The 66412-nt window shown below is 30.2% G+C and overlaps 4 protein-coding genes and 1 long non-coding RNA gene across 5 annotated transcripts; all 5 read right to left on the bottom strand.

Annotated features, from left to right (window-relative positions):
• Positions 1-6088: 6088 nt before the first annotated feature.
• On the bottom strand, positions 6089-6538 carry LOC119688492 (protein GVQW3-like). The gene has a single exon (XM_038103168.1). It carries the CDS (start codon positions 6536-6538, stop codon positions 6089-6091), a length of 450 nt encoding a protein of 149 aa, XP_037959096.1.
• Positions 6539-9005: 2467 nt separating this feature from the next.
• Positions 9006-9996, bottom strand: LOC119689808 (sentrin-specific protease 8-like). The gene is made up of 3 exons (XM_038104717.1): positions 9942-9996; positions 9333-9881; positions 9006-9272 (listed from the first exon to the last, which is right to left on the bottom strand). Exons 2-3 carry the CDS (start codon positions 9837-9839, stop codon positions 9093-9095), a joined length of 687 nt encoding a protein of 228 aa, XP_037960645.1. The 5' UTR covers positions 9840-9881; positions 9942-9996; the 3' UTR covers positions 9006-9092.
• Positions 9997-20271: 10275 nt separating this feature from the next.
• On the bottom strand, positions 20272-21210 carry LOC119690122. Its single transcript, XR_005253552.1, has 4 exons — positions 20835-21210; positions 20678-20763; positions 20448-20617; positions 20272-20393 (listed from the first exon to the last, which is right to left on the bottom strand). It is a non-coding gene; the product is annotated as an uncharacterized LOC119690122 (long non-coding RNA).
• A 3772-nt stretch (positions 21211-24982) lies between these two features.
• On the bottom strand, positions 24983-36185 carry LOC119662495 (proteasome subunit alpha type-5-like). Its single transcript, XM_038072126.1, has 3 exons — positions 36063-36185; positions 25599-25707; positions 24983-25541 (listed from the first exon to the last, which is right to left on the bottom strand). Exons 2-3 carry the CDS (start codon positions 25660-25662, stop codon positions 24991-24993), a joined length of 615 nt encoding a protein of 204 aa, XP_037928054.1. The 5' UTR covers positions 25663-25707; positions 36063-36185; the 3' UTR covers positions 24983-24990.
• A 12165-nt stretch (positions 36186-48350) lies between these two features.
• LOC119661853 lies at positions 48351-60070 on the bottom strand. Its single transcript, XM_038071358.1, has 6 exons — positions 59956-60070; positions 49215-49467; positions 48989-49133; positions 48797-48922; positions 48587-48736; positions 48351-48519 (listed from the first exon to the last, which is right to left on the bottom strand). Exons 2-6 carry the CDS (start codon positions 49409-49411, stop codon positions 48352-48354), a joined length of 786 nt encoding a protein of 261 aa, XP_037927286.1. The 5' UTR covers positions 49412-49467; positions 59956-60070; the 3' UTR covers position 48351.
• Between the last annotated feature and the right edge of the window lie 6342 nt (positions 60071-66412).

The following is a 66412-nucleotide window of genomic DNA, read 5'->3' as shown; positions in this document are numbered from 1 at the left end:
TTTTTATGTAAATAATATGCATGAATTAAGCAAAGAGATCCACATGACACAAGCCTCGAACTGGAGATATATACAAAATATAATTTTCAATTTCAAAAATCAATACATACTCATGAGCATTCAGTTAAAACGTTATTTATTACCACCTTACGTGCCACAATACAATCATCCTAGCATATAATATACATATGCTTTTCTAATTTTATATATGAATCAATAGTAATTACTTTCAAATGATTTGAATTTTTATATAAATATTTTTGGATTTTTTAACATACATTTGATATTATATCAATCATTTTATATGTCCCAAATCAGACAGTTAAATTTTCTTAATTTCGTTAAAATGAATTTTAGTTAATTTGGAAAGTGTTCAAACTGCCCCAAATTAAGAAAATCATATTATTTTTGTTTACAAATCGAATGTTAAAAATTATTTTCCATTTGCATCTGGGAAATTTAAAAAGTTCATTCAGTAGTTTTGTTTGCTTTAGTGGATCTCAGGTATGTGGATTATTATTTTTCACTGACATTTCACTATCACTGACGTTTAATTCAAAAAAAAATTTCACCTTTTCGTAATCTCAACTATATCTTTTGCTTTAAATTTATCTTACGCGCAGTTGCATCTAAAATGTTCCTTAATTTCATCCTTCGTTTCAACGAAATTAAGAACATTTTCCTTAATTTTGTTCTAACCTTAAAACTAAATTTTATATGGAAAAAACTACTTAATTTCAATGAAAGGAAAATGAAATTAAGATTTTTGCGAAATTAAGGTGTGTCTAAACCTAATATTCGTTTTATTGAAATTAAGGCAATTTTCGTTAATTTCGTTCTAACCTTAAAATTGAATTTTGCATGGAACAAACAACTTAATTTCGATGAAATGAAGACGAAATTAAGATTTTTTCAAAATAATATGTATCTGAACATAGTATAACAAAGTTAGTTAAAGTAGACATCAAATTTTCTTAGCTTCATTTGGAAAACCAAATGGATAACGTGGAATCATTTTAAAAATTAATTATTATTTGAAAACTTATTGAAAACTAATTTCTTGAACTATTCACTAAACACTTAAACTTATTAAATATTGTTTATTGGTTATAGAGTAAGGACTTGAACTTAATCCATATAGAGCAGAAACGGTAAATAATTTGAAATGAACTAATGAATGTATTTTATTGACAGATTTACTATTTTGTTACACAATGGGTAATATGAGTCTCCGAGTGTAAATGTTAATTTTCGCAACAGCGCTTATACTTAATTCATACGAGAGTTTTGTTTGTAATTTAAGCTGTCAAAAATTTTAAACTGACATCTGAAATCAAAAAGGAAATATACCGATTCACACGACGAATCATTGTAATTTGACTGTCAGATTTATCATATATCCACACTTTTTAACTATTACTCGTATCATAAAATACCAGGTGTACCAGTATGAATTTTTTTAGTACCGATTTTTTATTTTTTTGGTGAAAATAAAACACTAATTATTAATAGGAAAGTAAAAAACATTTTATTCAAAGTATTGGCCATTGATTTGTACACATTTTGACCACCTTTCTGGCAATTTGTGGATATCACGCCAAAAAAATTGTTCGTCTTTTAAAGCAAACCAACCAGACAACCAATTTTCGACCTCCTCGTAGGAATCAAAGTGCTGCTCAGCCAATGCGTGTCCCATCGATGAAAACAAATGGTAGTCGGAAGGAGCCAAGTCTGGTGAATACGGCGGGTGGGGTAGCAGGTGCATTGTCATGGAGCAGAATTACCTTGCCGTGTCTTCTGGCCCATTCTGGTCGTTTCTCGATCAATGCATGGTTCAAATTTATCATTTGTTGTTCATAGCGACCAGCATTGACGGTTTCACCAGATTTTAGGAGCTCGTGGTACACCACACCTTTCTGGTCCTACCAAACACACAGCATTGTCTTCTTGCCGAATCGATCTGGTTTTGCAGTCGATGTTGATGGTTGTCCCGGATTAACCCATGATTTTTTCCGTTTAGGATTCTTAAAATAAATCCATTTTTCATCGCCAGTAACAATCCGATGCAAAACCGATTTTCTTTCGTGTCTTTGAAGCAAAATTTCACAAGTGTTTTTTCGGTTTTCCATCTGTCTTTCATTCAATTCATGTGGCACCCATTTTCCACACTTTTGGATCTTTTCCATAGCTTTTAAACGGTCAGAAATTGTTTGTTGTGCAACATTTAACATTTCTGCCATTTGCTTTTGACCCAAAGTGTCATCTCCATCCAATATCGTTTGCAATTCGGCGTCTTCCCTGTCGAAACATTTGTATCTTTACGCTCGCTTCATACCGGTATACCTGGTATTTAACATAATTTACATATATACCAAGTTTTTTTTGTGTTTAGTGTAAGCTTTAGTTGATGCTGATATTAAGCGCGTTTCTTTTTCAGTAACCATTTCGCTAAAAATAATATTGTTTATGTTCTTATTCTAAGTTTCGAGGATCTTGGAAGATTGTTAGAGCAACTGGCAAGAGAGGTAATATTTTGTTGTAATATTTTCCTGGTTATACAAAAATGATCTATAATAAGTGCGCAGAAAATACGCCTAACTGTGAAATAAGTTGGTCCACAATTCACTTTCCGATAGAAAAATGAATAGTTATAGAAAGTAGTCGTTATTGATGTGATGTGATCTGATACTTGCTTATAAATGTAATAAGGCGTTTCTTCATAGTAGAGAAGAACTGAGACTGTTATTTAACTCTTGTGAAATTAACAATATTAATATTTTATTTTTTGTCAACTATATTTTCTGGTACATATACAATATTTAGCAGCTATTCATTTTTTCAGAATGTTATATATTATGTAGAGGCTAGTTGAGTCAGTGCACTTAAGCACTTTTACTCTCTATTAACTGCGAGCTTTCTTCAAAACCCCTCTTTGCGCCTTGACTAGATTATTGTTTATCACTTCATCGGAGTAAGCAATAATTGACCTGAGATCTGCATACCTCCCCGAGGAGCCTGTAACCATTCTGATATTTGATAACGCGGTGTTGGTAAGTCTGTCAGATTTCGCCTGATTTCAGTCTGAAATAATTTCAGGGCACTATCCTTTATGTATTTTTTGATGGGATCAATTTTGATGTTATGGTACATTATATATACAGTCTATCAGTTGTATAGTTGATCATTTGTACTATTGCATTGCAGTAGTTGATCATATTTTTACAATATTATTGAAAGCGTATAATGCTTAGTATTTAATCATTTCTTACTATAGAAATATGTTATATATATTATATATTTTATAAAAGTCTGTGTCTAATAGGTAGAAAATGTAAATATATTTCGGGACCTATATTGAATTTTTATTCTGAATAGAAAAATTTTAACTTCATTTGAAATTTGTTTTTGCATTCAGGTGATTGTTCACATACAATGAAATTATTTAAATTAACAACAAACCCATTTCTCTAACGGTGTACCATATTAAAGAGATGGTCCGGTTAAAAGACTAGTATTTGGCTTGAATTTATTTCACGAAGAGAAGTATAAGCACCGGCCTAATACCGACTAATATTAGAAAATTCTCAACTGAGTTTTTTCTGTATAGAAAAGTTAGTTATTGGTACAAAAGGTTTATTACAGTCGTAATCTTCTGTTTTACTGGGAATCAATACCCTGTAAATTTCTATTACCATCGTTTTATGCAATTGCATCATATGTTGTACGAGTATCTGATATGCATGTTGCTTGTCAATATAGATGTATATATGTAGTTTAAATGACATATAAATAAATGTAAATACCCTCTCACTTCAACCATAAACCTGTGATGTTATTAAATATTGCATTTAAACATAATTGACGGTTTGTTCAATAGTAGCCCTTGGGGGTTTTTAAAATTGCAATATTGCTTAAACAGACAACGTCTGGGTAGCACAAGTTTCCGTTGTTTTCGGTTGGAATACTCTTGTTAGGACAAGAGTTCGAGGGGCGTGTTCGAGTTAAATACAATAAGTTCAGACTTAATTAATTACTTAAAATAAATTTAATAAATATGCAAATCTCTAATGAATGTACATGATACGAAAGTCTTTTATTATATGTGTTTTTATTTCGAATTCATTTCCGCATATATTTTAACAAGTAAACTTTATATTATTTGTTATTTTTATTATTAATTAATTTTAATTAATTAAAATATGCTTTTTTTTTGCTCTATTAGCTGCTTTTTTTGTATTCACTAAAATTGTTTAAATTTAATTTGCTTGTCCTTCTTTTTTATCTATAATATCACCCTTACAAGTATTTCGTTAAATGTATTCACTTCACTCCTCTTCAGCGCACTTATCATTCACATTGCAAAGTTGAAAGTTTTTGTTTATATTTCGTAAAGTATCTCACATCGTCTGTTAAGAAAAGTTTTAAGTTGTGTTATCTTTTTCATTGGCAAAATAAATTCAGCATTTCTATTAAATAGTTTTCAGCATTAAGTTTGGGGTTTACTTTTAAATAGTTCTGATAAGGTTAAAGTTTGTGAATTGATCTTAAAAACAGATATTAGGTTAAGTTTTTCAAAAGATTTATCTTAAACATATACAGAGCGATTCTTTCGTAAAAGGGTCAAAAAGAATCATATTAAAGGGAATTTCATATTCAATATATTTTAATACATTAAATTGAATTATTATTATTATTGATTTCCACAACTGTGATCAAGCAAAGTCAATATTTTGCATGGATCATAATAATTGTTGGAGTGTAAGATTAACTATCAATCATTTTTAAACGATTAAGAATCATATTTACTATATTGGACTCCATAAAATAGATCTGTAAATAGCTATTAAACAAATTAAACTAAACTAAAGTGAGTTCTAATGAAAAAAACATTCATTTTATTTACCATTTTTGGTAGTTCAATATAAGGTAGTCCCAAATGGCAGCCCCCATATTGTAAACTTAACTCACATTTAACATATATATAACAATGTAGCTCTTATATAACTGATTTATTAATCAAGAGTTATCTATTTCGTGATCTGAATTTGCTAGCATTGTTTTAGTAACAAGCCAAACTAGACCATCACCCAAAGCATTAGGCTTTTAGTTTAAAATTAAGATATTTTACAAAGTAAATCGTTTAACAACCGCTGAATGTTAAAAAATTGAGAAAACTTACTATAAAGACAGACACAATTTTTTAGTGATATATCGGTGGTGTGTACTTTTTTGAAAATTACGAAAGTGTGGCAAAAATTGTTAATTCCGATTTTTACAGTTACTTGATTACCAATATTTTAGGCGTCAAAATTAAAGGCATGAATAAGGAAGATATGAGGCTTCAACGGTGCTACAAGCCAGAAGCCGCACAATATCTCAAGATCATGTGAATTGTCACCTCTGGACTTTTTTGTGTGTTTATGCAAAAAATTCGTATTATGTAGATACGATGCAAATCCTTAAACTCTTTAATATGCATGTTTCTAATATATACCTTCCGTTCAAAAAATACCCGAATTTCGTAAATAAAACATACAAATTTTAATTTTATTCCAAATTTATTTTATCTCCTTCAAAATTTGCTCCTTCTAAAGCGATACACATATGCCAACGCTTGACCCAATCTTCCATACACTTTTCGTAAGCCCGTGCAGGTATGGCTTTTAGTTCTTTCGGCAATTCTCTTTTACCGATTCAAACGACTCAAAACGCTTACCACGAAGGGGCAATTTGAGTTTCGGGAACAGAAAAAAGTCGCACGGCGCCAGATCTGGCAAATATGGTGCCTGAGCGATGACAGTGGTGCCGTGTTTGGTCAAAAAATCGCGTACAACAAGAGCCGTGTGCGATGTAGCATTGTCGTGGTGAAGAATCCAATTGTTGGCTTTCCACAAATTTGGTGTTTTCTTACGGATCGACTCACGCAAATGCCACATAACGCAAAGGTAATATTCTTTATTGATGGTATGACCCTCTGGCAAAAATTCGTAATGAACAACACCGCGGTAGTTGAAAAAACAGTGCGCATAACTTTAATTTTCGAGCGACTTTTGCGCGGTTTTTTGGGTTTTGGCTCGTTTTCGAAGCGCTATTCGTTCGATTGTTGACTGGTTTCGACGTCATACTCATAAACCCATGTCTCATCATCTATTATGATGCGTTTCATGAATGTAGAGCCATTTCCATGCTCAAAAATCATTTCTTCACACACGTTCTTTCGGTATTCTTTTTGCAAAAAATCAAGGTGTTTCGGTACAGGTCGAGCTGCAACGCGTCTCATGCCCAATATATTATGTAAAATGTGGTGAACGGATCCATTTGAAATGTTTAAGTTACGAGCACTCTCCCTTTCAGTCATACGACGATCTTCCAGCACAAATTTCTTGATTTTTGCCACGTTTTTTTCGGTATTTGATGTTGATGGACGTCCAGAACGAGGCAAATCTTTAATCACTTCACGACCCTCTTTGAATGACTTATACCACTCGTATGCCTGTGTTGGAGACATAGAAGAGTCCCCGTAAGCTTTCTGCACCATTTTCAATGGTTCAACACATGAAATTTCGTTCAAAACACAAAATTTCAAACAAACTCGTTGTTTAATTGAATTTTCCATAGTAAAAATCGCTAAATGCACTTGAGGTAGTCTCACATTAACGGCTGCTGTAAACAAACTAATTGACAGATGGCGCTCAAATTTGTACCATATATCAAGAAAGAGTGTACCAACATAACAAAAATTTTTTTGAAAAAAGTCTATTAGTAGTACTTTTTGAGCTGAAGGTATGTAAGATTGTTAATATAAATATTTATTTTTATTCAAAATTATTATAAATTAAGATAAAAAAGTTGTGTCGGTTTTACAGTTCCTTATATATTATTTAACATTATTACAGCCTCTTTGAGCATATCTACATTTCCTTTTAAATTTAGGTACAATCAAAAAGTTCCAAAACCTTGCAAAAATAAGAAATTGGCAATACTGTTGTGACAGTCCACATAACATACCTTGTGATCAAAAAAGAACTTATTCGTTCTTTTTTTGAATTCCCGCTCTTATCCAATCGGTAAATTTTTTTTATCCATAGAGTTTAGGCAATATGGAAACGATCAGAAAATATTAGCGATTACATTCTCAAAATATTTTATAAACACTTTTCTATTTTGCCAAATTTTTTAATGGAGCAGATGTGAAACTGTTTCTAGAGAATAACATATATTGGAAAAGTTTGCAATGCATTTTGGTTGGGGTGTACTGCAATGCAGTAGTCCAATATACAAAAAATATGCATCGTTTTGAAGGAAAATCATAATAACAATAATTAAAAGTCGTTAAGTTGTATTATATATATATATTTTTATTATTAATATTTATTTACAATTTATCTTAACTACAGATTACAAGCAAAGAGAATATATTAACAATCACAGAACAAATATTATGGTCAAAATATAAAATATTCTACAATACAGTATTTAAGATTAACTTAAAATATATTTTAATTAACTTATGAAGCTAGATTTAATTTATTTATTAATATAAGAAATAATAATTATTAACCCTTTATTCTAGGATTTTCTAAAAGTATGTTCATTTACCTTTATAAGTACAAATTATGAAGAAGTATTCGAAGAAAAAGTTAATTCTTTCCTTAAATAATTCAAATTATAAAGAAATATTCGGATAAAATGTTGATATTATTCCATAACTCAAACCATTAGAAGGAATTCGGAAGAAAAAGGTATAGAGTCGTATAGAGACTATTCAGAGTGTTGAACTAATAGCACAGGTTTACTTCTATGAATTCACAAGATAAAAGCTACCATTAGCGACTAAAGTCACAAAATAAAACCATCACAAACTAAAATTATTCTATAACTAAAATTATTCTGCCCAATACCTGATTAGTAAGCGAACCGATTTATGACAGATAGGGAGCACAATAGACCCGGTGGTCGTAGTGCCACATCCCGTAACAATAATAATAATACGACAGAAAAACTCCACTCTAAGAAGGCAATAAGCCAGTATTCAAGCAAACAGATCCTATATTGATACAGTTAGCTTTCTCGTCTAACAGATTATATTTTCATTAGTTCTCAATGAGTTTACTACTTTCTTGGATACTCTAATAAAAATTGAAATCTGAGTTATCCAAAAAACATTACATTGATCCCTAAAATACATGAATATGGAGAATGAAATTTGTGTACTTCAAGAACTCATCCAGAAGAGAAGCAATGCTGCTTTCTCCCACTGATACTATTTTTAACAGTCACTGAAATTATTTTGTATAAAAGTTTTGGTCAAGTAAATAGAGTGAGGCCCTATTCTCCACACAGGAGAGAAGAACAGGAGTAAGTAAGTAAGTAAATAGAGAGAGCCTTGAATGGCATATAATAATGCATAGTTTACTTTGGTAAAACTTTCAAATATGCATTTAAAAAAATGAAATAAATGCTTAAACAAAAGTGACAGCATTAAAGTTCAACTCCAATAAGACGAAAATAAAGTAATAAATAAGATAAAATATGATAAAACTGCAGACAGTTTCTAAAAAATGTGCTCCACCGGATTACCAAAGCCAAAGTCTTTTCTGCACAACTATACGCTTTAGTAGATCCCGTGACATCAATGAAAAAAACCATAAGACGAATATTTAAGTCAAGTCCCTTGCCAGTGCCACTGTGTGGATGTGAAAAGCGGTTAATAACAGAAATGTTACAAAACGTATTGCAATACGATTTGCCCATATATAATTCTAAAAACCTATCTAAACTCATATGATAAGTGACGAATATACAATGCTAGGATGCCTATTCAAACGAAACAAGAAACCATGGTAGGCCATAAATAACAAAGAGACAAAGTTTGCGAAGAGATATTATAGATTCTTGACATATTTGAAATAAAATGGAGAAAGAAATATAACGAGTAGGAAATGTTTTTTTGACATCTTATTATCTAGTAGAAGTTAAAAGAATATTATCACCATTAGCGCCTTTTTAATTATTGCTCCTAATAACAACAATTTGTATTTATTTCGATTTCCAAGAATATTATAAGTAACATATAAAGATAAGTGGAGAAATTAAACTGAAACGTGTTTTCCACCCAAAGTAACGATTAATTTTAACAACTTAGCACGTTTACCATCCACAGTTTCTTGTTTCAACTGACCCACGCCGTCTATACATTTGAATATGTTAACATAGTCAACGATTTTTTCAGCCATACATAGTAGGTGTATTCCACAATCATAGGTGTTTGTCTAAGATATACATGAGTCAATGAAATTATATTAGAAGACAAAACGTAAAATAACACTCACTTGCTGCAAACATTTCATTGGCTTCAATCTAAATCTTTTATAGTTCATTGCAGCTTTGACTTGGTGCATTAATTGACTGGCCGCACCGCCGTTTTGATCACAGAAGGAATCAAAATGGTAGAATGTTCTTTCTGGCCTGGATAACGCCAGCAATGACCAGTGGCTACCTCCAGCATGAGCCGTTATATTGTCATTCAATGCGAACAATATAAACATTTTAGAACCGGCATTCAGGTCATTTAACATGGTTGTTAATTCTTCCTGGCTTATAAACTTCATGCACTGGGTCACTGCTGGCGCTACAAAAAGTACTTCCGAATTGTTTTTATACTTCAATTTTTTAAGATATGCAAAATAGAAAGCTATTATTTGATCATTTAGCCAATGTGGACCTTTCAATATGTTAATATCTTTTGTGCGAAGGATAATATCATGGAAATTCAGGCAAACAGGATCCGATTGTTGTGCTTGTTCTTGTGAAGACAATTTCTTGGTTGGCTTAGGCATTTTGTGAAAAATTGAATAAGTTGATTGAAACAAGGTTCTCTACTAAAGAATATAATTAAATTAAAAATTGCTGTTAATTTTAATTAAGTATAGTTGACGTACAAAATTAAGACGCTTTTGTGCAGAATGGAAACAAGACTTTTCAATAATTTAAAATTCTTAAAATTTGAAATTTAAACAAAAAAAAATTAATATAAATTTTACTATGTTTAAAAAGAATAATTCAATATTTACCTATCTGACAGAGGATCTTTAAATTAATATCAATATTTGTTTTGAGACTTGTTTTGATGTGTTAATTTTAGTGTTTAGAATCGAAGTCCAAACTAAATTTTTTTCTTGATATATAATATATGAAGGTGTTAATATAAAACATGTAACAATATATTTACATTGTCAATATTACATCTGCATTCAAATAGAATACCTCTCAGCCTATACACACGATAGCCTTGTTCTTTATTTCCGCTGTAATTATGGCTTGCTCCTGATTGCGATGTCAAATCAAGTAGATACCAAGAATATTTATAAGTATTCTTAGTCTTATATCAAAGATATCAAAGTTTGATATGTAAATTTAATTTCGACTCTTTTTAATTTTAACTCAATTAGGGCAAGCTCTTTAAAATTCACTAGTTCTATTCAAAGATTCGAGAAACATATAACATTTTTATATTCAAAATAAAATTTCAATATCTATTTGAAATTTTTTCTATATCAATGTTTATATGATATGTTTATACATACACATATGTCTACTTACAAAACAAGTACAACTATTTTATATATATATCGAAGAAAATGAGCAAAATTTCTATCTACTTCAAATTGCTACAAAATGGCAGTCAATACTCCTACTAAGAATAAATTTATCATAGGGTTTAACAATTAAAATTTTGACTTAAGTTTTAACCGAATTACAATACTTTCTCTTTCTACTCTTGTATGAAATGTCAAAAATTGCACCTTTTAAGAGCGAATTTCTCCAATTTCAGTACGTTTTGGAGAAAAAATGGCAGAAAGCAACACAGCCTATTTTATAAACCGCTAATAATCTAATTTTCACACTTTCCGATTTTAAGAAAGGCATATAATCTTGTAAGTACTGTTAGCAATTATTATAAGATAATATAATAAAAAATTAGGATTATTACAGCCTCTTTGAGCATTTCTACAATTCCTTTTAAATTTAGGTACAACCAAAAAGTACCAAAACCTTACAAAAATAAGAAATTGGCAATACTCTTGTGACAGTCTACATTACATGCATTTTCGTCATAGGCCGAAAGCGTCAATTTTGTCGTGCCCGAGACACTCTGCATAACATGCCTCAGACAAACATAGTTCAATTGTGTGTACTTTGGCCTGATGAATTGATTTTTTTTGATTTCGAAATACTCCCGCCCCAATTATTTCCGTCGTAGCTGATATATAAATAACGCTTCTAACTCAAATTTTAGATTTTTAGTGAAGTGGCCTTATTGTAGATTAACAATCAGATTCTAATCTATAATATTTGTGTAAAATTTTTTTTAATTTGTACAATCTATACAGTTATATTGTGATCCATATATTAGTTCATTTCACTATAACTCATTTTATTTTAACTAACAGAAGTCACTTCTTGCAGACAAAAAGCGTCTAAAACTATTTTTCACTAATTTTCTACAGCTATGACTGCGTAATTATTATTTATAATAGCATTGCTTCATATACCTACCTGTATATTTAAAAGTATCTAGAAGTTCTTATTAAATAAGGATACTATTTTAATAAAAAAAAATTTTTTTAAATATTTCAGTTTGCGTCTGAGATATCTGAAAAAAATTGAAAGTAAATTTTATTCGCCGAACAAATTGTAGACAATTTTTTAAAGCTTTTATTATAGAAAAATCTTGAAAAGTAGTGAACTACAACAACAAAAATTTATATTTTATATTATTTTAATTAATTGAATTTTTGGCTGACCATCATTTGTGGTCTTGGAAATATTTCTTGCATGTAATTAATCATAAATAACTTTTTAAGACTACAAGTATCAAGGATTGAGCTTGTGCTCTATCAAATTTGAAGCTCAGAGCCAGTGTTTGTTAGCCAACTGGCCCAAAGTCGTTAAGTCAAGTGTACATATTTTTGAACTTTGAGTTTTTTTATTGGCGTGAAAGTTTATTAACAAATTCACTTACTGTGTTATATTAACTTTTTTTTTATTTAATAAAATATATTGAATTTTGTCATGAAATAATATTGAATTTAATATCTTTATGGGATTATTAAAGTAGTAGATTTCACCCCACTTTTGTAATATATGCAATCTGTAATGTCTCTAGCAATAGAAAAAATGATATCATTTTTCTCAAATCAGAAAATGAGCTTAAGATGAAAGGTTAAGCTAAAAACCTAATTATAGCTTACTAACAATCCATAATCAATAATCAAAGTAAGTAATTTTCTGTGAGGGTTCCCAGCACATACCTTGCGTGTACTTTTAAGGTAGCTCTAAAGTAACTTGATTATACTAAGGGGGAAACGTAACTATGACAGCAGACATGTTGAGCGGAACAAATTGATGCTGTTTAAAGTAGAGATAGGCACATCAGCCTAACAATAATTTTTTTCTTGTGGTTGCATTTAAACGAGAATGTGATGAGAATATACTAGTATGTACATTCTATGAAATCTTAGGGTACACTACAGTACTTTCACTTTCGAGACAAAAAATGTACTTACAATGAATTTAAATTTTAAATCGTTTATTTTTTATTATATTTTAATGATTTATGAACTAAATAAAAATATGAACTAATAAATAAAAATTTTCGCTCAAGCAAATTGGAATGTGTAGAATACGTTTTGTTGAGTAATTATGGCCTAAGATGGGCCATAATGAGCAAGTGCTCATTCCTGATTTATAGGCAACAAAGTAAGAGAAGTGAAGAGAAGAGAAACAGCAGAAAAATAGGTGTGTGTGAAAGTTGTATCACTGGTTGCAGGTACTGAAGGTATCACATTCGTGTTATTCAACAAAATTTTGTCAGGCTTAAGTGAACAGCTCGCTGCCTCCCACCGCTTAGATTTGTACTGAAAAGACACAAATCAAACCAAAGCGGGAAAGAAAGTGCTCTGTCAAACGAGGTAGGAAATGATACCTTGCCAAAAGTAATATCATATTCCATACGTTTGTGCTTTTATGTTATTTATTATGTTGTGCTTTGGTTATTGTGTACAATTTAGGAAGAAAAAAAAATTAATTTCGACTTGATGTTTAGCAAATTTTTGCTTCTATTCTATTGTAATACCTGACATTTTGCGTCTTGCGTCTTCGGTTCTGCCTTTCTTAAATAAGCAGATTATGATTATTATCAATCAGTGATTTTCTTTTCGTCTTTTATGAGAGTATCAATTTATTCAATAAATTGAAGCATTTTAATGGGATCTGGCAAAATGGAAGCATCCACAGTAACTATTTTATAATTATAATTTTAAGTATATATAGTAGTGGCGGAGTTCTGATTGTAAAAATAAAATGATATATAAAGAAATATTTCTTTGTCGTAAGTTTTTATAGTTGACTAAAATAATGATAATAGCAGTTAGTAAAATTTTATTTACATAAATATCAATATTTATATAAATATGTTTATTTAGGTGGAAATATTTTTATTAGTATGTTTTCGAAAAGTGCTAAGAAATCAAATCTTTAATCTATATCTTTTTCCACTGATATTCTTAAAAGATGATAAGTTTCTCCCATATTTTTAACGTTTAATCACTAACATTTCTAGTTAATATATGTATTAGTATTTGTATTTGCATTATTATTATCTTTAGTTCATTTTAGGTGTAATAAGTTGTTCTATTGGAGCATTCATATCAAAAGAATACACCTATTGTCAGGAAGATGAGTGTCTATCCTCTTATTGTCTGTTCCTCTGAATGCAACAGATATATGTGTATACTAGGTGGATTGATAATTACCTGTCTTCACAATAGGTGGCAACGCCGGAACAAAATAAATTATGTTTTGTATATCTGCCAAGTTCTAAACAGGTAAAATTAAGCCCACAGCAATTACAACATTTATAAATAGTCTAAAATTGTCCTAGTTGGGCCTTTAGGTGCACAATAGATCTATTAGGTCGGGGTGCTTTAATAGCCTATTACTTAAATAAATAATTGGTGATTTTTAAAAAATTGAAAAAATTGAATATCGTTTAATAATAACATTTAAACGAATTTAAACGTGGTCGTACGATTGTTTTTGATGAAGAGCGTCCGGGTCATTCAAAAGAGGTTACAACTGAAAAAAAGTTTCAAAAAATGCACGATATTGTATTGGATGAACCAAAAATTGAATTGAATAAGATAACAGAGATAAGAAACATACAATATGAACGTGTATCGAATATTTTATGTGAATATTTGTGTATTAAAAAGCTTCCGGCAATATGGGTGCTGCGTTTGCTCAAAATTGACCAAAAATGAGAACAACTTCTTTATTCAAAATATTGTTTGGAAATGTTAATACACAATCTAGCTGACTGTAAGTGTCGAGCAGTGAGAATTAATGAAGCATGGATCCATTACTTCATACCTGACGGAAAAACAATAAGCCAGATAATGGATAGAGCCCGGGGGTAGTGTTCTTAAACGATCACAAACTTAACAATCGGTTAGAAAAATCTTAGGTTCCGTATATTGGGATTCAAGTGGAATAATTTTCATAGACTTTTTGGGAAAAGGATAAACAATAATATCAGATTACTATGACATATTATTGGATCAATTAAATCACTCGATATTTGTCGAGGTATACTTTGAAGGACTTGATAAATCGTATATCGTGATTTTAAAAGGTGAGAAATTGTTAGACTCGATGTGTCGTGCTAAAAGGAGACTATATTGAAGCATAAACTATAATTTTCCAAACAAAATGCGTTTTTATTACTTAGGTCGGGTATTTATCAATCTACCTAATATATATATGTCTATAGACATATAATAAAGTTTGCTGAATGGAAATGATGCTTATACTGTAAACGATAATCGAACAAGTTGTCAATCTAACTTGATTAAGACTTCCAAATTTGTAAATATAACAAACCATTTATGAGTTGTACGAAATCGTAACCAGGTAACAATAAAGCAAATATCATCATCATAAACATAGTTATGTTAATGTCATTTTGAATTTCATAACTTTTCTTAAATAAGGTAAGTTGTGCTGTTGCTTTACTGCTTCATCAAGTTTAGTACGATTATATTTTTATTACACCGAAGTGCTTTAACTGTGCACATTATTATCTTTAGACGAATAAGTGCAGTTTTTCGCATACTTGCCGAGAGCGTTGTATCGAAGGAGCAACTTGTCTGCTGCTGTTTGTTTGTAAATCACACAGTATAACTTTATTATATATAATAGAATTTAGGATAGTAAGATTTAAACTGCTCAGGGCACACTCTTCATACGGATATATAAATTTACACAAACTTTACATTTACTTTCACAGAGATTCATGACTACACAATAACAGTTGACTTTAGTGGTTTACTATTAAAACTATGGAGTTTAATAATCAATTTTCTTTAAAACATTTTTCGTATACAAGTTAATATTTCCTTAACGATTTTTTTAATTTTCAACAACTTATACTATTATTAACCTTAACCTTTTGTACCGGAAAGTTACCGTATTAGTCACTTCTTATAGAGCCAAAATATTAAATAAATACCCAGAGAAAATATCAAAAGGTTTCATAAAACACAGTTTGACACAATTCCTAAATATATTTCAAGAAAAGATGGTTGACCTATAGCGGCTAGGTGTCACTAGCTAGCAAGAATGAATATAAAGCTCTTTCAAAATATTGACATGATTAATAGAGATGTGCCTTTCATTTTGCCACCAAGCTCTCCATTATTGTTGGGTATCTAATATTGTATGTAGTTGCTAGGATTCGCAGTGAGATCATATATACGTAGACAATGAAAATTTTAGAAACATAGGTGGGAAATAGTGAAACCAGCAAAATTTTATTAGAAACCGTTAAACACTGTTCCATTTAGCACTATTAGCTTGTATTGAGGGTATTTTAATGGTGCCATTTGACCATGGTTTTATCCCTCAAGGCATCCGCAGACCTGGAGAACCAGCTAAAACTTGGAGAAGAACAATTGAAGAAGAATTAAGAGAAGCGAACTATTCCTGAGTGATATATGCCGCGAATCGAATACCCAAATCCGATATAAAAATATGGTAGAGGCCCTATGCTCCACTGGGAGATAAGGATAAAAGAAGAAGAAGAAGAAGAATTTGACCATTAGAAATTCATATTGAGAGTATTCACGAAAATTCGTAAATGTAACTTAAACTGCTTACATTTAAGTTTAGTATAACAGTTGCTTATTCAACTGATAAAACTTTGTAGAAAATGTAAGACTTCATTATAAAAATTATATTTACTTTCAGGGCGAAGGACCTAGAGTTCAGTTCCTAGTTCTTAGTTAACTTAAAACTTAATTTTAATGTTGACTGACAAATAAATAAATAAATTTCATTTATTTAAAAAATTAAATATAATGAATTGCTTTAATAAATCATTTGTTTTCACTTTCTTTTGATATTATTTTATTTATATTAAAATGTCAACTAACTTACCAATTATTTAACCCTAGTCGGACGGACTTTCCAATTGCAATAACTTTTTTTGCCTATCGCAGCGACCTGAAATTGAAAAATCTCTCTATACTTTGCTTTAGATAATATCTTTAAAATTTTAGAAAAATATCCGGGCAACTTTCTGAGATATGAAGTTGAATTGATTTCACTTTCACTTAAGACTTGTTAGGGACAATTGTTGTACATTAATGTATTTTGTATAAAATGATGAAATAAAAAACATTTTTTTAAGACAGGTCTTATAAGAAAAATTAAAAGTTTAGTATAAGAAATGGAAATCCGCTGATATAATGTATTTCATCGACTTTCTTCAATAGAGTGTTAATCGTAAACAGGTTCCACGCAAACCACATATGATTTTGGTCTTTCTTTTCAACTCAAATGTTAGCAAATGTGACAGCTACTAAGATTTGCGTTGGCTCCACTTCTGCCATAAGTTACTTTAGCACTAGTTCCTTGTTCTGGTGGTAGCAAAATAGGTCATCCAAGAACTATTTTTACTGCACTTCAAAGAGAATGGTTATTCATCATTTTTTTGTTTGTACTACGGTTTTTAATTCAAGCCATGTAGGTATAGCTATTTGGTAAGATCTTTGAGGAACTTTATTCATTGTTCCTTTATTTTGAACCTTGGGTGATGCTGTGAGTAGATAATATAAGATGACAATCCAGTGACATCAATCATGTTGTATAACATTGCTAGAGGCCAAAGTATCGTTATTCGTTTACTGTATATTCACTCAACATTTTGTCCATCACGTCGATGCTACCTTGTGTGATTACAAATTAGGATTTCAAAAACAAATCACTATTATTAATTTACCATAAAAATCCTGGAAAGGGGAAGATTTTTCATTCTATATATATGAAGGTACAATTGTACCTCTGCCGCCTCTTAACATTGTAAAGACTCCCAGTCCGACAAGGGTTAAGCAAACAACTTCTAAAATTGTTTATCAAAATGTAAGTTAGGTGGTTCGGCCCCGAACTACTTCAGGGGCATGGTTATTGGGCAAGAAGACTAGGAACTATACTAACCGAAGAGCTTGCACAATGAGCTAACTGTTCTATTTCATAGATTACTCGATGAGTACACTCAATAGAAGATGATTATTCTTTTAAGCTACTTAAAGAGTAGGTTTAACTAGCAAAGCGTATCTTGCAAAGACCGGAACTAATGTCTTCTCGAAAAATAGCGTAAAAGATTAAAATATAACCATTTTATGGGCCTGTGGTACTTATGTCACGAATTGACAGAGGCCTGTGGAGCGGCAGTTGTGAAACGCTGCTTTGGTTATGGGTTAGGCTAAGGACCAAGCTGATCTATTGTGCACCTTTTTGTATTTCGAAATTTAGTATTTCGTCGAAACGAGATTCTAAGCCGCAGTAGAAATTTTTAATCAAATTAGTAATTTAAGAAAAAATTTAAATTTATAAATCACTGACTTATTTTAAGACTAGCCTATGAAGTGTTAAGAAATGCTGCATGTATGTCTTAAGTGCTTTTATACTGCATGCCCAATAAGGCATGATCTTAAGTTTAGACGTTGCTTTCTTTAAACCGTATTATTGCTATTAAATAAATAAATTAATAAAATAATTCAATCAAGTGAGTTTTTGGATTGACCAAAATTGGGTCTTTCTAGCGGTGGTAGAGCTTCCGATTGTGTGCAAGCACTACATAGGCTCCCTTCGGATGGAGGTCTTAAACGTCTTCATCCTCAGTTTGGTATGCACCTAAAATTTTGTGTCTTCTGTGGCCAAGTGCATCACAGTTGCTGCCTTAGATGAATCGTTGTAAATTAAAGCAGGATCAATTCTAAGGATTTCTTTGGCTGAAGTTTTAATCATCTTTTCTTCTTCTTGAGTTCCTTTTGTCCAAAAAAAAAAAATTAAATAAAAACATTAATACTTTAGGATATTTAAACAAATTAGATTTTTAAACAAATACAAATGAAGTTTAAATTTTACTTTGACAAAATGGTTTTATTGCCTTACAACACCAAATGTTTAAATGTTGGCTTTATGGTCTGTACAATAGGTTTTTTCCTTTTAAATTGTAAAACTCTGTCTGTGACAATCATTTTCCAATAATTTTCCTGCTATTGTAAAAGTCGCAATAAAAAGTTAAATGTAAATACGGGAAACAAGTATTTATGAGTTGTGATAAAGTGTGCCTTAGGGGCAAGTTTTGTGCAATTTCAGATACAAAGGGTAGCAAACGGGAAAGTCATATTGTCTCTTTACAAGACATAAGTAACTTTAAATGATTGTAATAAATATGGTACACAAAAGTTTATATGTCGAAAAATAGTCACAGTTAAACATATTTTGAGGATATGTAATGAAATATAGTCACTGTGGAAAAATATAAATACGAAATGTTTTATACTACATCAGTAATGGTATTTGGATAACTGTTACCGATATTTATAGAAGCATAAAAATTTAAAGAATATGATATCAGTTTTTCAGTTTACTATATATACTAAATTTAATTACATTTCATAATGAATTTTATATAAATCATTAAAATCTGTTCTCTGGCTTTTTTTTATTTCGAACCAATGTCAACACTATAACCAATAAAAACTGATTTCATTACCTAAGACATCCATAAGTATTTGTGTTTTGGTTTTTTGGAAAAACGCCTTGTTTACCGTAATCTAAATATAACCCTACTAATACCGTATCACTTATTCCTCTGCATCCTGAACATAATAGTCTATGTCTGTGGTAGCAGCCGAAGTTACTACCTCCATAAGAACCACTTAAAAATATGTCAATAAGGATAATGTTGAATGGATATATATTTAAAAACAAAATCCAAATAATATTAACAGAAACATGGTTTTATTGTACGCCATACGACAGGAAGAAAATTATTGTATACGACACGACTTAAGCAAGATATTATTACACCGAAGCTAGGAACGCTCAAGGAAGTTTCTTGATAAGAGATATATATATATAAAAATATATGTTGGCACAACAAAGTGAATATACGTATAAAAGTATACAGAACGAATGCCAAAATAAGTCGACTGAAAGAGAGGTCCACACATTGCAGAACCATATTCAATATACTGAAAAGATTTAGAACAAGAGAAAACGGTAATAGAACAATAAAAGTCAGGAAAAAGGGTCAGGAGAGGAGAGATGAATAACTTAGTATAGGATTTTTAATCAAAACTATAGAATTTTTTTTTGTGGTTAAAATATACATATTATCTTTTTTTTAAATCCCCCTTGGGACTTAATATAGCGATTTCAGCAAACTAAACTAGAAGTACGTCAAATGAGTTTTTAAATCATCACCTATGAAGTCTTCCATGATGTCAATACACAATTTTTGGACAGCTTGTGCTCTCTTTAAGAGCTTTAGTTTCATCAGCAAATTCATTTTTATTAAAGAGCAAAAGTAGTACTACGCTTGATCCACCACTCTCCGTATATATATGGAACTTACCAAATATAATACATTTTCTAGAGAACTTCTATATACTTCTTCGTCTACTTTGAGGAATCGCTGCGCAATGTTAGTAATTATTATTTTATTATATATATATTATATATATATTATTATATATATTATTATATATATAATTATTATATATATTATTATATAGTAATTATGATATACTATTTAGGTAGATATTTTATTCCAGAGTTATTAAGTATAAACAATATGTATTTTATATCACACTAAATAATTTATTTATACATTTAAATTTTCACATAAATTACAATATGTTTAATTTTGTTAAGATATTTACAATAAATTTTTACTTTTCATCTGAGAGCCAGCATAATTAAGCATGGACTGAATGCATAATTACATTAATATATTGAGCGCTCCATTGACTGTGTCTAATCTGGTTTTATAACAAAATTTTTTTATTTGATCTTGAAGAAATTTGTTTACATACTTAAGTACTTTCTGAGTTTGTGTGCCACTGACGTCCCTAAACGTATGCCGATTAATTTTGGTAAACATTTTTGGATTTACATTTGTACTTGGGTTGATATTTGGATTTGGAAACCTTAATAGTTAATAGATCAGTCAGCTTGAGTTGGAAAATATGTTTTTTCACAAGGTCTAATTTTTTAAAATTATTTAATTAATTTTTGCTAATATAATAATTTATTTCACGGTTACTTGCAATAATGTAGTGCAATAAGGTTTCGGTCTTGTAAAGTTTAAGTTGATCTGAGGTGGAAAAATAAAATCCAGGCCGAAATTTTCTATAAAAAAAATTTAAAAAAAGGTATTTTCTAAATTTTCATACCATGAGACTTATTTTGTTTGAACCAACCTTACTGCATAAAGTTTAGACTGATTGTTCACTTTGATGCTTTAGCTTTCCTAAGGCTTGCTTGGCATGGGTATACATATCCTTTTGTGTCTCCTGCCTTTTCCGGTAGAACTCCTCATTAATAGGCTTCGAACACTTCAAATTGCAAAAGGACTGAGCAGAGGCACAAGCTAAGTTCTTATCACAAATGTCATCGTCATTCAAATCGGAGCAGTAACATTCAACATCAAATTGAACGCGTTTTTTAGGACCCTCAGTTTCAGTTTGAGTTTCAGATGCAGATTTGAGTATAGATTTACGGTGAGACATTTTTGAAATACAATAATTTTTTTATTTAAAACCAAATACCAAAATTTTAAAAGAGAAAAATGTGTGATTTTTTTAATTGAATTTTAAATTAAATATGTATACTGACAATTTGCTAATCAAATTTGTTTTAAAATAAAGCTAAACCAATTTAAAATTCTATGTTTGCTGCGTTTAAAAATAAATAATAAAAAAATTTTGAAGTACTCATGTAAAGGCAATAAATATTATAAAATTCCATAAAAAACAAAGTATGTATACGTATAGTTTATATAATACGGCGTTTACATTGGCCGAAAATGGCTCATTTTGAATGAGCCATTTGAAAGTGTTTACATTCGTTCTATTTCATTTGTTCTCATTTCAACAGCTAATTTTTCAACTTGCATGTTGATTTGATTTTTGGCCTGTGCCAAAAAAATGTTGCATGAAGGTTAAATATGCCTTCAAACCTTACATTAGAAACTTAAAACATATTTTAACCTTCGATTAAATACTTTTTGGGAGAGTAAAAGTTTCTAAAAGCAGTGCATCGTTTTCAAGAAAATGCAACCACCAAACATTTGTTTACCTTTTTTTGTAAATATGTTAAAAACAGCTTTTTCAAACTGTCAAAATGCCATGAAGAGCTTTCATTTAGGGTATGTTCAATGGATTCCTTTGCATTTGGAATGTATGTGGAATGCATTCGAACGTCATTCATACAGAATGTGAGAAAATTGCTCATTTTGTGCTTGAAATTTTATATGCAAGAATGAGCCATTCGATACTCATTTTCGATTTTTGACCAAAATGAGCCATTTTCGGCCAATGTAAATGCCGTATAAGTTATGTGGGCGATACACACTTTAGTGTATTAAAAGATATTCGCGAAAATCGCATGAAGATACATTTAAAGAACCTTCTTATCTCATCGAATAATCACGGCATGTAATAAAATAGTAACCTGGAAGAATTGTTGAAGATCGCATACCGTGAGGAGCACTGGATAAAAAGAGAATTTTTGAGGGGTTGTTGTTTGAAAGTGTGACTAATGAGCAGGTGATTTAAATTCTAAATAATTAAAGATTAACATTAATTAGAGAAACTAATATAAAATTTGAATTTGAAATTTGAAGTTTTCAATAATTAGTTAACTTTGGAGTGCTTTGCTAACAGGTAATTTGTAGATAAAAGTTTCTAAAGAGATGGTTAGACAACCCCACAGTCAAAAATAAACTCGAAATAAAGTAAATAAAGTAAATAAATATGGTGGAGTTTTAGTTAAATTGGAATCAAACCTACCAATTTGAAAGCAGCAAAGTTAGTAAGTACTGCTAGGAGTGACGAGCGAAAATTCAAATTCCCTCATTAAAACCGTGATCTAGTTATTCGAAACTGAAACTCACTTTCAGTTTTAGTTTACTTATGATTTTAATATGAGGTTTGGTAGTAAGTAAGGTAGTAACGATATAAGAAACTTAAAAGTTGATGTGTTGGGACATGGAAGGGAAAGAATTATGGAAAATGAGATAATAGATGGTTTTTAATAGAAGAATAGATAGTGACAAGTTAGGGAGTATATTAATATGAGATGCAATGTTCATATGCGTTTATAAATAATAAAAGCTCATATTTCGCAAGAAATCGAGCATGTGATAAATAGAGGTTAGGGTTTTTACTAATCTGAAAAAAGCTTGTCTAAGATAATGTAAAGCTACTTAAAAGCCGTTCAAAGCAGACAACTTCGTGAATTTTTACGAAAATGGATAAAATAAATTTCGTGTGCTGATTAAGCATTACTTTTTACGTAAAAAATCTATCACTGAAACTAAGGAAAGACTTGATAAATACTCGTTTTGTTACTGTGGACGAAACATCGATCCATCACAACACGCCAGAGACCAAGGAACAATCGAAACAGTGGGTTGCTAGGGGTGAACAGAGTCTGTCAGCCAATAAAGTCATGGCTACAGTTTTTTGAGATGCAAGGGGTGTCATTCACATCGATTATCTGGAGAAAAAGCTAAAATGATCACCGGCGAATATTATGCATAGCTTTTGAACAGATTCGATGTTGATTTGAAGTAAAAACGGCCGCATTTGGCGAAGAAGAAAGTGCTATTCCATCAAGGCAATGCAAGTGTACACACTTGTCTAGTCACGATTGCCAAAATCCACGAATTGGGATACGAACTGCTACCCCATCCAGCATATTCTCCAGATTTAGTCCCCTGCGACAATCTTCTGTTTTCAAACCTAAAGAAATGGCTGGGCGGTAAGAGATTTGAATTGTATTTTGAGAGCTTTGAGAAAACCTATTATTTGGAGAGAATAAGAAAATTAGAAAAACACTGGACTAAATGTATCGAGCTAAAAGGCGATTATGTAGAAAAATAAAATGTTTATTTGCTGAATAAAATTTGTTTTATTCAAAAAGTCACTGACTTGTCAAACCGCCCTCGTATCATGGTGTTAAAACTATTTATATTCTTGTACTTGTGATTATGGTTGAAATTATAGTTACTTGATTTGTTTGAAAAAATTTTTTGCGGACAATCGCTTTTTTTTTAAAAGTGTTGGTAAGTTTATTGTTCATGATAATTTCGGTTTATCGATAGTTAATTATCTTACAAACACTTATTAATAATATTCTTTTTGTAGTGCAATAATCATTCTTTATTATTATTCTTACAAAAAAAAAACAATATTCATAGCTTGATGGGATCTACTCCTATTTAACAGTAAGAGTGTATGTTAAGAGTTCGTATTCGGTTTTATGAACTGTTCCAAGAATCCGATGAATCGAATGGAAGATTTATTAAACGAAGAGTAGAAATACCAATACGAAGTTGATGGGATCTACTCCTATTTGAAAAAAATGTACATAGTTCTCATAGCGTAAGAGTAAGAGTGTAAGAGTTCGTATTCGGTTTTATGAACTGTTCCAAGTATCCGATTAATCGAATGTAAAATTTATTAAACGAAGAGTTAAAATACCAATCCGAAGTTTTCGAATATTCGGATTTGCGATTATTATTCGTAGAGAAATTATTTGAAGCCTTTGTGAGCGATAGTTAACGCTGGATTCACACAAGAGTTTTGCTTGTAATTTTGGCTGTCCACTGTTGTTGCTTACAATGTATTTTTGACAGCTAAAATTACAAACAAAACTCTTGTATGAATTCAGTATAAAGGGAGAGCACAAACTACGAATTTTTAAATAAGTTCACAACAAATAATAATTGCAAATTCGATTATTCGAAGACTCCGGATTTACAAAAAATCCGATTTTCATTCCAATTCCGGAGACTTCGTTGCTGTCCGAATATCCGAATAATATGAACAGCACTACTAATGAATAAATTATTTTTCGAGTAGTAAGCACTTAAACATACTGTCTCTCTCAGTAATTATTGAAAATATGTACTATCCCTCCAAATTATATTTTTTCTCGGATTAAGAAACCATTTCTCGCTTTTATATAGAATAAGTCGGAAATATGCTGTTAATACATAGTATAATGATACATTGATTTAGAAAAATACTAAGTCTATTTTTTCCTCTTTCCCCTGATTACTCGAATGAAGTTTTCACAATGCTGTGGAAAATTTCTCCATTCATTTCTAAGAGGTGGTTTATTGAGTTCAAGTTTCACACGGAGGTTTTCGATGAATCCAACTACTGTCAAAAAAAAAAAAATATTCAGGAAATATAAGTTTAGAATTTAAATAAAATTTGATTAAAAATATATATGCTATTTTATATGAAAAATAGTAAATTGCACGAAATTTCTAGTATAAACATACAACGAAATAAGAATAAAACAGTAAAATAAACTTATGCATTTTAAAAAACTCTTTATTTCATACTATCGATGTATTAAACTTGACATTTCTGGAGGTACAAGATCTCCCCATGAAGGCATTTTAATTTTAGTCGTTGGAATTTCTATTACGTCAATATTCTTTGCTTGAAAACGTGGTCCCACAGCATAACGCAGCGTAAAAAGTGATAAGCGTTTTGTGTCTTGTAAACTTAACAAGGGCTTATACTTCACATTTAAGAAATATCTAGCTCTATCTCGCTCTGATCCAAAAGCGGCATAGAAAACTCTATTGTATTCACCCAACTTAGTTAAGTACCATAACTCTGGTACATCGTCGGTTGTTACACCAGCGAATATTAGTTCAACATTAGTTTTCTCAACTCGCATTATATTTGATAAACCGATTACTATTTCACCTAAACTCTGACCATCATTATGCTTAGTAATTGCATATTCAATCAAAGGAGGAACTTCACTTTCTGTGCCAATTGCGACAGCTATTATTTTCTCATTGATAGCTAATATTCCGTGAAATTTTGATTCCGAATTAGTCGTATGAGTGACTGAGTCTCTCTCCACAGCTAAGACCACACCTAAGTAGTTCAAAGATGCATTATTCATTTCAAAGTTATGCAAATTTGGTAACTTACCATAGGGAGTGCAGACGCCAACGATATTTAAATTATATTTTGATAACGATTTTTCTTGAGACATGTTTGCTATGATTTCCTTAGTTTTTCGTTTTAACAGTAATGCTTCCTGTAAATATCATTTTCAAATATCACTGTAAAATTAGGAATATGTAAAAAAATAAAAACTATTTTTTTTATCCAAAAAAAGAAACAGAAGAATCCTTCTATTTCTGGAGCTTTGATGTCTTAGCAACTTTATTTAGCTAATTTTGTAGAATGGTAGAAGAGTGGTAGATACTATAAACTTTCAACTTGTCTAAGACGAGTTTTGGCGATTTGAAGATTATACTAAGTTATATATAGTAAGTTATGGTTCAGTATTATTGACGGAGTTCTGTTCATATAGTTCTGTTCCTAGTTTATAATTTTGCTTAATTCCAGTATCAAAAAGTCTATCGAGAAAAAAAGTGGTATAGAAATCCTTGTCAACGTGACTAAATTTTAATCATAATTCTATCTTTTTTATTAATCCCAATTTTCTAACTTTATTTATTACTTTTTTTATATCTTAGCAGATATCCGAGGACGACTGTTTTGAGTATAAGGGCGGAAAAAACTAAAGTTTTAAAAAGTGGCTTCAATGTAGTGACGTCATCGGTATCAACGAATTTTACCACTGATGGTACCCACCGAAGCATAGAAACTGTGTAATCTACAGTCTATAGACTTTAAATATATATTAGAACGCATAAGCGAGAGAACAAAGTTACATTTATTCAAATGTTAAATCGGTACTATTTTGCAGATATGAAACATGGGGGCTCTCAAAGAAATTACGGACTCATCTACATACCTTCATTCACAAGTGCTTGCGTTGTGTTCTTAAATTACATTGACCTGTGCAAATTTCCAATGATGATTAATGTATGAAACTAGAAATCATAAACGGCTGTGTATTAGCTATACAGACCTATATAAAGACCTATAAAGAACGTAGTTAGACATGCATTGCGGCTCAGCGAAAACAAGGCATCGAACTATTGATAAAAAAGAATAATGATACCTACTATTTGCGGAATGATGTCAAGAGAAGACATTAACAGAATACAGGTCATATGGTCCAGCAGTAGTTAAACAGGTGGTGAGTAAGTTAGTAGAAAAGTGTAGTCCATGTCCACAGGTCCATATTATACAGACAGTCGTGTTCATGTCTAAAATAAGATTCTTGTTTTTTTTTCAATGTTAATTGAATAATTAAAGAGAACACAAAATTTTGATTAAACTTTGTTCATGGTAATAAACTTTTCTGTACTTTACTCAAAACTAAAATTTAGAATGTATAAGGCAGCTAAAATTACGTATATTTTGGTGTGAAAATACTTATGGATGCCTAAATAACTAAGTTTTCTGTCATATATAACCAAGGACGATTAAGATTAATAAATCCAGACAACAATGGTTAGTGCAGTCCGTATCGCAATGGTCAATAAATGCCTCTGGGAAGAAGTGTTATATCATTAAATGATATCTTAACTAGTAGTTACAGTATGAAATTTATGATTGTGTTTTGACTGTGTGTATAACATGCATTCATGGGCATGACTAAAAGAAGTATAAAATGGACGTTACTATACGTCGTATGACTTCTAATCCCTGAAATGCTATAAAAAAAAATTATTAAAGATACGACAGCTGTACTGAGCAGATTAGCTAATTGATTGTTGGAATGTTTCGAACTTATATACAAATAAATACATGTGAATTTGTATTTGTGTTTAATTAAAACAATTTACTTGAAATCCATAATGATCTTCCATACAGTGTACTTATGATGATTTTTTGTACCTATAAGTTTCATAAAAAACGCTGCGTATATATTTTATCACGGCTTCGAAAATTTATTACATGTACTTTGTAAATAATAAAAATAAAATATTTATGTAGGATGTAAACGATTCTCACTGTCCCTCAAGGCAATCAAAAAGCAATCGAAACTGTCAGTTGCACACGGAAAGTCCAACTTCATTTGCATTTGTTGGCGGATGGAAAATTATGTTATAAAAATACAATACCAAGTACGCTTTTTTCACAAAAAAAAAAACCTGCAAAACTACGATAAATGTCCCGAACGTCCTGAATATCCTGGATATCCTGTTTCTTGTTTTTTGTATCTCATTTGCAACAATATTGGATTGTTTATTTTAAGTAAAAAATTGATAAAGTTTTTCATTAATGGAAACAAGTTGCTGCAGTTGCCTTTGAAGGATTCCACCATTTTTTTCTTTTACTTTTAAATTTTTCATTTTTACTTAAAAACTACACTCGAACTTAATTAACTCTTCATCGAGGTCCGCAGAACTTTTGCAAAATTTCTCGTTTATTTGAAGCATCTTCCATTACAGACAGCAGATTGTTGGTACGAATTTACTGAGGAATACCATCATTCACGTTCTTTTTTGTCAAGTATGTGCAGTTTTCGGTTAAGTACATTGGCTTTGCGTTGATTGTGGGAAAGTTTTATGGATTTCACAAAAATATGTGACGCGTTTGGTGTTAACTTTTTGTTAAATAAATGGAATTTTAATTTCATTCCTTCATTTATTTTTTTATACCAAATTACGAATATATTTTGGAGTTTTTCAATTGCTTACGATTGATGTCATACGTCTATGAGGTGCAGACCTTCGATTTTGGGAGATGGAAATGTAAGTGCAAGCTTTTAATTGAGTTGTTTTATTTAACATTGTACAGTTTTTAATAAATGTAAGGATTTTAAATTAATCAGCTTACAAGATGCATTTAATTAAATATTTCCAAATAAAACTTCAATTATATATAAATATATAGAATATGTTGAATAGTATGTATGAGGGATGTGATCAATTTACTTATACATAAATAGTAAATTATTATTATTAATATATAAAACAGCACTGCAACCGTCGCATCTATTGTGCCGCCTTCTGAGTTTAAAGTTAGTCTCTAAGCCCTGTTGCGTAAATAGAAAGTAGTATAGAACCTACTTTATAGAGTTTTATTGCTTCTCCCGTAAGGGTACACATTCCTAGGGGTTTATGCCGTATGTACACAAGCGCAGTGCAGTCTTATAGCACATGTGAAGTTGACTTTTCATTCTCTTCCCAGAATCTACAGTTTGGATCCGTATGCTTACTCAGTTTCGTAAGGTGGTATTTCAGTTTACAGTGTCCTGTTAAGATTTAAAGTTTTTCTTTTAATATATTCATACAATTCTGGCTTCTCGTGTTGTAATAGGTACCAATAAGTGATTTGAATTGTGTTAATCCTGGTAGATTATTCCAGTCATCCTTTTGGTTTTGGTCCTCCTGTGTCTGTGTCCTAATCCACAGAAAGGTTCATGCCCCATCATCAGTGTGGTTGCTCCGTTCCTGCCTAGTTTGTGTACGTAAACGTTTCCGCGTACGCTAGTATGTCCCGATACCACGAGAATTGACATCTGTTTTTATTCGCTGAGCAGGTTTTGTAGATCAAGACATTCCTGCACCAGTCTTGAAGACAGCTGACGCCAGTTTAGTGCCTTGATAGCCGCTTGGCTGTTTTTCAGTATTGCAATATTTTTTCCTTGGCATTTCCATTCAAAATGAAAAGGTACGCACTTAAATATTGCGTAAATTTCTACTTGAAAGATGCTAGTACTTTGTTCCAGTGCTTTCCAATGCTTCTTCTCCGATCGGACTATGCCCGGTCAGGCGATCCATCGGTGAATACCCCCCCCCCCCCCCCCGGTTTCCTTTATTGCTTTCTTCTGTTTTAAAAAGTTTGGTAAAGCTAAACTATGGATGTTTAGCAAGATTTTCGAACCTCTTGATGGAATAGAATCGGCAAGGGTGTGAGTTCTAGAAGGACCTCAATGGATGCCGTTAAACAAAAGTTTTTTTAACGATAATAAACGATGTTATATGAAAATTTGTGTGCGGAGTGAGTGTGCCAGTGGCGGGAAAACTATGAAAAAATTTTGGAATCTAGATAACAATGGAGGTTTTTTGGATACCAAAATTCAGCTTTCTACCTATCATAATTTTAGAGTTTTTAATAATTTTGTATGGGGAGTGGGTGTGGTAGTTGGTTGGAAAACCATGAAAAAATTTTGGAATCTAAATAATAATATAGGTTTTTTGGACACCAAAATTCAGCTTTCTATTTATCATAGTTTTTGAATAGTCTTGGCACATCACTAAATGCTCCATGTTTAGGGAAATATTTCCGCTGGTTCCAGTAGGCCGATTGTGTTCAAATTATATATAAAAGGAAGATTATCTCAAAAATTATACTTTAGGAAAATTATACATCAATATCTGTACTGGTTCCGAAAATATGGAATTTTGACCGCCTAATTTTTGTTTTGTCACACTGTGCGGCGCGGTCTTCTGGTTTGTATTTATCAGTTGACCATAACTGTAAGCCCTTTGTTATAGACATCTCTACATACAAAAAATTTTATGGAAAAGAATTCAAGTTTCATATCGTACTAAAGTTCAATTCAGTCAAACAGTAGGAATCATCGATGTAATTTTCTGTTCAACTTTTTATTTAATGATGATTTTAATTGTTGATGTTAATTGCCAATATTACAATTCTTAACAGAATAAAAAGAATAAACTTGTATACCAGTTAATACCTTTTAATGAGATTATCTATTTTACTAAGTAACTAATGATGTTAAAAATTTAATTAATTATTAGATTAAACTATGCTTGGTATACTTAAACAAGTATTACAGTTGCTATAAGTTAACTACTAAAGCCAAAATACTCGAGACAAAAGAGTGGACGACAATGTTGTGGTGAATGTTGACGTGGTATCCGAAAACAAATTATGTAAGTTCATCTTCCGAAAAAAATTTGTTAGTGCTCGTTTATATTGTTAATCTCAAATAAGCATTCAATGGTGAAGCATGTGCTGATAAAAGTGATGAATGAGATTTAAATCACATCGCCAGACATAAACTTAAAACAAAATAAATACCTACCGTGGAGGAAGAAGCAGAAACAATGCTGAAGAGGCGAAGTTTCCGCAAAAGCCAAACTAGATAATAGAAAATCACGCATATTAAGAGTTTAACCGCCTAAAAAAGTATAACCAATGGACATAAACGAACAAGCAAACATTTTTGCGTCAAGGATGTAAATAGGAGGTTTAGGATGGCACAGCAGGAGCTAATGAAATGCAACGAAGTGAGTACAGATATATGAATGTGGTTGAGGTTGCCTTTGTCTGAATTAAAGTCCTGTCGACTTGTCCTTACTTTATATTGAATTACAAAACAATAACGACTGTAATCAAATACTTTACGCTTAACAGAATATTTCATTAAGGACACGAGCATTTTAGTCTGGACATAAAAGTTAAATAGCGTTTAAGTGTAGTATTTACTCGATAAATCTTTAACTATGTGCTGCAGTGGAACTATTATTTGTTGGAGTTTAGATAATTTTTTTTGGGCTTTAAATATATTTGAAAACATTTATTTATTACGCTTTACACCAAAATTTATTGCTTTAAAGTCGCGAAAATTTGCAAATTAAAATTGACAGCTTATTGATTCGTCAATTTGGAATTGGGACCCACTTCACTTTTGACAATTATACGTTTCAAGTTATGAAAGACTTTGTTTATTTGTGAACCAGCATAAACGAAGAATCACTCTTGCCTATTGATGTCACTTCAAGCTAAGTAGGTAATTCAGAAATAAATCTCTCTCATGATAAACAGAAGTCACGTTCTACAAGTCACTTAGCAAACCTGTCTTGCTGTATGGTACAAAAGCTTAAAAAATTACTAACAGTGATGAGAAGACATTAAGAGTATTAGAGAGAAATTTTATTCCAAAGATCTATGGTCCCTTACTTGTTACGCAACGAGTATCGAATTGGAAGGAACGATGTGCTATAGTAGCTATACCACGACTTTAACATAGTTAAGCGCATAAAAATTCCGTGGCTTCGCTAGCTTGGTCATATCGTGTGAATGGAAGTAAGTGCTTTGGCTAGAAAGGTGATTGATTCGGTACCCGCAAGTGAAAAACGTGGTGTAAAATGTCCGCATTTTCGATAGAAGGACCATGCGACCAACGATTTGGTGGCGCTCAATACTGCTAACTGGCGATCAAAACCTGTTAACAATAGAAAATTAACAATAAAGTTTAATTATATATAAAATAAAATAAATCAAAGCAAATTATGTGAAATTTAAGTGTAAACGGACAAATCAGAACAAATTTTAACTCCTAATTAAATTTGTAATTTAATTAATTTTTATATTTCAATTTATAATAATTTAAAACTATTGTTGAGTAAGTCTTCGTTAAACCAAATACTTTTTTAAATTATTAGAAAAAGAAGCGTAAGCTAAATGAAATTATACAAATTATAATTATTAAAATTATAAAAATAAAAAATTTAAAAAATTACAACAACCAGACCGAATATAATTTAGATGAAATTGTGTTAGTGCGGTCAACGAGTAGGTGCAATGCATGTCTTTTTATTAATTGAAGGTTAATTTATGAATACACTGTAAGAAATTTACAAAATAGTTAAATCGAACTGAAATATTTCTAAATACTAAATCTTTTAATTGAATTTTTCTTTATTGCCTTGGAGTACAATTATAAATTTTCATTGAAGATAACAACAATTTCGCGTTTGACTTAATCATGGCGCTTATTAATGTTCTTATTATTATAGATATTATTATTATTTATATAAATAACATAATAAACCTAAAGAATAGGAGGAAAATATGGAAATATTTGAAAAAATATTTAAAGAAAAATAGAATCGTTGAATTTTTTGAAGTTTATGCCTACAAGCGCTCGAAGAGCAGACACCGGATCACTGTTGTGGACTTGTTCAGGCTTTTCTTGAATCATGGTTAAAATTTTGACCGCCCAATTCATTACTATATTCTATGATATTTTCAACATTAGTATGGGCTGCATACTTGCATTTATTAATGAGTCCGACTAGTTTTTATATTCTAGGTTAGTTGTAGGCACAATTACGAGATATGTGTAATCTAAACGATTTTCTTCTATTTTAGTTAGATGTAATTTCCTTTGAACTATGAAATTCGAGGAAATGATTCTTTGATTTAAGAATAATAGTCACTGAAACGATATTATGACTCATTGACTGTAGGCTCTTTATAGGAGTATGACGAATGAATAATTTTTTTTGCATGGAAAGGTTCTTCAGTTTTTTATATAATAATTTTTTTTTTAAAAAATAAAAAATATCAGAAAAAGTGATTTTGAATCATAATAGTTCTTTTGAGAATAAAAATAGTTTAACTATCAAATAAAAGGATAATCAAGGCAGAAAAACTGGGTTTTGACTTTAAGTCTTGGAATGAATCATATTTAAAATATAAAAAGTTGTTTATTGTGTTTGATGAGCTGTTTGTTACTGTGTACCCTTACATGTATTATCTTTAGGTAATTGTTTTTATTTTTTTCATTCATAATTTAAATATATAAAAATATTTTAAAATATCTTTGAAACTTGATTTAGACAGAAACTTAGTTTAAAGCAGATATTTTGCAATCCAATTTTTTTTGGTATTACAGGAAGAATGTTGTGCAAAATGGCTTCGATAGAATTATGTTGTACTCCCACTGCTTCCCCCAGTTTGTTTGCGTTTCTGTGCTGAATGAAAGAACTTCATTTGTCCATGGCACGTGAATCACAGAGCATTTCAACGCAAACAGTCTGGAACAGCCCAAACTGTTGCGCATAACTGAAAGCAGTTCGCGTTTGCAAATAAACAAAACAAAATGCTTTGCATACTTTTAGATGCGTGGGTAAACGAATGAATAATTGATTTCATTTCAACGGACAATGTCTCCTCTAACCAATTTTTTCTGTTGTACTCTCCTTCGTACCGAACGTAGACGACAAATGCACAAATATCAAAATGTTCTAACGTTTTTGACAATCCAACTATGTCTGCGGCTACTTTGTGTGTGCTTCATTTTGCACATATGCCCAAAGTGTTCATTGAATGTTGTTGTTGTTGTTGTTGCTGTTGCTGTTGTTGTTGTTTTATTGTTTTTGTTCTTGTTTTTACTGTTAGCTTGCTTAATTCACTCATTTTGAGCATTTTGTACCCGCACTTCAGCTATTTTACTTTTATGCTGTTGCAATTGTGTTTCACTCTACTTAACGACGGCGTATTCACACGTACATACACACACATACGTACGAGCATACACTACAGTTGCGGCTGTGTTTTTTAAGCAGGTCTGCGAGTTTTTGTTATTCTTGTTGTCATTTTGATTTCGTTCTCACTTCACTATTCGCACACCATTCACAGGGACGACATTGATGACTTTGCTTCTGAGTCTGTCTGTTCAATCGCTGCTGCTTCAGTCGATGCTGCTTCGGTCTTCCTTTCCATAATAATTGTTTTTATTTTAGTCCATTTGTTTGGCTGAGCGTATGCTTTATAATCCTACCAAACGCATTTTATTGTAAATTTGTTGCCAGGGTTTATCTCAGCGTTGCCATACGTACCATTTATTGTTGTTGTTATATTTGTTTTTTATATATAATTTTTAATTTATATTTGCTGATCATTTGTTGCTGGGAAAATATGTTTGTTTTTGTTTATATTCACGCAAGCTTATGTAAATTTTTTTCAACATTTATGGTTTTTTTGTTTTTTTTTTTGGTTCGCGGTGGCTTTAATATTTTTTTACTGTGCTTATTTGTTTCTGTTAAGGGCTTTAAAGCATTTAATCGCTTTTATATAATTTGTAATAATTGCATAATTTATGAAGTTAGTTGATATTAAAATAACAAACTTTTACATTTTGTATTTCAACGGAATTAGCATGTGCACACAATTCATGAAAGGATCCGATAAGAAATACGTTGACTAATATATCACTTTCATAATATTGTGTATATTAAAAAGGGATATAATGGCGGACAAGCCAAAGAACATGAACAACAATAATATTTCAGAATGAGACTCGTTTTACTATGAAAATGTTACTGCGCGATATATATTAACTGTGGGGGATTTGACAACTTTAGCCAATTGGGGCCCTATGCCCCACTGGGAGATGAGGATGACAGAAGAAGAAGCCAATGGTTATAAATATATGTATAATTTTCTTAAAAAGACAAAGCCACATCAAATCAATGACGAAAATTAAGAGCAGCAATGCACAATTCAAGACCTAAGATACAATATCATATACATTGAACTCACTCTAATAGTACATTCACAGTATCTCATTTATACACTTGCTCATTTATATTAATGAGTGAACGTTCACATTATAATGAGATCATTTATGCAGCTAACAGAACTTTTATAAACTTCGTTTAACAATATCTCACACTAAAAAATAAGGGTATGATAAATAATTTTTAAAAAGAATTTCTAAAATAATATTATGACTAAAATAATTTTAATAATTGTAATTTTAATGATTGCATAACTAAAAATAAATAAAATCAAAATCAAAAATTTAAAATTTTTGTTAGTGCATAAATACTTTCAAATAATTTTTTAAAAATAGTTCTAAAACAAATAGCACCCTAAATTGATCCAGACTCAAGTAGAATACAACTGTAAATCCAAATCAGAAATAAAAAGCAAATACAAAGTTCCTATATAAAAGAAGTGAATTGCAACAATAAAATTATTTTAAATTTATTTGGCAAAATAATCTTTGGTACTTGTAGTCTCAAAAAATTATTATATTTTTATTTTATTATTATTTAAAAATACATAAAAAATATTTCCAAAAAGATGACTAATGAGGGATATTTGGCATTAATCGAAATAGCTATATAGTTAGCTAAAAATTTAATTAATTTTTTTTAATTATTGTTGTAATATATTATTATTTAAAAAATATATTTATTTATGAATTCTTTTTGTTTAAATGTTTTATTTATTTATTTTATCATTCATTGGACTTTTATTATACACAGAAGAGTAAGAAAGAAAAATCAAATGTGAATATAAATATATATATTTTTTTTAGTTTTTATTTTTACTACAAAAACAGCAAGGAATTTTACAGAGACAACATTTGTTCATTTATTCAAGCTTAAATTTTTAGTCTGTCGAAATTACTACATTAAAAATACACTAGGTGGCGTAAGCATTTTTGATTTAAGTAATTAATTCTCTTCACCACAATTATTTCAATTCAAGTAGCAATAATTTATTGAATATTGTTATGCTATTGACCCGATTCCTAACAAACATGTTACTATAGTAGTGAACTGCTGTGACATATTTTTTGATATTACGAAATCATTCTGTGTATTTTATTATTTAGCTATTTTCAATAATTCTAAATAAAAATTTTGTGAAGCTATCTATGTCTTCCTTTATCTGAATGAATTTGTATTCATACAAAACGGTTATATCAATAATATATATATGTATTGCATTAATATCTCTTTGTTGAAAACTACTTACTGAGATTTTTAGATGGCAAATTTCTCTGTTGAATGAAGAGCAATACTCTATATTTTTTTAATTAAAGTCTAAAACAAAGCCTATTTGCAAATATCTTATCTTATAAACTGTTCAATATACTTCTACCACGTCCGTAAATTTTACAACTAATAATAACGGTATTTCTGGTTAGGATGAGCTATTTTCTTGCTATTGCATTTTAGTTAATAGTTCTTGACTGCTCGTTTTGTAGTGTTGTAAAAGAACTTGTCTTGAGGAATATGAAATATGAAAGATAATAATAATAATATGTTTCAAATAAATGTTAATGTTATTTATTTTATACATATATAATATACGAATAATTATTTGAGCTTTATTACCCTTATACGTATATAAATAAATTGCAAACATATTTGTATACATAAAAAGTTTTAATTAATTATATATACAAGTTTATATATATATATATATATGTATGATTTTTAAAGGTGCATTATTTAATACAGACTAAAGTCTTACACCGTCGTTTAATTTCGTACTATTGGTACTATTTTAACACTTTTTGATTGTGTTTAATACTAGATTCACACGTGCGTTTTGTTTATAATTTCAACTGTCAAACATTTTAAACTGACATCTGAAATCAAAAAGCAAAACTATCGATTCACACTATAAATCATTGTAATTTGAATGATAGATTTATCATATGAAAAAATTTCAGATGGTTCAAAGTTTAAAAATGTCGAGTATAGCAAACATTTTGATTATAGTACAACAAATAAATAATTTAAGTAAAAATATTTCGAGTTTTAACGCCGAAATTATTAAAAAAAATTTGCAGAAAAACTTGAGGAGTTATCTAAAGGATTTGTAGATTAGGTTTTCCTCAATGCATTCGTGCCATGGGTATGTATTTTTATAAATAAATAAGAACATTTTTTAACAGTTTTAGATTTAAATTCTTGAAATGGCTGTCCTGTAGAAATTTATCCACCACGACAAGACGCCTCAGATTACTTCAATTATAAAGGGTGAAATTCTACCGTTTTATTGACACTACAAGTACAAAAATTAGTTGTAGTTTCCAACAATTGTTTAATGAATACTAAATATGCAGATATCGTTTTACTAATATAAATGTGGGCAGCCAAGATCTATGCACTGATTCCAAAGTTTCTTAGGAATCTTTATTTAAACCATATATAATATCATATTCTCTTCTGAAAGACATGAGCGAGGATACTTACATTGTTTCAGTACTCCTATTCATCATTGGAGATGAACGCTGGTTCAGATTCTCGGAAAATATTATGAAGCCTTACCCATATTACATTAACCAAAGTACAACTCAAAGCGCTATCAATTATAACTTAGCTAAAATTAGAAGAGTTGTGAAAATAATATATCAAATGCGCTATACGTTATGAAAACTACATGTTTTGCACAATGTTTTAAATTAAAATAACGATTTAATTAATTCTATTACACATTTCTATATATAATTATTTATTTAATTGTCTTTGTCCATGTTTTACACTTCAATAATGAACTTTTTTTTTATTTTTTTTTATTTAAAAAATATACATATTTACATTACACAAAGTTTACTTATTGTAAGTTTTTTATACTTTTTAACTATTTTTTAAAAAATTATTTACTTTGCTCTTGTGATATAAACATATGATAAATAACAGTTTTGTTTCATTTTGTATGAAAATTTCATTCATTCCTCAAATCTATTCACAATAGTACTAGTTTGTACTGCACAATACCGTGCTACGGTAAACTGTTCAAGTTAAAATCTACTTGATTTTGTACAAATTAAGAATTAATTCTATTTTCAGCTATAAAAATTCTTACACAAATATACCTGTAAGGTAATACATACCATATTTACTTCAAAATGGCACAAATTCTGACTTTTATTATCACGTAATACTGTTTTGACTAAAGTGACGAATTACAGATAGCCTAGTCATCTCGTTCTTATACCTAAATTTTTAATTCACATTGAAACTAATAATATTTTCACATTTGCCGTGACCATAACTGTCTGCATAACGCTGCTCTTATACTAATTTGGTATTCCAATAAAACATAATAGTAGTTTTATAGTTTGATGAGTGTGATTACTGCCTGAAAACTGAGCCTTAGTTTCAATAAATGTTTTTTGATAAACTTTAGACCAATGTCTCCACTCTGATCGCTGTGTCTGTGCTCTCGGCGATATTCCTCTAGTTAGTCCTAGTGTGAGGAGAAGACGTCGTTAGCTGTAATTAGAAATTCTTAAGCTGGATCACAGTCTTGACTAGTATTTATCACGGTCACGACGTATAGTTGCCTAACTATAAGGGGTCTTGGCTACGTTCTACTGGTCAAGACGTATAACTACCTTGATGTTATTACTGAATACAGTTCTATTGGTCAAAATGTTTAACTGTCTTGATGCTATTACTAAATATCTTGTTCAGAGTAAGAGATAAGATATATTACTACCTTGCAAGGCTCGAAATAAGTGACCCCAATTGAAAAATGTGGGGACTATTTATACCTTAGCTGAAAGTATTGCTGCATATTGTGTAGTTCATATAATGTTTCAGCTGATTTTTAATCAATTTGTAGGTTGTTCGACCTAAGTTATCTTATAAATCATCTTATATTTGATTTGAGTTTTAGTGGTCAATTTTGACTGATAAAATTAATCAGTTTGACAATAGACACAATTAAAACTAAGTAGTATGTATGTATATATATTTTAGTTTGGAAACGGAATGTTACTGGAAAACATCTTACATATGCATGGCGTTATCTTTCTTTACTGATAAAATTGTTAAGAACGTATTTTATTTAGATCTGTTTAACATACTGTATTTAGTTGTTGTTGTTGTGATTTGGTTAGTGTTATTGCTTTTTTATATATTTATTTGTATTAAATTAATTACTACAAATTCAAAATTATAAATGTAATAAAAATTGTCGTTAAAAATAAAAAGTAAAAATGTATTTAATTTTCTGCTGGCTTTAGTTCTCTGTACACGGCAATTCCCCACATTCGTAATGTTTATTGTTTTGCGCAAATTGTAGTCATAAAAGCCTTGAACGTGACATTGTTGGAAGGATTCCATGTTGATTGTCAACCGCCAAACCAGGCTTGCTGTGGTGTGACCTGCCTCATCTTTCATCCGTCTAATATCAGTGCTTGTGCTTGGCACTGTATATGTTTGCGCCGTTGGCAATTGCAACAATTACGATTTATCTATGTCTCTGATATAATAAAATGCCAGCCTTTTTGCGATATCATTGTGCAATGGACGCAGGCATAACTTTAGGCAATCCCGTCCTGCTAAATGTCCAATTATTCAGTAGCTGTATGAAGTAAAATGGCTGTATGGAGTGAAATGGTAAGTAAGTATCTTTGTACAGTTCATACTGCTACTGACATTGTGTGATGAAAGCTTTGATAGGATGAGCGGATGCATTTTGCATCGTAGCAGCGATGATGTGTTTTTGTTGTAATATAAATAACCAAAAATCGAGTCAATGGTCAATGGATTGCTTCTGTACAATATATATGCTGTGAGGTTTAAAAACACTATGTCACTTTTTGTTTCATGCTAAGTTAGGAGCTTTCGTTTTGGATATCACGGTTTGTTCATATTTTTATATATTTTGGTGTATTTGAACTGGGTTAGTATTGAGTGCGATGGTAGTGAACGTTTTCAAAAGTTAGCGGCCAAATTGAACGGCATATCTCACGCCTGATTTTAATATATTCATTCTTCAACATCGGCGTTTGCATTTATATGTATATGTACTGTTACAATACTCTGTGAATGTATATGCGTCAACAGTTGATATTCTAGAGTATCTTATAGTGCATACGTACATATATGTACATCAGTTTGTTACATTTTCTGAGCTGCAGGTTAATGTTGTGTTAAAACGTCGAGATTGCATCTGTGAAGTGTGAGCAGTAGAGTGATTAATGCCAGTCACCAATTACTATAACTGGCAAAGTTAAATTTTCTGCACCTAACCTTGTGCCGTAGTGGATCAAATGGAGCAAATTTGCTTTCGTGGTAATCACAGTAGCGAAATCAATCAAATAGGCATTAACTATTATGATAGCTGTATGGTATTATAGACTCCCGCAAAGCTACTAGTAGTAAGTTAACGAAGCATAATATTTTGTTCATACATATATGTTGAATTAATAAAGGACTTGAATAGAGAGGCCTTTATGTTCCATTCCTCACATTTACATAGTTTTAAAAATTTATTTTAAGGATATGACTTTAATAATTAACATTTTATATATATTTAATATTTGTATATATATTATGTATTTGAATTTATATATATATGTATAATATTTATATATTCAACATTTGTCTGCTATTTTTATATTATATTCATTTTTATTTTGTAAGGAACTAACAATCGAAAGTTACTTTTCTGGTATTCATTTTTAGTTATTATTATTTGGGTTGAAGTTCGAACCTAAACCTTTTTTGTTTTTTTTTTAAACACATTTATTTATTGCGTCTTCTCTTACAATGAGACTAACAATAAGTTGTAAAATCTTATCACTAATTACATAATATTACAAATTTTTATTTTAACTATACATTCTATAAAAAATAGATCCATAAAATAAAATAAAATAAAATAAAATAAAATAAAATAAAATAAAATAAAATAAAATAAAATAAAATAAAATAAAATAAGTAAAATAAGTAAAACTTATAGCACGAACCTCACTTAAATCAATGGATTAAATTTCATTGGATTGAATGTTAGGTGGTTTATTAAGAAAGCGGTTCAACTTCATCAGCTTACTAGAAAGACAGGTGCAGTTTTTACTTCAGCTATTAAATATTAATTATTGGCTGGACGGTCAGCTCTTTATAGGTGTGAAGTAATGGATAGAGGTGTGAGATTTTTTACTAAAGGGTTAACATGTTCTGTCAGTCTTTTGTTGTATTTTTTTCTTATGTTGACAAGTTCAGGTTTAACTAGGGGAATTTGTAGATCTCTGTGGGTACTAATATACCAGGGCGCATCAGTTATTGTTATCAGTATTTTTGACTGAGCTCTTTGGATAATTTCAATATATGAAGCATTAGCATTACCAAGTAGCTGGATACCATAAGTTCATATTGGTTTTATGGTGCTGTTATACAACAGTACTTTACACACTAGGCACAGGGAAGATCTTTTATTAATGAGCCAATGCAACTTAGAGGCTTGGAAATTCATCTCAATTTTTTTTCTTTCATTATTTGCTTGTGGTATGGGAATGTTATTTACTAAAATTGTTGTACTCCGATTTAAAGAAAAAGTGACTTGCCTACATTTTAGATTATTAATTTTAATTCGCTATTTTGACAACCATTTCTTTGATAAGTGCGATTGAAGTTGGTTTGAAGCTAGGACAGCGTTTTTGTTTCGGCATAAAATTGCCGTATCATCGGCAAACATTGTGGTGCAAACTGAACTACTTATTAGGATATCAGGTGTGTAAAGTACCTACAAGATAAGGCCAAAAACACTTCCTGCTTCCATTGGAAAATTATTAGAAGTATATGATTTGCATTTAACTTTAAAGCTTCTATTTTGCAGATACAATTCTAAAAGTGAGTGAACTTTTGCTGGTAATGAACAGCGTATCTTATATATGAGCCCATTATGCCCATTATACTTTGTCAAATGCTTGTTTAACATCGAGGAATACCGCGAAACAATATTCTCTGAGCTCAAATGCGTGTCTTATTTCATTCGTTATACGATTCACTTGCTCAATAGTTCCATGTTTTTCCCTAAAACCAAACTAGTTGGAGGATATTAAGTTTTATACGTCAAGTAACGGTTTTAGCTTTAAAAGTAGTGCTCGTTCAAACAGTTTAGAAAGGCATGGCAGTAAGCTTATTGGCCTGTATGAAGAGACAAACGTGGGATCTTTACTTAATTTATGAATCATAATAATCATGAATGTTTTCCACTCTGTTGGGTAAAAGCCAAATTTAATAATGGCATTAAAAAATCTTGTGATAAAATTTATAGCCAAAAAAGATAAGTTTTTTATCGTGATAGGTGAGATGTTATTATATCCCGGTGCGTTTTTGCAATCTAACTTGTTTGTGATTATTTGAACAAGATCATTGGTCGTGATAATCATGTCAGTAAATGGTGCATGTAGATGCTGAGTGGGAAAGTCATAATGTTCTGTTGCAGAGTTTGGTTGGAACACCTCTTTAAGGTAATCATCAAAAAAGTTAGATTTTTCTTTATCACTTAGCGCCCAGTTTCCGAGAGAGCTTCTTATTGCAGAATCGGAAACCTTGATGCACTATTACGCACCGTCCAGCTCAGTTATTGTCATCATTTGAGATATGCACCAGTATTTTTTATGATTTGAGTAATTTATTATTAATATAAATAGTTAATTTGATAATATTTTTTTTTAATAATTTATTTTAAAGACCAAAATTTTCACTAATAATTTGGTTTTAAAATTGGATGATTGATCAATTGTTCGATAATACATTTTTATTAAAAAATTAAAAATTTAAAATTTTAAACTATTTTTCTATGGTCATTTTCAGGTACCATATTTTTTTATTAAATAATGCAATATCGTGTTGAAAATAATATAACCCATAATTCATTACACATTAGAGCAATTTAGCAGACTACAACTTTTATTAATAATGTTTTCTGTCAATTCGGTAAGAAAAAGTTGAGAATATTATTTATATTAATGTATTAAGATACAATGTGTCAGCGCCCTTCTTTAGCTAGAAGAAGATCAAAAATCTTCGGGGTCCACTTTTTTAACCGACCTGACCGAGCAGCCATCCTGTAATGTTATATTACCACAATGGAAGATTATTTGAGCTCAAGTGGGCTTTTTTGGAGAGAAGGCGGCCATTCCAACCTAATGCAGTAATATAGTTTCTAGAGTAGTATATAGTGTAGTATGAGTGTATAAGAATTTTTATAATAAAATTATTATTATATCATTACACATAAGATATATGTAACATAGCAACTACAGTTTGTTAACCTCGATTTTCCTCACACATATATCATGTAAATTTTCAGATAATATATTAGTCAGTATACCACTGACAGCCAAACGCAACAGTTTGTTTCAATTTAATTCTGAGCCGCTGACCATACTATCTACTTACCATGAAGATGCCAGAATAGCCAGAATTAAAATATAGATAACCCATTACATTCCAAAACATGAAATGAAAATTAAAGTGGGTAAATGGAAAAAAGAACAAGCGAAATGGATTTTAAAAAAGGTCACTAATATCTTCAATTTGGCTAAAATAGTTTTTTTAAGCTCATTTGTTTAACTAAAAATATTCTTATCTCAGAAGAAACTGATGAGAGTTAGCATTTTGGACGCAGTTTTGAATAGCAATGTCTCAAGTTCTCAAGTTGAAATAATAGATACTTAAAATTCCTAACATTGTAAAAATAATTGATAGAATATTTTAGAAGTAGTTTGAAATATTGAAATTGTTTATATTAAGAACTTATATTAAAATTAACCGTTAATTTTTAAACTAAAAAAAATATTAAAATATATATTTGATATATAATTTTGTTTCTTTATTATTAATTCAAACTTTTGTTGAAAGTTTATTAACGCACTGAATTATTTTTAAAATTATTTTAAAAAAATTTATTTTCGCTATACCTTATGTTTTATATATACGCACTAAATTGTAATTAAATAAAATTTTGAAAAAAAAATTATTGGATTAACCGAACTTAATTTTGCTAAAAATTTAAAAATATCAAAATGATTTTTAATAAATAATTTCACCTGAACTTCACACATTACATATGGGTCATTCTTTTACGAATCGGATGGATTTTCACAAAAAATAACGGAAGTGATCATTCCGACTTGGTTAAAATTTTTTTATGAGCGCTTTTCATAAAATAAAAAGTCTCATATCACGGCAAAAAATTTTGAAATTTTTTCCTTAGAAGATATGGACCTCTGAAATTGACAATTACCATTGTAGACATATTTTTAAACTGGCCATATATATAATTATAAAGGCTTTATAACTCTGAAGTCAAGATAGTTGCTGTCCACCAAATACGTATAATGTGCCACAAACTTCTGTTCAAGAACGTTTGTATTTTCTTAATATTTGTTCCGGTGATAGCTCATATCTCGCAGCTGTTTAAGAGAGTCGCTTTGACGCATGCATTCAAAATATTGATCTTAGTCGTAAAACTTATTATGATTATTACTCAATACTTTCCAAAGTTGCGCAAATGTTTGAAACTCGGCAGTGTTGTTGTTCCCCTAAGATAAATAGGCTATTCTGATTGCTGGTATTTATGGTCATTGTTTTAATCTTCATTACGTTAATATTCAGGCCAACTTTATTCGATTTATTATTTAAATTCGTAATGCTTGCTTGCATATCGGAGATCCTATCGGCAATGAGTACTACGTCATCAGCGTAGTCCAAATGATTCAATTTGGCCTAATAAATTGTGTCGAAAACAGTGATAAATAATAAAGATGATAATGCGCAACCCTGACGTACTCCGCTTGTTGCCTGAAAACTATCGTTCATAGCTATTCCATCATAGCCAATTTTGAGGATTCTGACAATTTTTGACGGTATTCCCCTTTCGCTCAACGCCTGCCATATATATATTCTATTTTGAGCGCATCAAACAGTTTTTCGTAATCGATAAATGTATATGTAAATGTAAATAAATATGTAGTCTATGGAAATGAACAAACTATTTTAATAATTTTTGAAATCTCAGAATGGTTACAGGCTCCTCGGGGAGGTATGCAGATCTGAGGTCAATTATTGCTTAGTCTGATGAAGTGATAAATAATAATCTAGTCAAGGCGCAAAGAGGAGTTTTGAAAATACTTCGCTAACAATTCAATAGAAATACTATTATATGCGACTTTGCTAGCAATATTTATGGCGTTTTTGGAAGAATAAAATAAATGTACATCGAAGCATTAAAGTGGATAAAACTTGGGTCAAATACCATGATTTTGAATTAAAATAGTGTTTAGTGAAGTGTTTATGTACCTAGAAAGGCAATAGTGAAACTTTTTTAAGAGTGTAAATTGAGTTTTGTGGGTAGATTATTCCAAATAGATTAAAAATGATTTTTGGTTTATTGCTGGATTGGAGTTTTTAATCAATTGGATGGATAAATAAAAACCCGAAGTGTGTAGTATTTCCTGCTCAAATTATTATAAGTAAATATAAATGAATAAATGACTTTTTACACTTTAAAATAAAATTTTAGTCATAGAAATATAATAAGTTCTTTAAGAAAACAAATCAAATTGGTGTTTGCTTACTTTTTCTTGTAAAATTATTAACAGAAAAGGAAATTTTCCCCTAATATGCTAAAGTCACCCTCAACAAAAATATGTCCATGTGACGTCACTTATACAGGGGTAGAAGTACTAAACAACCCCTTTATAGCGTACAATCGGTTTCCAATGGTACACGCAATTTCCCCTTTGCATTATTCCATTGAAAAATATCCCTGTGAGGGGATGTTCGTTAACGTGTCCTTTGTGATTTTGAAGAAAAACACTAGAGGTTCGTTTTTGATTTCTTTTTTCTGTCTTTATAAGAACAGTTTTACCACAGTAAAATAGACATTAATGTTCGTTATGTTTACTCTTTGCTCTCTAGATTCAAAGAAAGCTGCACATGCATTCCTACCCATCGTATGTATTCAATGGCAACTGAAACACCAGTTGATTGCAGCTCGTGCGAAGAGGATATTAGATAGTTGCTTTGGTGGATAAGTGAGGGTCTTTTTGTTAGTGTTTCTAGAAATGTCTTCGTTTATATGGAGGAATGGATGAGTTAAAAAGTTAATTGCTTAAATGAATTTACACAATTATGATATTACGAAAATAAATATTTGTTAATAGAAGTAGGAAGTAAATTAAAAAAAAATTTTGTCTTAATAGAGATTATTTGATTACAACACTATTAGTCAAAGTTAAATTTTTATATTATGTCCTTGTGTTTAGTAAAAACTATAAAATTTTTAAACAAATATTTTGGAAGTAAAAATTTTGCTAAAAAAAGAGATACCATTAAACCGATGAATACCAGCCAAAATCATGATCATTGAAGACAAACATTTAAAGGAAATCTAATCGGACCTGGATTTGTGAAAATCAAAGTTGATGATAATGATGATATACTCTTCGCATTCGCAAAAACTTTAATAATCTGTGTTTATTGAAGCATAGATTTATTTATTTTTTATTACTATTAACTATAAAAACTGTAGCTTAAAAAACACATATGATAGGTTAGATTAAGACAGTGTAAGTTGGCTGTCTCCCATAAAAAAGTGTAAAAACCTTATTGTGATATTTTTAATGATTATTTCAAATACAAAAATAATAATACTTAATGTTATATTTTTCTAATATTTGATATCTATTGTCTGTTACTAAGTTTTCGAAATCGTGACCTTGATCTTGATCTCACCTTCAGAACTTCTATTAGCTGGTAGTCCGTAATTCAGTGAAAGTTTATTTCTATTACAAAAAGTGACAATTTTTCTGCACCGATATGAGTAATAAACATTGTAATCACTTAACTACAGTTAAGCTTATGTAAAATTCGATATAGTCATGTTTCATTCAATATCTATAAAAATTCAATGCAACTCATATCTATAAAATTTGTATATAGGTTTAAATCGCATTGAAAATTAATTAGCTTTATGTCATTATACAAAAAAAAAACACACAAAACATTTTTTTCTAAAAAATAAAAATACTCAGATTTATAATTTTGTCTCGTAGATGTAAACTCCATTAATGTTTATAAAAAAAAAATTTTTAATTGGAGTTCTTTGGTATGGTTATATATAGAATATAATAAAATATTTAAGTAATTGAGACTAAAAGTTCCAGAGAAGAGGTCAAATTAATCAAAAGATGTCTAACCATACTAAGGAATATCAAGAAATAGGATATTGTTTGTAGTTTACTGAATTCCTTATCTTTTGAGTTCTTGTTAAAAACTGCCATGAAACTGCTTTGGAACTTAAAAGATTTTGGAATAATCTTCTACCATTTCTAGAAAGGCAACACAATTATTCCACAATATGAAGGAACTTTTTAACAAAGAAATAATCAGTAAGAGCGAAGTTAACCAAGAACACGAAAAACTGGACGTAAACCTTATAGTATACAAAACTTGAAAATGTTAGAATTTTTACTGATTTAGTGCAGTACGAGGATCATTATATATATCACTATATATATATATTATAGCCTAATAATGAAAAAATACTAACTTATCGTTGAATATTGCTTTATTGTTTCTCGAAGTATTCTCCTTTATGATTACTCGTAATACACTTTTGCATGCGTTTGAACCTTTTGTCAAAGAATTTTTTCCAATCTTCTTCAGACACCTCCTAAACTTGATTTTTAAAAGCAACAACGGTTTCGTTCTTGCTTTCGCCGACAAAAATCGTTGTCTACGCAATTTATTCTTGCGTTTGACGTTCGGAAACAAAAAGAAGTCATTGGACACCAAATCAGGCGGATGACCTATGAATTCTATGTGCAATTTTTTTAATGTTTAAATAGTCAGTTGTTAGACTAGATGTAAAAATGACGGAGATGAAAAATGATCCGACAGCGCTTCGGTAAACAAATAGTTTACCATTATAGAAAGCGACGACGTCGATCGCTGACAACGAACGATACTGTGTAAAGGGTACTTAAGACGTTCTATACATCCGCCATATTCTTCCATAATAGCGCTTATAGATTCCTCCTTTCAATCGATCATTGACAAATTGGGTCGAGAATAAAATTAATATAACTCATTTGCCATCCTCAAAGATCCCAAAAGAATTTTTTTTTGTTAGGTAGCATCGACCGACGGTCAAGTAAACAGAAAGCAGTAATCAAAAGTAGATAGCGAATATGCGAATTTGGAATAATAATTAATAATAATATGTGCTTGTTAATTGTTTTTATTGGTAATGTTAAATAAAATATTATTAAAAAGGACACAATTTTTACAAAATAATTTTATGTGATCTGATGCTACTAAGTTCCTTTAACTTAATGACTGGTAAATCTTGACTTAAATTAGATCATTTTTAGTTTAATATAGTAGCATCATTACAATTGTGATATGTCCATTAATTAACAAAGTAACAAAAAGATCAAAAGTAACAAAAAAAAACTAATTACATTGTATGAAAATTTGTGATAAGTAATAAAATATATAATATTTGACTAATTATGAATTAATTTTAGTGATTTCACTTTTACAAATAAGAACATGGACGAGCCGAGCAATGTTAAAAAGGTGATATAACTCATTAGCGTATATAAAATCCAGCGCCGGTGTTCTGCTTCGTAAAACTGGTATGAGCCAATAGTCTTGCCAAAAGTACAGCAGTACTGAAAAGAAAAAAAATAATTAAATAACAGTCTTCAAAATAATTATATTATTATTTAAAATATGTACCAGCGCAATAAAAGTTGTTGCAAAAAGTGCGTAGGTGTATTCAATTACTGTATATTCACAAGCTACAATCACAACCATAGATATAGTTATTAACAAATACAATCTTATAGTCCAGCTTATGATCGATAGGGGCGGTATATGCATATAATACTGTAATTAAAGTAAATTTTGAATATAAATTTAAATCTTGCCACAGTTTGTATTGCTTACCGGGGCGTTTAGGGACACAAGGTAGCTTATAGGTACAACGATTAAACAAAAAAATATGCCATATACCGAACCTGCTGCTACTGCGATTCGTATGGGCTGTGCCACGACAGTTGTCGAGAATTCTGCCTGTTTAAACCAAAGTCGTTTAGAAAAATATCACATATATCGTTTAAAGATTTTTAAAATACTTACTGTAATGAATAGGAGCGGGAAAAACATGAAGCTGTCTACTAAATAGTTGTAGAAACCAATGAATGCTACTATGAAAACGAACATTGCTGCAATCCATACTGGACTAAAATAGTTATTCTGCTTAATATAAAGATCGAAATCAGTACTGAAAAAAAGAGAAATAAGCGATATTAAATATAATTTACTTAATTTAAAAATTAAATTAGAAATTAATAATTATACTTACTTCTTACAGATATAATACCACTGCAGTGCAGCCAATATAACACAAAGTAGGGATAATGCATAAATGCGATTTACAAACTGAAATCGATGTTTTTTTTGCTTTCGAGTGAGTTTAGGAGTTGGTACAACGGCATCATTGTCTCCAAAATTTAAAAAATCCTTTTCAAACACGTTTTTTGCTCGGATGTTAGGGTCCATATTGTTCAACTGAAGTAAATCTGGGCTCGTGTATATTTCCTAAATGGTTTCAATATCTAATTTTTTGAAAAGAATGTCAACAATTATAAAGGTTACTTTAATTAATTTTTATTTAATTTTATATAAAAGAATTGTCATACTTTTGTTGAATAACAAAATACCAAAAAATTACACGAACAATTTTTATTTAATACTTACTCATATATAGCACCTGAAATATCTATCGACCTGACAACAGTATTTTTTGTCGGGGTGTAAAAAGATAGGGTAAATGTCTGGATGAAATCGTTATTGATAAATATATGGTACTATACGTTTAGCTTTACGGGTAGAGCGAGCTGTTGTGCTTAGGCTTATTAATCGAAAATAAAAGGACTGATTATTATTTATCGATATAAAAAATTGATTAAAAATCAATTTTGATTTTGATAATAACATATCCAAATTGAAAGATTGATCTAACAATGTTGATATATGACTGCTTTTGAATGTGTATCCAAAAACAGTAACCATGCCTTTTATGGTCGAGAATATAGCTTTCATCCCTTTTTAGTTTTTCTATCCTTTCAATCTCTTGTTTTATGTGGTATTGGATCCACATTGAATTTAAGATCAATGAACTCCAATCTGAATTAGTTGAAAGTAATACAAACAAGAGCTTTGTAAAAATTTAAGTAGCTCACATATAGTTGAGGTATATAAGCATTCAGGAATAGATAGAACTCCAAATAGTAGTTGACTGAAAGAAAATAGAAAGATTCTATACGCATTGTTCTACACGGCATGTCTTAGAAAAGGTTTTTGTTTCCAAAAAAGTCAAACCACTAAACAATGTGTCAACCGATCGGAACTATTGTTAGAAGTACAAATAATAGTCAAAATATCAGAACGGCTACAGAAAACGAAGATGACCACTTGAGAATAAAAATGGATAAGTAACGATAAAATATGCTTCTGAGAAGAATACACTTAATTTGGCAAGCTGGGATTGAAAAAGATTAAAAGCTACTTTTCGACAAGAATGGTATAGTGAATTTCAGCAAAGAAGAACATTGCTTCACGTAGTTTTTTTTTCATATGATTTGTTTTGTTGCATGGTATTTTTTAATGAAATGGAAATTTTATACTTATGGGACGGTTTATCACTCATTATTGGTGAAATTGTAGTTTCCATTCAAAAGCAATCATAACTTTTTTAATTATCTAAAAGTGTGTTTCAAGAATATGTTGGTCTTTAAGAAAATGAAATCGATGCAAGTTTTTCACTGAAACAAACAATTTCAAGTATCCAAGTAGGAAATAATGCAGCAGGGCTAGATCACAGATCACTCTTGATGGCCTGGCAAAAATACCTTACTGAAAGTTATGCTATCGTCAAATTTTTTTTCTCTAATAAGACGATGATTGCTTTAAAAATGTGGTGTTTGATACAATCCTGTTGACACCAAGAAATTGTGGAACAATTGATGGCGGCATTTGCATTTTCTACATTTAAAAGGAGAATAAGGCGACCTGTCAAAAAAGGCGTACTCTGTTCAATCTTCAGTAGTCGTGTGTCGATAGCTGATAGATCTCCATTGGATTTTCATTATACAAAATATGAGAATTTTGTTTTGTATATTAGCAAAGGCAGAGTAATAGAGTTTTAACGTAAAACAAAAATGTTTGCGTCGGATTTCAACCGTTCAAGAGCTCATTCACGATCTAAATGAAGATGGCTCAGTTTCATTTTACATAATTAGGTATTCTTTATACACTTCTCAATAGTTTTTATAATTTATAAGCTGCTATTGTTCTTTAACCTGAAATGTTCTGTATCAGTTTTCATTTACTTTTGAACTTAAACTGCAACTGCTCGCAGTGACGCCCTGTTCAACGCCCCTTTATATAAATGTTGTAGAAAAATTCCGCTCTTATTTTATTTATGTTTTTGTGCTTTTCGTGTTTTCAAATTTTTTCGGATTATGAAAAGTAATCAACATGCAATTCTGGTTGCGCTCTAAAGTGTCATAAATCTACAAATGCTCTCCTTCAACACACAATGTTTATGTTATATAAATAATAATGCGTTTTTTGCTGAGCGCTCCTTTTGAGGACAGAAAGTCTGAAAAGGGCAATGATACAGTAATTTGACGTTTGCTTGTTTTGCTTTTATTAGCACCTAGCAGGGTGCAGCCATAGTCCATCGGAGAGGTCATTCCTGCTTCATATGCAACACCAATGGGACGTGATCAAATTTTTTGCTTTATATGTCTTATTTGTCAACCAAAAGTGTGTCTTGCTGGTGGATTTATACTTATTTCTGGTATATCTCAAAAACATCAATAAAAATTGAAAGTTAAATGAAGCTAACATTCTGTTATGTCCAGCGTTATTGACCTGTTTCCTTAGATACTCATTTCTAGCAGATTTAATTAAAACAGTCAAAAATCAAAGCATATAATTTAAATTATTTTTATCTACTACCGTTCTAATGATGTTAATACTTTTTTTTTTTGATTCCCATAAGGCTACTTCTCGACACTAAAGAAATTTCCGTCTGTTTGTGCTTCCGCTTCCGCATCAGCCTTAACCCAAAGCAATTGCAATTTAAAAGTTAAAATGGAACGGCGACCAGACGATTTCCTTTATTTAAAATTAAAGCCATGCATTCTCCCTCCTGAGGACATCATTCATATGTACCGGCGAGTGTAGCATGAAAATATTGCTTATGTGTTCAACAAATTGTCACTACAAGTGGAGTGCGGAGCGTGTTAAATGCTATTAAACTTGTCACAGTTTTCTGTTTGTTTTGTTTGATAAGATATAAAAAAACAATAGAAAAGCAGAATCAAAATTATAGCAAAAATCAATGCAAATAAACACTTCTAAAAAGTTTGAGTTGATAGAAGTAAAGAAAAACTCAAATCAACATACGTACGCCCAATCTATCTGCAGGCTTTTTCACAGACGACTGTCAGATAATCCACACGAACGTGAAAAAGAAATACGTTAAATATCTTAAATAAGATTTAAATATGCAATAAAGTAACTACATTCGGCGATATAGACCAAACAGAATCGTTAAGTCTTTCGAAAGATGTCTGAAATATCGTACTAAAGACTCTTTGAAAGATTTTTGCTATTCAGGCATGAAAGTCAGAATAGTTTTATTATTTGTAATTCGTGGTAGAAAGCTGTTTCGTGGTGAAATCAAAAACAGCTGTTAATCACTATCGCATGCAAGTAAACAATTGAATTTGAATACAAATATGATATATATTGAATTATGATTTTCATTTATACATAAATAATTATTTACTAAATTTAATGCATGTCATAAAAAAAATGGTAGCAGCTATTGCTGCATTAAGCGGAGCAGTGAAAAAAAATTATCAGGTTTTAAAATTATAGCTTAAATATGTATATAAATAAGTAAACAAATAAATCAATTGTAAAAAAATTTTAATAAATATTAAAATTAAATTATATAAAAAAAATATACATATATACGTTACATATATATATATATATATAAAATGTATATTATAAAATTTTTATGCACAGGATATCAATAGTTTCACGTTTGCGTCGTTTTAAATATGAAATTAGAAACAATTGTTCCACTTCTACAAATTTGAATTAATTAATAATTTTTTTTTAATATTTAAGTATTTTATTTCAGCTAAAAAAAAGAATTAAACACGAAAAACGCAAAGAATATATCAGCTGTTGATCGCAAGATCTGCTGAATAAATAGTCAGGACAATTCTGGCGACGAAGAAAATTCTGACAGCGCAAAGAAAATATCATCTGTTAATCGAAAGATCTGCTAAAAACATCTTTCAGCTCAGCACAATTAAAAATCTTTGGAAAGATTGTTTAAAATATTTTTCGTATTCCAAAAGCGGTCTTTTAAAAGACCAAAAAGAATTTTCAGTCTTTTAAAAAACCACATGAAAGATTTGCTATTAAGAAGAAAGAAATAGCACAAAGCAGCTTTTAACCACGAATTACAAATAAAAAAAATTTTTTGAAAAACTTTTATGCCAGAATAGCAAAAATCTTTCAAACAGTCTTTTGTAAGATTTTTCATAAATCTTTCGAAAGATCGTTGTTAGAACTGCATTGTAAGTTAAAGGCTATTTAAAGAGTAAAAATTGGTATATGACTTATGCTGTTTGGATGAACAATTGGTGAGATTTTGACGGCCATTTTTACGGTAAACAAGATGCGAGATGCAACATTGATAAATGCTTAGAACTAGATCCTAGATTGGAAAACACCTTATGTACATAATTTATGTATAAGCACACTTTTTAATACAGTGACTGTTATACTACAGTTTCACAACACCTTGAAAAGCTATTATACCGACGAAAAGTGTATGACAAATAATGTAGAAGTGCAGATCAAAGCAAACTAACAAGCCTGGAAAAAATGCCTTGCTTGACACAAGTGAAAACTGTAACAGAAATAAAAGCGACGAAGCAAAGTCAATATTGGTGTGAGAGTTGCATAAATTAGTATTTAGAGGACTTTTGTTTTCTGAGTGACTCAAATAAAGTTTATAGAATTAACTGGATGGAGATGAAAATTATTTTGCTTAAAGGAAGAATAACAAATTAAGGTAGATTTTTTGGATAGTACTTAATTTGTGTACTTACATTGTAAGTTAAAAACAAAATATGTTTATTTATATATACCATACGTATAAATTTAGATGAAGTGAGTTCCTTTATTAAATAGAGAAAACGACGCTGACAATGGTATGAAATAGTATAAAAGGAGTTGGCGACAGTTTTTAATGTTAACAGAAGATGTAATATGTTGTAATACTTTCACTAATAGTTTACTATAAGCCCTTTAACTTCTAGGACGAGCATAGGGCATAAAAGATGATATATTCAAATTCCTACAATTCTTCTCTTGCATAGTGTGAGAAGAATGTGTGTATGAAGTTTCTGAAGACGTCTGTAACGCTGTACATAAGACATTGAAGATAATGGTTAATAACAACATTCAGGTAAAATGGTTTCAGTAACATATCTTAAATAGAACTAACATACAGGGAAATACCGGCTCAGTTTAGGGTTCCTTATTTTAAAACATTTTATGTTTGTTATATATCACAAAAATGAAGAAGATTACAACAAAGGTAATTCTTTGAAAGGTATATTCAGCATAGAATGTTTTTTGGTGTGAAATAGGTGTGACATATGAAAGATATATACGAATGTAGAGGGTGTAAATGAAATGAAATTTTTTATTTAAAATATGTTGAGTTTTTGATTTTAGAAATTCCATATTTTTGTAACTTGAAAGTACCACTGATATCAGTGTCAAGTTTTATGTCAATATTTGCATTTGTTCAATACTCAAACAAGTGTTTTGTGAAGAACAAAAGTTATTTAGTGACTGATTTTATTGAGCAAAGAAGTTACATTAAATTTTGTTCGTGCTGACCAGTCTCTGTTCCAAAAAAATGTATTACAGGATGTCAAGAATATCAAAGATTTTGTGCTCAAAAATCGTTGTTTGTTAATAATAGAACATTCTGATATTGCAAACTAGTTATTTAGATTAGTTCAGACCATTTCAAAGGTTGTTTTGTGTCTAATAAGAGTGAAATCTTGTTTGTTGCCAAAAATACTAAATTATATTTATGAGACTATGTTTTCCGACTATAAGGATAAGAAGATATGTTTAATAACTGAAAATGAGATTTCGATCAATGCATACAACGTGGAAACAATCAATCAATTAACAGGACAATTCAGACAAAGATCGTTAAAAGTCTTTCGCAAGACCTTTGTAAGATCGGTCAGATGATCGTTTGTAAGATTTTAGCTATTTTGACACATAATTCTTTCAAAAAAAAGTGTTATCATTTGTAATTCGTGGTAGAAAGCTTTTTTATTCTATTTTTTTCGTGGTGAAATTAAAAACAACTGTTAATCGCTATCACATGCAAGTAAACAATTGAATTTGGATACACGTGAGATATACCTATGTTCCATTATTATAATTATATATACATAAATAATTATTTATTGAATTTAATTCATGTCATGAAAGAAATGGTAGCACCTATTACTGCATTAATACAGCAGTGGCAAAAGAATATTAATTAGTTATAAAATTATAGTTTAAATATGCAAATAAATAGATGAATAAATCAATATAAGATATATATTAATAAATATTAGATATTAAATATATATATTATATATAAATATATGAAATACATACTGTCTATCTAAAACATATACTGTCTATCTAATGTATATTGATACATTTATGAAATGAGTGCTCCATTAAACATGAATGGAACATTAAGTGTTCCATTTTTATAAAATTTAATTAATTATTAATTTTTATTTTAATTTTTATGTATTTTATTTTATCTGAAAAAAATTTAATGCACAAAAAACACAAACCAAATCTTAGCTGACGATCGAAAGACCTGATCAATAGCACACCTTTCATATGGTCCTTAGAAAGGCCAAAAAGGGCTTTCAGTCTGGCAAAAGATCGGTGCTAGAATACGAAAGATGTTTCAAACAACCTTTCGTAAGATCTGAAAGAACGTTGTAAGAATTGCTCTATAAGTATATCTCGTGCAAAAGCTGAGCCAAGATTAAAAAATTGCACCAATGTCGTTAAAAATAAAGATCATATTAATAGTTTTCTTCGATTGTAGGAGCGTGTCTTAACAAAGCAAATAATGTTAGAATTTTGTAATGTTTAAGTAAAGACAGATATTTCTTTGTTTCAGCTCCTTAACAATGCATACTGCATTGGTTTTTTGGGACCATATCGTCAAAAATTTGTTTTCTGTCGTTTCACAATCATTATTTCTGTTTAATTTAATACGGCGCAATTTCTGGGTATTTTCTAAGCTTCAGCGACCCCTCTGGCGATACCGTTTTAACACGATTAGGGAGATAAAAAACCAATCGCAGGATGCTTTGAAGGCGGTTCAGAGTTAAAAACAAGGTTTCCTTAATATAAGTGTGTTATTTAGGAAGAAAGGTACTGTGAAGACAATAAAATTGATTAAAATGCAAAAATGAAGGGTTTAAAATAATTTACAATTTATACTTCTTTTTTGATTTTAGTGTTATGTGTATTGTGATTCAAAAGTCAGAAAGATATAAAAAAAATTTATGGATTTTTAAAATATTATTTTTCAAAGAATTATAAGCAATAAAGTCTTGTTAATTTTTTAACGAAATTTTTAGTAGTATTATTTTTTTACTGTAAACAGCGCAAAAATAGGTAATTTTTTTTTTTCGGATATACTTCGTGTATAACTTTCCAATCGTGGTTTTATTGATTTTATACATTTATTATTTTACCACATTTTCAGTTCAATGTTTTATGAAGGAGTTCCAAAGTATTTTAGCAAAACAAACTTATGACATACAAACAAATATGTCTTCAAGCCTATATGGCACTATGACATCCAAATTTGGGGTTGTGCAAAAAAAAAAAATATAATGGATATGATACAAAGGTTTCAAAACAAGGCACTTAGGGATGTAGTTAACGCTCCGTGGTATGTGGGTATGTGCGAAATGCTGATCAACATCGTGGCCTTGAAATACGTACTGTCAAGCAAGAAATACAGAAGGCTGTTAAAACGCTTTATGACAGGCTGAGTCAACACTTAAATAGCACTATTCTGGCGTTAGCTTACGATGTTACATACAGACGCTTAAGTCGCTTTAAGCCAAAGGACCTTTGAGGTGTTTCAACTAGTAAGGCGATATAGCTCAGATTTATATGTTCAGTAATATTACTTGTAATATATTAAATAAAAAAATCCTCTTGTAACTCAAAGTAACTAGTTGTTGTTAATTTCAACTTTACACTTTGTTTAAATATATAAAAAAAACAAAACAAAAAATAGTTTACTGCATTTTGCACAATAATTCAAAGAATCTGCTGTATACTCTCTTTGGTATTTGCACATCGAAAGCATTTTAGCACATAAGGCAATCAAGTCCTAAAGAATGTAGCCGCATTTTGAGTGTTACCACATGAGCTAAGATATAACAAGGACATCTTCTTCTTCTTTAATTATTCATTCAAAAATTGAAGGTTATACAATCATATAAATTACAATATGTTAGAAATAATGTTTTTGAAGCTTTTTCTGTCTCTAGCAGTAAGCAACAAGGACATCACATGGTACACTGCCTTTCAGATCATATTATTGGTGTATGAAGAAAAAGGCACAACTTTTCATACATCTTTAAGCTCTAACAACGGAGCCACTTATAACACATACTAAACACGCATCATTTATCAAAACTTCGCAATCGCTCGGTGATGTGAGCAGAAAAACCAACAACATCAGCAACAACCAGGAAAATATTATTAAAACCAAAAGGAATAATATAATTCCCTAACACTTTAAATATGTTAAAATTTACACAAATTTTTCGCCTCAACGCCTACGAAAACAGTTTTCCCCGCATTTTATTGTATGGAATTTCATTTTGCTCATGCACACTTCACTTTTATTAGGGAATGTGGTCCTATAGCTCCTACGGAGCGCATATCGTAAATTTGTGCTTTGTCATGGCGGAAATTACTTCGTTTCCGCTACAAGACCGGAAGTAGGTGCCAAATTATTTTGTTTGTTCTGCTCGAATTTTATTTGGATTTGTTGCTGTTCCGTGTGCTTCGGAACACGGAAAATTTTTTGGCTGTACATCTGGTTAACTTCATAGACTTGCTGGTACAAACTTTTCAATTGCATGAGTACGAGTTTTGATCAGAATATACTCTGTGCATATGTTTTATATATCGCCTAAGTAGCGCAAATGTTCATGCATGTATGTAAGCCCTGTTGAAGCAATTAGATGGTTGCTTCTTAGCAAATTCGGAAGATATTGTGATTATCTTGGTAAATTGTTTTAAGCAAATATTGTGTACAACCGCAGGTGGAAAATGTATCATAAACATTTGCTGCATGGCAAGACATTGATAAAAAATTCATACACGGTTCCCTACATGTGGAGGAGGGAACCGGACGCATGAAGGTTGTGGTTTCTCTGTAACTTGGAATAGCAGTTAACAACTGCATATAAGGTTTGTTAAATTTACTAAAAGAACTATATTAAATAATTATTTTTCTAAAGAGCAAGTATAACGTATAGTAAAGTATTTAATATTACAGTAAAGTATAATGAGCAAAGAAACATTTTTGCTACATCTTCTTTGATAAAGAATATGTAAGATTTCTTTATTTATAATGCAACAATAGGTCCTTTTTTGTAAGCATATCGCAAAAGAACAACATAAAATAAGCACTACTTTTGATGGCAACTTTGGAAGCACTGGAAATTTATTTAGGGTTATGTATCTAAAACACATTATAAAATTTAGAAGTAAAGTTTCGAAAATGAATAATAATTCTTTGCAATTATGGGTAAAAATATTTTGTTCCTTACTTGATTGTGAATAAAATTTGTATTTTCAAGCCTTTTCAATAGGTCTTTTTTTTTGTAAGCATATCATAAAAGAACTAAACAACAACACTGCTGACTTATTTAGTCCAAACTTTTTGAAATCGCAGCTCAAACCGTATGGTTGCCAAGACTAAAAATGTATCTGTTGTGAACGATTTTTGGAAATACGTACAAGTTTTCCAGTTAACTGTCAACAAATATTTGACAAATAATACTCAATTCTCGTGAATCTCGTGAAAGCAGGAGCTTAAAAAATGTGTGGTACTGATTTGATCAGCTTGAATTTATTTAAAATGAACTTTTTAATTTCTATCCCTCTTTGCGTAGTTGTCAATGATATTGCAGAAATTCTCGCACACTCTCTAATACCATATCAAATTTAAAATCCTTAGTGAAAGCACTAAAATAATTCTGCTTTTCGGCTGGGACGCCTGGAAGTTTATGTAACGTATTCGCTATTAATTTTAAACTTATGTTAAACAGTATAGTATTTGCACTATGTATGTTATTGCTGAACGATCATTTTGGACAAGGACTTATGCACTATACCTACATGAAAATCGGTAAAAGTCAAGATTAGGAAAAACAAATGACACGATTTGTACGGTAGATTTACATTTAGGTTAGAAATTTAGCAATCGGACAATGACCTAAGAATCCATCAGTGATCTTAAAACCTTTGATGACAAGTACAAAATAAAAGTTCAAAGTAAAATATAATTAAATACCAACAAATGCTTGGTATACGTAGACAACTCATCAATAATTTTAGAAGAAGTTTTTATGTGGCACAAATCTTACTGAATGAACTTTAAGGATATTTTATACAAAAAATTAAAAAGTGCAAATATTTGTTTAGTTTTTTCGAAGTTCATACCTAAGCACCATTAAGTCCATTTTATCGAATAAGTAGTAGACCATACATATCATAATATATGGTTTGTCAAATACCTAGAAATTTTAAGACAATATATATTATAACAAAAGAAACACAAGAGCTAAAGTTGATATTTTACCTCATACAAGTGAAAAATAAAAATAAAGTATTTATATTGTAATAGAATAACCAAAATATAGAGTTACCTTGTATATGGTATTCGTAAGAACAAGACCAGATTTGAAATAATGTGAAACGGAAAAATTTATGATAAAATAAATTTCTGGTTTTCCTTATTCCTTAAATAAATTTCTTTCCAGGCTTACTTCGTTCACTTAAAAAATAAACAAAATTAAAGTTATATTGTGAATATTGTTAGTTATATGAATTTCAAATCTAAATAAACATAAGAGCAATAAACAAAGTTTAAAAATGTCAGCTTAGTATGAGAATTAGGGGCACGATTCCGATTTTTCGGACACCCTTATTTACCAACAGATTTTGGTGAAGACAGCTATTCTAAAGGACTTTTTCAACTACTATTTATTATTATTTAGTTTAGTTTTTTAAATAATAGGTTTTAAAATGAACAATTTTTATATTGAAACCATCAACATCAAGTAGATCCATAGATCCATCAATTGACTCGTCTACTTGTTGTTATCAATGTGAAATTGCATTTATTGGTTGATGTTAAATATTGTGTGTGGTTTTTACTAGTGTAATCAATGTGAGAAGTTTTTAAGTAGCATAAATGTGGAACCTCCGACGTGGTAATCTATTATTGACTATTTTTACTTTTATTAAATATTATTAACTTCTATTATTTAGAATTTAGAATAAAATATTCTAACAACTAGCAACTACATTTCAGCTGTCACAGACACAGGTACAGAGATTTTACTATTCAAAACGTTTTTGATGAACATATATTAGTAGGGGTATTGGCTATGTCTTGCCCACTCATTGCAAAGTGTACGAAATGCACTGATTGTGCGAGTTTGTAATCGACAACAACAAAATACACGCACAAAGGTTCTTGCAATTGCTTGCAATCTTCTTATATCTGAACCTCTTCTTATATCTGAACATTTATATATGCTTGCAACGAAAAAAGGAGGGGGAAAAGAAACTAGTGGTACTACTGCATAAACAGCTGTTTCATTTTGATGTTGCAGTTCTGCAACAGGGGTCTTGCACTCTTGCAATTTCAGTATAGAATTCTTGCAGTTCGTGCACCTTGTAATGAGCAAGGCAGACTGAACATCCCCGCTTTGGCATTACGAAGGTTATACTTATATAGATTATAAGCATTAGCTTACACTTTCATTGAAAAATTTGATATTATAGGGGCTGGCAACGATCTTTTAGCTTACCACAAACAAAAATCTCATTCAAAACCCATCGAAATGTTCATCACTTTTGTATTAAATTTAATTATTAACTTGCATGTGGTAGTGATTAACTGCTGTTTTTGATTTCACCACGAAAGAAATATAATAAAATAGTTTTCTACTACGAATTACAAGTAATAAAACTTTTTTTGAAAGACTTTTGTGCCGGACTAGCAAATATCTTTTAAACAATATGTCTTTCGTTTTTTGAAAAAACCAGTTAATTTACATGAGATTCAAGAAATCCAAGCAATCTCAAGTTAGTTAACTGATCTAATGAAGCCAGTGGAAACATACTATTACTTAGCAATCTCAAGTTAGTTAACTGATCTAATGAAGCCAGTGGAAACATACTATTACTTAGCAATCTCAAGTTAGTTAACTGATCTAATGAAGCCAGTGGAAACATACAATAACAGTGGTTGTTGATTGATTAAAACTATTGTAACTACAACAACTCAACAACGACTAGTAAAGTGGAATGAAGATTAATATTTATTTAATTTTAATTATTACAATGTGATCCTTGGATGAACGTAATATTCTTGAATAAAAAAAAATTATATTTTATTGTATTTTTTTTTAATTTCTAGTTAAAATAGAACTCTAGATGCATATCAACACGATACAATATATACCATAAACAAAGAATATTAAATTTTAGTGGATCACAAAGCTTTAATTATTGGATTACTGAATAATAAATAAATTACATTATACCTTGTAATAAATTAGTTTTTTTTTTAGATTGGATATACATCATACATTTCTCTTTTGAAACATGAGCGCAGCACTTTAAATTCGACTAATATCTGAATATGAAATGTACTTAGAATTGTTTTTAAAAAAAAAAAATTCTTTAGGATTTGTGTGCCAAATAAGTGTTTGCCAATAAATGCTACTTCGACTTGCCAAAAAGTAAGTCTAAACCAAAGGGCAATCCAGTGAACGAATTTACTCATGCACATAGTCTAATCACTGTTCTCTTGTGCATATTCCGATATGTAAGGCGCACATCTGCAGTAGGCGGGATGTGAACTAATACTAAACGCCTAAAATGCTGCCAAATTTAATTCAAGGAGTACTTTGCTCCATTTTCATGTCGGGTACGTCTGTTTCGATGTGTATCTGCGAAATTGCTTAGGCGTGTAAATAACTACAAACTCAACTGTCTCAGCTCAACTGGGTTTGCATTTGTGCGCTTGTATGGATTCTTGTTTGTTTTGCAGCATCAATTCGATTTAATGGTGTGGAAAATTAGTCAACGATTCGTTTTTCGTTTTGCATTTGAACTTTACATCTCAGCACAGAAATTGTGCAAAATTTAATTTTAGAAGTATTCCGTTTATCTTCTCAATTCTATTTTATTTAGCATTTTTGAAGCAGGATTTTCAAGCTCAAGAAATGTTTCAATTCGATTATTAGATATGTGATCTTTGCTGAACTCCTATTTCATTAACTGCCGTGACATTTTTAAAATTACTGAATCGTACATGTTAAGCAGTTAAATGCTTTTACAGAAATTCAATTATAATAAATAAATTTAGACAGCCGAAGTTAATGCAGGCATCTTGGAAAATGTCTTTGATATGATAAACGAAATAAAATAAAAATAAGAGATATGTTTAAAGTAAATTCGGCTTTTTCGGTAGTTTAAGTTAACTTAACTTAGGTTTCAATGAAAATATTGTACTTGAAAAGCATACTCATTTGTTTGAGAATAATATGGCAGATACATATATTAAAAACAGAACTAATAACATACCTACATTAAATGTTGACGATAGTATGTATAGCGTGACTTAGTGTTGCCACATCCGAAATATTACATCTGTCTGAACAGTTGATGGATGTTTTATGTAAAAAAATATTTGGAATTAAAACTTTAAATTAATTAAAATTTTTTTTTAATATCTTGAACCCACTTTACATACATTTTAGTTATGCTGATTTGGATATGGCCAACTAGTCTATAAGTGATTTTCGTTTATAAGTGATTTTGCTATAAGCGACATACGTGGCTTTCCTGGAAAAGGAATTTTCAAGTTTGAGATTTGAAAAAATTTTATATGGACCTATATCATATGAAAAAGATGCTTTTAGGCATGCGATGGCCTTTAAAGTAAAGTATAAAGTTATAGACAAGGTACAGTGCCACCAATTTACAAAAAAAATTATGGCGGTGTCTCCTGCTCACACATTTTGCAAAATTTAAACAATTAACATATATCACTAAAAGTTGTATGTGAGTATTTGGTAGTGATTGTTAGTCACATTTAAAATTATTAATTATACTGCGATATTTACGTTTTAATATACCAGAAAACATTTGTGGTGTGCAAAAACTGATAATGCTAGATCGTCATGCGACATACTGTAAAATTGAGGGAATCTGTGGGATGCTAGGTACCAGCATATATAAAATATTGTATGATCATTTAGCCGTAAGAAAGGTTTGCTCTCGTTGCCTCCCCCATACTTTAACAAAATCTCAAAAATACACTCGTGTCACTACATATCTTCATTTATTGAGTCTCTTTAATGCAATGGTTATATTGTGCATTGTGACTACTAGGCGTATGTTTTCTGTTAAGAATGAATGTCAGATGCCTAGATATATTCTCTTTGATTTAAAAGGGCTACTGTGACTATAGCACTTTGCCACTAACCGTTAAAGGAATTTCATATCTGTAGATGTTTTATGAGTATAATGCCTTGCAGGGATAATTTCCATTTTTTTAATTGTTGCTGTGCTTTAGGGTAGATTAAATTAAAGTGAATGTTTAGAATCAGACCTAAAATGTTATGCTAGACATCGCGGCTTAGTTCTAAAATAGTTCTATCTCACCGTATGTCTTAGGAGGATATCGGTATGCAATGATGAATACAGTTTTGTCTAAAAATGTTTGAATATTTGTTCATATGTTTTTAGGCCAATGTAAATTAAAATGGATAACATTAGTCTTAGATTGTGATGCTGAAAGTCAATATAAAAATCTTTTTTGCAGAATGCTGCTTGAGTCAAAGTTAAATTGTGGTTGAACAAATTTACTAGCTTGATTCATGGTTTCTCAGATCATCTCAGAAAATACTACTTCGAATCCATTTCAAGTACAATACACTTTATGAAAGAATATCTAAAGTTTTATTGCGACTTGTCAGAATATTTCTTGTTTGCAAAACATTTAATGTTGGTGGGTTGGTGCTTTATTTAACAATAAAAACAATTAATATCGCGCAGTAACTTAATTGTCTTAAAAAAAATTTATAATACAAGAAACGAGAAGGTCAATTATCAGCATTTATCAGAACCTGCTTTTACTATAAGTACTCGTTTTAGTCTTGAAAACTATCCACTAGAAATTATCGCAGAAATACATGATATAATTTCGGAAGGAAGTCGATCAAAAGCAATTGAAGTAGATGTTCTATACATTTTCGTAGGCACTTTATGTAGGCTGTACATTTTGTTCACTTTCCGGTTTCAAGAAGTTCGGAGTATAATGGACTTTGCATTCGGTGACAATGCACCACGAACATATTTCAATCTGATTTAATCAGCAAAGTGTAAAGAATTAAATAAATACGCATCGTTTTATTACTACGAATGAGAATTAGGTTCACAAGCATGATTTTGAATCGAAACGGGGCTTTTGGAGTCAGTTTTTGGAGTCCAAAATTAATTTTATTACTTTACCTAACTACCTTTAAACACGTAAAACAAAAATCTGATTTAAAGGAAAAAACATAGTTTTCATCAAGACAACTCACCTGCTCATACAGTTGAAAGAACCATCCATGAAATCAGGATATTGTTTGTTACAAATACTAGTCTAATTGTCAGATTTTATCTGTTTGACTTCTGTGTCAATTCACACCTTAAAAGATTTTGAGGTGTAGGTGTATATTTTACAGATTTTTTTATGAAAGTCACTATATTGTAAAGTTCATATCCATTAAATTTATTTTCACAATTAAAAATATGTTTTTATATTTTCATTTCACGAATTTATTGAATATATTGCAATTTTTATGTACGAGCACAGGATGAGCAAAAATGTTGCTGCTTTCAATGGAAATGAAAAAAATTAAGAACTAGAAAAAAACAATATGTCGGTTCAAATTCTGTCATGAGAGCCGAGACTATGGGCTGTGTTATTCAGAGAGTCTCGGACACGGCATGAGTACAATTGTTGTTGTTTTCAATGCAAATTTCCATGCAAATATGATAATGAGAGGAAAACAATATGGCCGTTCAAACTCCGGTATGAGAGCCGGCATATTTGTGCCTCGGCACTAAGGCAAAACAGTGTTGTTTAGTAATAAATTTCAAAATTTACGCTTTTTAGGAGTAAATTACTACAATTCTAATACGTTTTAGAGAAAAAATGGCAGTAAGCAACACAGCCTTCTTAATAAATCGCTATTAATATAATTATTACACTTTCCGATTTTAAAGAAAGGCGTAAATACTTTTAAGTACTGTTAACAATACTTAATAATAATAATATAATAATAAATTAACATTATTACAGCACCTATAAGTTTTTTTCTTGCTGGTTATTTTTAGTGGAAAATTGAAAGTGAGCATATCTAAATTTCCTTTAAAATTTAGGCACAACCAAGATGTAGTAGAAATACTAAAATTGCCGATACTGATTTGACATTCTACAGAACACACATTTTCGTCATAGCCCGAAAGAGCGAATTTTGCCGTGCCCGAGACACTCTAAATAACATGGTCCTTACTGTATATTTTAAAAATAATTAAATTGTAGATGAAAAAGTTTACTTGTTTGAGTATATCTTTAAAATTACAACGAAGTCTTAAAATTACAGTCGAATTCAAGATCTGTTATTCTCCAGATAAAAGCTCAGAAAACACAAATATTCCAATTATGTCATGTATAATAAACTAGGATGCAGTTTATTTCTGAAATATTATTTTATTTAAGAGATAAAGACTTGAAGCGTTATATAGTCTATATGTAACGTTATATATGAAATACATAAAAAAATGTATTTATTTAGTAAATATATATTTCAAGCTTCTTTGAAAATAGATTAAATTTTAACTTTGATTAAAAAAACCTAAAAATCTAACTTCATAACGTTTGTAAGTGTTGTGAGTTAAGTCTTCCTCTTCTAAGGAGCATTAACTTATGCAATTAAAAACTCAAGTGAATAAGAATAACTTAATTTCTACAGTTTTTTCTTTCTTGGACTTATTTGCAGTTATTCTGCGTGAACTACATAAAAACTTGGCAAA

Source organism: Teleopsis dalmanni, chromosome X (assembly GCF_002237135.1).
Source record: "Teleopsis dalmanni isolate 2A chromosome X, ASM223713v2, whole genome shotgun sequence".
NCBI lineage: Eukaryota > Metazoa > Arthropoda > Insecta > Diptera > Diopsidae > Teleopsis > Teleopsis dalmanni.
This window is presented reverse-complemented; position numbering and strand designations above follow the sequence as displayed.

Excerpts from the sequence above, each read along its gene's own strand:
- LOC119689808 (XM_038104717.1), bottom strand. The coding sequence starts at position 9,839 with ATGCCTAAGCCAACCAAGAAATTGTCTTCACAAGAACAAGCACAACAA. Across the intron at positions 9,273-9,332 it reads CAATGAAATGTTTGCAGCAA|ACAAACACCTATGATTGTGG; the intron begins GTGAGTGTTATT and ends TGTATATCTTAG.
- LOC119688492 (XM_038103168.1), bottom strand. The coding sequence starts at position 6,538 with ATGGTGCAGAAAGCTTACGGGGACTCTTCTATGTCTCCAACACAGGCA.
- LOC119662495 (XM_038072126.1), bottom strand. The coding sequence starts at position 25,662 with ATGTCTCAAGAAAAATCGTTATCAAAATATAATTTAAATATCGTTGGC. Across the intron at positions 25,542-25,598 it reads TGGCGTCTGCACTCCCTATG|GTGTGGTCTTAGCTGTGGAG; the intron begins GTAAGTTACCAA and ends TGAACTACTTAG.
- LOC119661853 (XM_038071358.1), bottom strand. The coding sequence starts at position 49,411 with ATGGACCCTAACATCCGAGCAAAAAACGTGTTTGAAAAGGATTTTTTA. Across the intron at positions 49,134-49,214 it reads TGGTATTATATCTGTAAGAA|TACTGATTTCGATCTTTATA; the intron begins GTAAGTATAATT and ends TCTTTTTTTCAG. Across the intron at positions 48,520-48,586 it reads CAACAACTTTTATTGCGCTG|TACTGCTGTACTTTTGGCAA; the intron begins GTACATATTTTA and ends TTTTCTTTTCAG.